The 72,089-nt window shown below is 37.2% G+C and overlaps 2 protein-coding genes across 4 annotated transcripts; one reads left to right on the top strand and one right to left on the bottom strand.

Moving 5' to 3' along the window:
* Window positions 1–4,091: 4,091 nt before the first annotated feature.
* On the bottom strand, window positions 4,092–41,685 carry LOC306850446 (uncharacterized protein; the record flags this gene model as incomplete). The annotated part of the gene is made up of 11 exons (XM_079386101.1): window positions 4,092–4,256; window positions 26,336–26,502; window positions 26,621–26,762; window positions 29,346–29,458; window positions 29,580–29,735; window positions 32,381–32,528; window positions 33,510–33,629; window positions 34,467–34,567; window positions 36,471–36,516; window positions 40,291–40,388; window positions 41,556–41,685. The coding sequence occupies 11 exons, from the start codon at window positions 41,683–41,685 to the stop codon at window positions 4,092–4,094; spliced, it is 1,386 nt and encodes a 461-aa protein (XP_079242227.1).
* LOC306850078 (serine/threonine-protein kinase VRK1) lies at window positions 38,197–56,845 on the top strand. Of its 3 annotated transcripts, none has more exons than XM_079385513.1 (14): window positions 38,197–38,405; window positions 42,753–42,884; window positions 43,404–43,594; window positions 43,694–43,749; window positions 46,408–46,477; window positions 47,058–47,145; window positions 47,315–47,423; window positions 47,884–47,976; window positions 51,798–51,930; window positions 52,274–52,394; window positions 52,705–52,763; window positions 54,053–54,225; window positions 56,383–56,476; window positions 56,581–56,845. In XM_079385513.1, the coding sequence occupies exons 3-14, from the start codon at window positions 43,429–43,431 to the stop codon at window positions 56,697–56,699; spliced, it is 1,281 nt and encodes a 426-aa protein (XP_079241639.1). In that variant the 5' UTR covers window positions 38,197–38,405; window positions 42,753–42,884; window positions 43,404–43,428; the 3' UTR covers window positions 56,700–56,845. The 3 variants fall into 3 exon arrangements, with proteins under 3 accessions (XP_079241639.1, XP_079241640.1, XP_079241641.1); XM_079385514.1 differs by having other exon boundaries at window positions 43,425–43,594; XM_079385515.1 differs by lacking the exon at window positions 38,197–38,405 and having other exon boundaries at window positions 42,803–42,884; window positions 43,379–43,594.
* Window positions 56,846–72,089: the final 15,244 nt, after the last annotated feature.

Here is a 72,089-nt window from a genome sequence, read left to right on the forward strand (position 1 = left end):
AAGAATATGTTATTGTACATTGACTTAGTTACCTAAAATGTATACTTAAAAATCAATAAAAAATATATACTTTAATATATACTGTTATATAAGTTCAGGGACAAGATTTCTTTACAGAAAGATCAAAAGAACAGCTTTTTTTGTAACAATGTAAAAATCTTTCCTGTCACTTTTGATGAATTTAATGCATCCTTGCTAAAAGTATCCCTGCCAAAAGTGCTATTAAGAATAAAAGTATTATTTTATTAATTAAAATTATTTTTAAAATCTCAATGAAAGCAAACTTTTGGTAAGTTATACTGTTTCAAGCAACGATTCTTTCTTTCAAGACTTTAGCAGGTTACTATATAGGTGTGTACCACTAGATGGCACTCCTACCCATGCAATACAACATATTTCTTTTCCTTTTGATTTCCCACCAAGACCTCTAAAATTGAGACAACCCATTTGACCACATACTGTAGAAACATTTCTGTATGTTAAACAGTTAGGCTTGAGATTATACTACTACCGCAAATTTTTATAAATAGCAATAAGGACTTTTTTCCCCCACTGCACTGAACTATATTTGCACCTTTTGGATCAATAAAGTATACCTATTGATAACATAATTAAAAAAAACAAATAAATGTATCATCAAGTATAACTTCTGTTGTTCTGTTTTCGAGTGATGTTCATTTAAACCTAAATATTTTTAATAATAATTATACGGCAATGCTACAAGGAATAAATACAATGCAAATCAAATAGAACAATGCATTTACCTACCTATGCACACACATATATATTTTTTTCAGTTTCTTTTTTTGCATTTTTGTGTTCAACTATATGTTTGCATCTTTAGCTCAATAAAGCATACCTATTATTACTGTCAGGAGCAAAATGTGTCAAATGCAAGTACAGAAGTGTGTACAGTTGTGTTCACTTATGTCACCACATTGGAGGCCTGAGTATCTCTGGCTGTAAAACAGTCAATCCAAAACCCTGTCTGCATGTGGAGGGGGGGGAAGTGTTTTGTTGCTTAGGAACAGTTGTGTCTGTGTCTCAGTGGGGGGTCTCCTTGTGAATATCATTATGTTCCCTTCAAAGATTGTTCTTGTCTGCCAATATTTATCATTGGCTGCACTCACTTGCAGGGCCTGAAAATGTATTTTTATTGATTACAGGGCAGAATCTGGGATTATAACTAACTTTGTATCAACATAGTATTCTAGATATTTACAATGAAAGGTCTTTTCATGTTGACAAACTACAAGAACATAAGAAAAAGTAAAATGCATGTGGTTGTTTTGTTCAATATACCTTGTTTTTGCCCATAAAAACCCTGGCAGGTCAACAAAGTATTTTTTTTTTACTACTTTGACTAACTCTCACCGACTTTTCTCCTGCAACAATAGAGCAGTGAAAAGAATTAAAGATTATTTTGAAGTCGTGAGATGTAATTGTATATTTTCTGTTGCTCACAAATAAAACAGACGGAGCGGGTGAGGCCAGAGGACGTGGCGAGGAGCGGAAAGGTACCTGGCGAGTCTGCACCCTGCGACTGATTGTGCGCAGGATCGTGTTGACAGGAGGAAGGAGGAGATGCAGCCACACATACAGCAGGGATGCTGGGTGCCTAGGCCGGAAATTCATCAAAATGGGGGAACACCTCCAAGAAATGTGCGTCAGACGGTGTGTGCTCCTCTTGCATCGTCCCTTTGGAAAGTCAGTGAAATTTTCCAGTGATTGATGACGGTTAGGAAGGGGGTCAGTAAGAACAATGTGCTTTATTAATAGAGTGGACTGTCCTCTATAATTGCTTATCTTGAAGTTAAAATATGAAAATTATACATTTACACACACACACACACACACACATATATATATATATGTCCTGTATGTGTGTAACCAAAATGTAAACAGTTTTTTACCTTTCACATTTTTGTCTTTTTATGAATTGAGTTGTTTCATAAAGCTAAAATATATAATCATATTTTTTATTTATAAAATATTATATTAATATTATAATGTATTTATTTAGGTATTTTTTTTCTTTTCACATGTTTGCCTTGCCTTTCTATGAATCGGTTTGTTTCATTTATTCATTGTTTCATTTATTTATTTTTTATTTATTTTACTATTCATGTGTTTTCCTTTTTATGATTTTTTTTTGTATTTCATAAAGCTGTAATATATTATATTATATATTTATTATTGAATTTGTCATATTATTTACTTAGCCTTGATTGTGACAACTTACCCCACACAGTATGACAACATGCCATTCTTTTGGTAAATTAACTTTTTTCTTTAGGTCATGACAGTGGCCACATTTTATTTTGTTTAATATTTTATTTTTTGTTTGTATTTTAGTGAATATTTTAGTGTTTGTTTCTCCACAGAAATAGACTTTTGAAAAAAATAAAAAAATAAACCTACAATGAGAAATATTAACTTTAGTAAAAATAAAAAAGTGTGACAACTAGCCCCAGTCTCCTCCTAAATAAAACTCTATTTATATATCATAGAAAACAAGCCCCCAGTAGCCTCGTGTCAATTGCAAGCAGGTGCTTACTAACAACTGTCCAATTTCTTGGGCTCCGATGAAAATGTTTGACATTTTATCTTTGAGTACAGCCATACACGCCACATCATTCCCAGCGTCTGTGCATCTGTTCCCAACATCCTTACGATCAGGTTTCAAAGTCTGTTTGTTCCAGAGCCGGGGTGGGTTGAAGCTGGCTGGGCGATGTTCGGCAGCGGAGTTGGTGAGATGGAAGCCTTTGTTAAAAACATCAGGTAGAGCGTGGGGGGGGCTGTTGGCACAGCGGCGCTTGCCCCCATGCTGTTCTGTCAATCTGCCCCTGCCCCGTGCCGAGAGGAGGAGGGGGCAGACACCAGGGGGGCCAATCCTCCATGAGACCCAAATCATGCCAGACGAGGAAAGATGGTCCCTGGCTAAATGAAGTTATCCCCCCTCATCTGTCAATCAAGAAATCTTTGAGTAATTTGGGATTTGCCAAGAAAAGCAAGTGCGAATACTGTAGTTTTTGATATGCAATGTGTGTGGAACAATTCCTCTTTCTGACATTTCTTATTTTGGAAAGGCCTTATTCATTTTTAAATAAAAATATTTTTAGCTTAGATGCATTTTTTTTTTGTTATTTTGTACACTTTAAAGTTTCTTTCTTTGAACAATTTATAGGTAAACACCATTAATTGGTAATGAATTAATGGCATGTGTTGGAGAAATTAAATCTAATTGATTAAAAATGCACAAGCCTATTTTTAGAGACCATAATTACATGCAGACTGTGGAAATGTTAACGGAAATTCAAATCAAATTTACAAACTCAAGCTTGCCGTTCAAACTCTCATTTATTGCATTTCAGAAAGGTTGTTTTTCATTTACCAAACATATTCTTAATTACCTTGAATTTAAAGACACGCGGCAGATGGTATTTAGTGCGAGTTCCACAAAAGACGCCTATATTTTCAGATATAACACCTTTTCATGTGCATCCGCAACGTAAACCGAAAGAAAAAGCAATTTGTCCTTTGTTGTTGGCTAGCGTTGAGTAGCGCATGTAAACTAAGACCCGCGCAGAGGTAAATCCCAGCTTCTTAAATTTAACATATGTTCTCCTTCCCACACATTGTGATTCTCTGCACCAGCAGTAAACGATACATGTGAGGGAGTTTGAGGCGCTCGCCGATGTCGTCTTGTCATCCAGACGACGATACGCTACATTAGCAGACGCAGGCAGGGAAGGGGCCTCATACACGAGTGTGAATATTAGGGGAGATGGAACCCGAGCAAACAGGATTTAGAGCACACCTCTGTATCAACACAGATTTAGTCAGCGTCACCCTCCGGGGACACAAGGAGAGATGGAGGGAGAGGCTTCTCTTCGTTTCGAGATGATTCACGTTGGGAGTGGGCTTGCAAAATTGCTTTATGGAAAGTGGAGGAAGCCTCGGCGGGAACATTAAGCAGGAAACAGCAGGAGGGCCACTGTTTCATTAGGGAGAGAGGCTTCGGCTTTATTACCAGGATTTGGAGTTTTATGGTTATCGTTATTTGCCATAGAATTATGCTTATATGTCTTCTAGTCAGCTGTTTGGGAGGGGAGCAGATAGGTGGTCTTGGTGCAGTCGGCGAGGTCTGGAGAAGCAGGCCGCAGAGCCATCCCCTTGGCAGCCATCACATTCGCCGCGCACAGATCGGAGATCATGCTCAGCAGCATCTTCTGCGTTTCGACCAGGAAGTCCTCCTATGAACAGAGAGTGATAGAGTTGTAGCTTATTCATATTTAATGTGATACGGCCCTGTTTATTCATCAGTGCTCCATCTGACATGACTTTGGCATTAGCTTGTACGGAATTGACATTCGACGAGTGAGAAAAGAAAAACATTTGTTACTCTGGTTGGCGTGTTCATTTTGGTAGTAAAATCACGGTTGTCTTGTGAGGTACAGCTTCATTTGCAGTCAATTTTACCACTGCTCAGCGAAATTTCGGTTTTAAAATCCAGTCAATTCAATAGGAATTTCAATCTTGATTTCAAGTGAGGACAAAAAAGTTTATCACAAATTGTTGCTCGGCAAAATTTTTAAGCTGAAATTGAGTCATTCCAACAGGAATTCGTAAAATCAGGAGTTTTGTGTGAGGTCGAAAAAGTTTGCCACACTGATTTTGCTTATGTTCATGAACTTCTGTTAATATTTTCTATAGGAATTTGAGCAATTGAGAGTTTTGTGTGAGAGGGAAAAATTGAATCAGTAGGAATTTGCGCAATCTGGATTTTTTGCGCGACGCAAATTTCATGTGATTTGAATTACCATTAAAATTTACAATAGAACCTTGAACAGCTGGGAGTTTCACGTGAGGGTGAAAAAGTTGGCCACGCAGATTCCTCTCACGTTCCAGCTGGTCATGTGTATTGTTGCTTGACAAAATTCTATCCATCCAATAGGAATTTACGCAATCTGGATTTTCATGTGAGGGCAAAAAAGTTTGCTACGCAAATTTCATGTGATTTGAATTTCCATTAACATTTTTAATAGGACCTTGAAGAATTGGGAGTTTCGTGTTACTGTGAAAAAGTTCACCACGCAGATTTCGCTCATGTTCAAGTTGATCATGATATCATTGATTGACAAAATCCCTTCAATCTAATAGGAATTTACGCAAACTGGATTTTTGCGTGAGGGCAAAAAAAAAGTTTGCAACGCAAATTTCATGCAATTTGAATTACCATTAACATTTTCAATAGGACTTTGACCAGTTGGGAGTTTCACGTGTGGGTGAAAAAGTTGGCCTCGCACATTCCTCTCACGTTCCAGCTGGTCATGTGTATTGTTGCTTGACAAAATTCTATCAATCCAATAGGAATTTGCGCAATCTCGATTTTCACGTGAGGGCAGAAAAGAAAAAGAAAAAACATTAATGCGATTTGAATTTACATGATCATTTTCAATAGGACCTTGAAGTTGGGAGTTTCATGAGAGGGCGAAAAGTTTTCAAAACGCAGATTTTGAAGTTGGTCATGCAAGTTCTTCATGCTGACCAACAGAAAGCTGCTTGATTTGAAAAGGGCTTCTGTGTGAGCAGGTCTTCACACATCTCTACACTATTGACAGTGGAGCTTTTTTTGCACACACAATTTCGCTAATGTGACCGCACCTTTCTTCTTGATAAATTATGACCGGGATGAGAGGCTGATGTGATTCCTAACAGCGGCAAGGATGGGTCCTGTCTGGAAGTGGCGCCGTCTTGCGGTGCCAACCTTTCCGACCCCAGCGGAGCATGGTGCTGCGGTGTACCGTGCAGACTGCCCACCCTCCCTACCGGGCGGGCCGTCTGCAGCAGAGCAGTTAATAAAGAGATTGATTATCAGCCTGTCAGGAAGTGACAGTTGGACAGAGCCACTCCCCATGAATGACAGAGGGCACGCACCGCTCGCAGCAGCCAAGAGCACCAGAACCAGCACCGTGCCACCAGCACCTCCACACCGTGCCAACCTTGCTGCGGGGAGGAAGAGCCCCGCCGCGAGCACAGCCATCCCCTTCTGGAGCAGCAGCTACACGGCTGCTGACTTCACTTCCTGTGCCAGAGTCAGAGTTCAACGCCGCTGCCTGCAGCAGACTGACTGCCGGGTTCCCAACAACATACGTGAACTTTTTTTTCATGAGATGTAACATTCACACCAGAGTAAAAAATTAAATCAAATATCTTGTTTCTGCAACTTTGGATACTTTTACGCCAAGAATGGATTTTTAATAAAAGTATACATTTTTATTAATATGAAGGTAACATTATCTTGAAAAAAAATGTCTTCCTCATTTTTGTTAACTTTTCAAGTGACGGTTTCAGATTCAAATTCATCATAAAAATATAAATTATTACATTTTTTTAAACTATGATTATCTAAAGAGATTAACATAAACCATTTCAATATTTAAACATTTCAATGTTTGATCTGATTATCACGTAGGATGAAATAAGTTTAGGGAGGTATTCAAAGTTGATTGTAGGTTTACATTTCACTGTAATATTGCATGTTTGTATGCATTGTTGAGATTTATAGTGTAAAAGTGTAGTGCTGACTTACCGGTCACAACTGTTTTCAATATTTATAATATTAATAAGAAATTTCTTAAGCACCAAATCAGCATAATATAATGATTTATTAAGGATCATGTGACACTGGCTGCTAAATTTGAAAATATATTAAAATGTTAAATTGTAATAACACATTTCACAATGCTGCTACTTCTACTGCATTTTGATCAAATAGATGCAGTCTTCGTAAGCATAAAGCCTCCTTAAAAAGAATGTTTGAACTATAGTGTACATGAGACTCCATGAGAGCAGATAAAAACTGTAAGAAGTGGAGGAGACACTTTTGCTTGCATAATAAATGATGGCTAAATAAATGTATCCATGCCAATAGGTGTCAGTATAAAGTCCAAGAACATTGTCACATAGCGCAATTTTAATTGAAATTTGGGATTGTGACACTTTTAATAAGAATGAATGGTTCTTGCATGGGTTATTTTAAACATATTCTCATTTAATTATCTATATAGTTCTGTTTGTTCTTTTTTAGCTGATTATCTGTACGCTTCAATGTATGGTGACCTCCACGAGTAAACATAACTGTTGACCCACTCTGCCTGTTGGACTAGCTTGATTGTGAGACCATATGTTTCAATGCTCATGGATTAGCAACAGTGCATTAGAGAGGCAGAAGTGGCTTCCTTCTAATTAATGATTTAGCACCTCACAGGTACACACACACACACACACACACACACATACACAGTTCTACGCCTCATCCGGCCCTGCTTTGTCAGTCCCCCCGAATGAAGGGCTGTCTGCGCACTGTGGCAATCTCGCGACTGACTTTGTTTGAAGTCACTCTTGTCTGTCTCTTTGCCGGTGTGCCTGTCTGTTGGCCGCGTCCCCCTTTTTTAATGAAACAGAAGCGTTAATAGAATCACTGGGAAAAGCAGGTGATAAAAGTCGATCCGTCGAGCGTGCCTGTATCCTGAGTTGCGAGCGCACTGTTCAAACAGAGCATTGTTCAAAGACAATGCATGCAAAAGACACACGGGCTGCCGAAGGAATAAAAAAAAAAAGAAGGGGAGAGAAAGGGAAATGGAAAAAAAGCTGCTCCCTGCGAGATCAAAACAACTCCAAGGTAAAATATACAATGAAGGGCCCCCTGATCTGACCAGCATCTCAGATGAGAGGAGGATGCAGTCTTTCTGACATGTTACAGAGGGAGAGAGAGAGAGACGGAAAGCAAAATAAAGAGGCCTCACAAAAGTTTGAGATATTCAGGCCTTATGAATGCATTCATGGAACATTGTACATGCATTACAAATGTCAAATTAACGCCCGCTTGAGCCGAAATGATATTCCAAGCATATGAAATGACCCTCAAAGATATGAAAAACATCCGAAATGGGAGGTAAACGCACTCGACTCGGTTCATTTCAGCCCTAATAAAGACATCGCATCCCGGCCTGACAATACGAATGACTTTCGGTCACATTCCGAGGCACGTTTTTTGAAACGTCACCCTAGGATATTTGCGATCGAGTGCTTTTTTTCATACGTCGACAGAGCGAGCTGTCATTTTATCATTGCGGGAAAAAAAGAAGTCTCTTTCACACTTCATTGGCCATCGCGGAGATCAATACGAGCACCAGTAAGAGGAATATCAGTCGGGGATGGTGCAGAAGTATCTGAAGAAACGACACCGGGGAGAACAAAACGAAAAAGAGGAGGAGTGAAGCTGCGTTAGAAGGCGACACAGATGGACAAGAGCCTTTATGGTGGTGGCTCCTGCTGGCATGGTGCCACCAGCCCCAGACTCCCTTTGTTTGCCAGGCTACTAAACTAATAGAGATAAAAGCAGGTTCCCGCTGGTCAGGAATTATAAAGTCATTAACGAATACAAATAAGGCTGAGAATGAAGGGGCAAGGAGAGGAGGTTTTCTCAGACCAGCTGAGTCTGAGAGGAGGGACGCAGTTTGGGGAATCTGTCCGAGGTTGGACATCTCTGAGTGTGTAAACAACCCCATTTTCCTCTTTTCCAAAAACATGGGTTGTCCTGCAGTGTGACATGACACAACAGCATTTTCACAAATTATTGTACATGCACATATGTTTTTATAATGAATCATATGAATTGAGAGATTATAGGGAATATTTATATTTTCTAACTTTATATAGCTATTTAAAAAAAAAAAAAAAAAAAATGTGGGTTAACGTTTTGTTGTTGTTGTTGTTTTTTAATTGATTAAAATTATATAAAAAAAAAATCAAATGATAAAATCTCATGGACATGTGTCAGATTACCATATACACGTAAGCAAAGGTGTAAACAAAAATTATCTCGCAATTACCTATCTTTTTCACATTTTTTGTACATACACTTTTGACCCTGGACCACAAAACCAGTCATAAGGGTCAATTTTTTAAAATTGAGATTTATATCTCATCTTAAAGCTGAATAAATAAACTTTCCATTGATGTATGGTTTGTTAGGATAGGACAATATCTGGCTGAGATACAACTATTTGAAAATCTGAAAACTGAGGGTGAAAAAAAAAATCTAAATATTGAGAAAATCGCCTTTAAAGTTGTCCAAATGAAGTACTTAGCAATGCATATTACTAATCAAAAACTAAGTTTTGATACATTTACAATAGGAAATTTACAAAATATCTTCATGGAAGATGATCTTTACTTAATATCCTAATGATTTTTGGCATAAAAGAAAAATCGATAATTTTGAACAATAATGTACTGTTGGCTATTGCTACAAATATACCCGTGCTACTTATTACTGGATTTGTGGTACAAGGTCACATATATATTTTTATAATGAATCATATGAATTAAGATATTATATGGAATATTTATATATATATATATATATATATATATATATATTTAAAAGGTGTAATAAACATCTATATATCCATCTATCCATCTATCCATTTATCCATCTATCTATCTATCTATCTATCTATCTATCTATCTATCTATCTATCTATCTATCTATCTATCTATCTATCTATCTATCTATCTATCTATCTATCTATCTATCTATCTATCTATCTATCTATCTATCTATCTATCTATCTATCTCTCTGTCTGTCTGTCTGTCTGTCTGTCTGTCTGTCATACTGTATGTATAGTGCTTTATGTATCTATTAAAACATACCTAATACAATATAAAGTGAGTAAAATTGTTTAAAAAATCTAATAAAAAAATATAATGGATGTGTCAGATTCTCATATACTATTAAAGCAAAACAAACAAAAATAGTGATCTAGCAATCATAGCATTTCTTCTTTCATATCAGATAGATTAGCATATATCAGTCCATACACAGCATTTTGTTTCATTGTCTGGTCAAACAAGCATTCATTTCTATTTTTTCCCCCTCAAATCTTTTAATTTCCTCTCTCCTTTTATCTGCACAATAGATCCTCAGCATGTCTTCTCTTCCCTCGTGTAATCTCAATATTATTTAAGGTAGCCATTGCACAATGGCTGTGAAAATGGGAGTCATTTAAGCCCTTCTCCCCAAGCAGTGGTCTTGGCAACTAAACTAGCTCATTTGTTCACTCTGCATTCCCTTGGACAGCCTTATAAATGGAGGCACTATCCAATTATTACAGGGGATAAAACTAGAGCTCCAGCAAACCATAGCAGAATCTATTACCAGCGAGAGTTTGTGCATGTGTGTGTGTGTGTGTGTGTGTGAAAGAGAAAGGCTGTGCCCATATGCCTCACAAACTACTCCACACAGGGCAGGTAACACATCACCGAGACCTAAACACATGAATATTCTTCAACCTTGACAGCAACATGTTGGCTTATGATGTATTGCAATAAATCATTATGACGCTTAATCTTTAGTTTACCTTAAATGTTGTGGTTTATTATATTTGATCTTTTTCTAAAGCACAAAAGTTGCACAGCTGGCTTAATATTTTATTTGGCATCTTTCAAGACGTATACAGTATGCAGTCTATACAAGTTACCTTAGTGTGTTCGTTTGAAGAGACTTTTGGGATTGGATAAAGAATCATTGCATTTTTGTATGAAGCTGGCTTTAAGTTGATATTCAGGGATGAAAAAGGGTTACTTTAGAAACTCTCTGATAATTGGCTTCTTAAAAGCATCTCATTTTTAACAATGTCACTGTGGCTGGTGGATGACAATTAATCTGTTTTCCAGTGTTTTCTTGGCATCTGTGCCAATTACTTTATATGCTAATATATGTAAATTACTCAGCATTTGAGGTGCCAGTAAAAACTATGCTTGTATTGTATATTATTTTTAATTCATGTAATACAATTGAAGTCTATTTTCAAAAAGACTATTTTAAATCTTAAATAAATAAATAGCTTTTTAAATACACTTTAGGATGGGAAAGTAACAATTAAATGCATTAGTAAAACTAATATAGCAACTAAGCTCTTAAATATAGTTTAATGCTTTCAAATAATAATTTCAGACAAAGCAATCAGCTATTGCTCTGCAACAGAAAGAATCTTTTGAAACAATCGGACTTGCTTGCATCATTTCTTTGTTTACCACTATGACAATGAGAATTAGTTACTCCATGTATGAACGCAATGCCAAACACATTTATTTCTCACTCGAACAGTCAAACTGCATTTTTACACTCACCATACATCCTATTTAAGTGCGTCCTGGATTTAGTATTTGTCATTGTGTCGGCACATTCATATTTTTTCTATTTCTTTTCTTTTTTTCCTTCTCTGTTAGTGGGAAAGAGGATAATGACTTCACCGCTAAGTGAATGTTAATGAATGCACTTCGCCATCTGACTAGGTCTTTTCTCTTAACATAAATAGCTATAATTACCAACATATTCTCTCTCTCTCTCTCTCTCTCTCTCTCTCTCTCACACACACACACACACTATGACCTGCATCAAAAGTGTGCTCTCTCTATTGTCCTGTGTTAAGTTCATCTGCTTCTCATCTCTGAAGGTAGATGTCACTGTTTGCACACTAAATGAATCTGTAAAGTTCAGCCAAGTGATGATGGATGTTTAATGTTGGCTAAATTAGTATGAGATACTGAAAAGAAAAAAAAAAAAAAAAAAAAACAATTGTGATCTTAGAAATATATTAGAAAGTTGGACTTGACCACATGTTTACTAATGTCAGCAATATTTTAAACTACATGAATTACAACTATTTTTTTTTCCAAGTCATTTTATACATTTTAAATTCATAAAAATAGACACCAGACTTTAAAAAAAATTTTTTTTAGCAGCAATAATGAGCTTTTTTATTTAATCTTGTCCTTGCAAATTAAGGTTCAAAATTCATTATTATTTTATTTAAATCTGTGTTCTATTTGCTATCATTAATTAAATCAATGTTTTTTTTTTTTTTTAAATAAAGCTGCAATAAAAGCCATGCTATTATTTTGCTTATTAATTTCTTCCACCAGTTTATTAATAATAATTCTCTCAGTCATAAAAAACTTTTCTACTAAACCAATACACATGCATTCATAAATCCTGATGTGCCGCCCCAAACCTAGTTATGCAACACTAAAAAACAAAAATCGTAAATATTTTGAGCCTTAAGTTCATTCTGTGCAAGACTGATAGATTGAAATGATCAATTTCTTGTTTTACATTTGTGTGAAACTGCAAAAATAATTATTCGATTTAGCTTAACAACACATTCTCATAATTACCATGTATTACGCATGAGGAGTACAATGAATGCACAATCTAATAATTATAATAAGCACACTCATATTGGAAGTGCATCAGGCGAATGTGTGACAATGTGTGTCAAAATAAAGTTACAGCACTAAAAATAAGTGGCTGAGTTCTGAACATCATCATAAACATATTCAAACACACACACCCAGAGTGAATCATATGAATATATATCTCCTGTGTCAGTGCCATGGAGGATGGCAGCCAGCTCCGCGATCCGCAGCTCTCCCGGCTGATTCAAAAATGTATCTTTCAGGCGTTTATTATCAATTTGACTTTATCTTCTCTTTACCAGAGGTGTGAAATCTCAACCTCATACGTGTAATTAAGGTGGGCCGCGGTGCTTAAGAGAGGCTTGATTTGAAGCGATTACCAGAGGCGAGAGCTGAAAAGTACACCGCTGTGACCTCAGGGGCAGTCTGGAGAGCTGCTGGCTGAAGCCACGGCTAATTTAATTGATCTCCTCAGCTTTACATTTAAATATCATCACAGTGGCGATGAGCCCCAGATAGGCTTTGTTCTCGCGTGTGGCTGAGGAGAGATTATTCGCCGTGCAGATCTGACCTGATGGCTTCCCTCCCCACTAAACTCTTCTGTTTGTTCAGCCTAAGAGTGCTTGAGACATCGATCCGCCCGTTTGAAAAGATGCAGTTGGGTGATAGTGGTTTTGAACTGCTGTTGCAACACATGCCAATATGAATGTCACATCGATGGTCTCTAAAAACATGGTTTGTCCTGCGTCTTGACACAATACAATTAGTTCACACTGCAGTTTCTCTAACTACTGTACATGGATTTATGTTTTTATCATGAATGATATGAAGTGAGATTACATAGAATATTTTCATTTAAGAAAATATATTTAATCAAATTTATTCTAATATATTACATATATTATATAAATATAAATATATATATATATATATATATATATACACACACACTCACACACACACACACACACATATATAAAAAATAATAATTATTATTAAATTACAAAAATTTATAATGAATGATATGAAGTGAATGATTATATGGAATATTTCTCAATATTTCTCAATATTTTAAGATATTAAGCAAATATACATATACATATATTTATATACACAAATAAAATAAAAAGCTTCCCTCTCCACTAAAATGTTCTTTTTGTTCAGCCTAAGAGAGACATTGATTCGCCCGTTTGGAAGGATGCAGTTGGGTGATAGTAGTGTTGAACTGTTGTTGCTACAAGTACAAATAAGATTGTCACTCTAAAAGGAGGATTGCATATAGCGAACTTTAAAAATAAAAGAACCAAACTCCAAAAAAAGGCACAAGATGCGTGCTACTGCATTTAAATTTAAAAACAGAAATGAAACACTGCCTCTAATTGAAAGTGCATTTCCCTTTGCTCAACTATGACAATAACATCCAATCATTCAAAGGGAGAAGCACTGAAATTCCACATTAGAAGAAAGAGAGAGAAATTTAATAAAAGGACCAAGCCATAGAAAAGAGGGAAGGAGAGAGGAAAACAGACACTGCCGCCCATGTAGAGCTGGGCGTCCTCTCCGCCGGTCTTGCCTGTGCTGATTTTAATGAGTCATTTCGATGCACGCTATGAAGATTAGGTGCCGGTGACGGCACTGCGCCATCTGTAAGGTAGCCGTGCGGTCACAGTAATCCATCTCACACTCTCTGTCGAGGATGGAGAGACGGCGGGACAAGGTCACCACAGGTGGACCCGTTAACACAGTGTCAGAACACGGACCGGAAAGCTTTTCTGAGAAGCCCTTCTCAAAACCTCCAGGAGATTTGTTTTTATTTACCGCTTGCTGACTGCTCTTGTGATCAAAGACGAAAAACAAAGTGTTTTTCTTTCTTTCACAATCACTGTGCATCAGTTTAGGGTCTGGGTGACCGGTTAAGATGAAATGTTATGAAAAGTTACAGCTTGAGTTCCTTTCAAAGCGCTAAACTAAGCCTCAAAGTATATATGGAGTGTTTTTCAGTCGCTAAGTGGTGTCAAGGATCTTTGAGCAAGCTGTAAATCAAGGGTGCACCTTGGCTATTTACAGCAAATTATACAGCATGAATGATTCAGTGATTAGAAACATTCTGGCATTCATTACTTTCGCAAGGTCTGAAGGACTTAAACACTGCTAGCTCTTCACATTGTACAAATGCCCAAAACCTTGAGAGAGACGGACTGAATCACAGGAACAAATTTATTTAAAATATGTGCTTGGAGGGATATTAATAACACTTCATCCTTATTAGAAAGCGCTCAAGTTTTTGTTAGTAAGACTGTTGCTAAGCTTACTTTTAGACCGGCTGTTTCTGTGGATGTGTCAAAGAAAAAGTCACTTTTACCCGCCTGTGTACATGCACTCCAAGTGGAAGGTTATTTTATTTTTATTTTTTGTACAGCTGTGATTAAAAACATGAGGAAGAAGGTAAGACAACAGTGGAAGGAGACGAAACCCTGACTGTCTGCGTAAATGCATACAAATTGCTGCTGATGAGGTCTTTACTGGGACGCTGTTTATCTCGTAATACCTCGTTTTAAAACAGCACACTGTCCCCGCTCTTCAGGTGTTCATTTGAATAGACCGAGCTGAATGAGTCTTTCTGTAATTGATCCCTGGGGGACGGAGATGTCTAGGCCCACCGAATCCGCATTTCTCCCAATTACGGATGCCATCGCACTCCAAAAACAGAATCAGAGCGCACATCACAGTCTGAACTCTTCTGCTACTGACACAACCTTACAAACACTATCACGTGTATATATTTTTATTATAAAAAAAGTATATTTGTACATACTCATACAAAGCATTCATATAAAACTTTGGTTAAATAATACATATAATTATTATAGTTTATGTACAGCATTTAAAAGTTTGTGGTTAATAAGATTTTTTAAAGATTTTCAAGATTTTTGTTAAAACAGTCTTCACAAGGTTGCATGTATTTGATAAAAACAGTAAAAACTGTAATATTGTGAAATATTATTACCATTCAAAATTCCCTTTTGTATTTAAATATACTGTGCTACTGCTGTGCAACTTAATTTTTTGTGGAAAAAAAATACATTATTTAGGCCTTTTTTTGCTGAATATAAAGCTCAAAAGAACATTATTTCTTTATTTTTTTACATATTAAAAGTGTTTACTGCCCCTTTTGACCAACTTAATGCATTCTTTCTGAATAAAGGTATTTATTTTAGTGTATATTATTATGTATTGTTAGTACTGTATATAAATATTAATTAAATATGAGTATAATTGTGGATTGTTAATTGTAAGTATAGCAAATATTCAATAAATAAACTAATATAAATAAATACATAAAACTTGTCAATTTGAGTCACAACTTAAATTAGGTAAATTAATGAGACAAACTATGTGCAGTAATATATTAATATGCAGTGGTGAATGGACTGTGTATGGACTATGTAAGGACATATACACTCCCATTATTTGAATTGACTTAACATGGCCAAATACACTGTGAAGACTTCTAAGGGGCGATACAGTGCGATTGACATGTAGTCACACAACACACCACAAATATGTCTCTCTGTATCTTTTTCCCCCATCTGCCAATGTTTCCCATTCACTAACTGTTCTTAGTGAATGGGAATGTAGGCTAGCACTGGACGACAGGAAAATGGAAAACAGCATGTGTGGATTTCTGACTGGGGGTCAGTCACACAGAAGCAGGACTTCCAGATATAAATATAATTCACCTTCCCGTTCCACTGCAGCCACTGTACTGCTCTTCACTGAAGTCAGAACAAAGACAATCTTTCAAAAGTTCTTACACAGGAGTAAAAGGGATTTTTTTTTCCTCCAAGACCGAAGCTTTAAAAATAAAACCAGAAGCCCTTGCTGACACTCCTTGCTTTCTGGACAGAATCTTGCAAATAGACTCCCAATAAAATAAAATAGTAAAACACATTCAAACAACTGATAACATATAAAGGAAAAATAAATAAGCTGATGTTGTCGGGGCATGTGCAAGGAGTGTTTGGAGGGCATTATTGTCTGTAGGACATGGCAGCGGTACTCGGTTCAGGCCCAAAGCTGTGGTGATGGAGTGGCTGTGAGTTAATTACTGATTACCTCTGGGGCCGTTCACCTGTGAGCCCATCATTACCTCACACTCACGCCAAGCAGGTGCCATCCCTGGTTGCCCGCCACGCTTGTCTACTGTGGCATGATTCCCTGGCCTGGGCCTAAACCCTTTTCACAGGAACCACAGGGGCACATGGCACAGCTCAAACCTCAACATCTAGCACTATCCGGCCAGAGGTCAACTTCTCCTTTCTCCCCCCGTTCTCCGTTGGATCTGGAGCTCTTTCTTTGGCCTGACCGGAGGACACGGGCAAGGAAACAGCTGGCCTACGCCTGCCCGCTTGGACATGGCAGTTCTAGAGCATCGGTAGTGGTGCCCACCACACCAGCTGATCCTCTCCCAGGGTCCCTGTCACGATGATGTCTTCATCGCTAACCGGAGCAGACGCCTGCTCCTGGCAGCAACTGGAGGTGACAACAAATCCAATTATCTCCCCTCCATGGAGCCCAGGCAGCCCATGCCGGTGTGACAGAGACGAGGACGGGGACAGGCAATACCCTGCCCACTCCATCCCATCCCTCCCCCTGATTTTAGTGGGCAAACATACTGACTACTGCCCCATCACTCCAGTCACAGGGACAAGAGGACAAACAGAGGGCTCCTGTGGTCTGCACAAGAAAAACACAAAGAAACAGACACAGAGATGAAGACAGACAGACAAACAGAAATGCTATTCAAATACACAGACACATGCATATAGATAGACAGACAGACAGACAGACAGACAGAATCATTAACGCAAATGTCCCATCATATGGATATATAAGACAGAACTGACTTAATGCATGCTGTGCACAAACCTGATTTGCGATGAGTGTTTTTAGGTGACATGCCCTGAGTTAACCTGTATAAACCAATGAAATATCCATAATCAAAATGAGCTTACAAGCATTAGAGGTGGGTTAAATGCACATTAAATAAATATGTATTGATTGTTTATCAGTGTTTATAGGTCATCTTCACCTCTGATGATTAGCCAGAGAAAGAGAGTAAGATGAAGTGAGAAAGAGGGCAATATAAGACTAGTGTGCAGAGCTAGGGCTACATAAATTGGTTACTATTCTTGATATTGTAATCATCATTATTAATTTTGATTAACAGATTTCACATTCAAATATTTTTTGTCAGGCTGTGTGTTGGTGGGCATTGTTTATTTAATTCAGGGGGGCAGGATTTTTTTTTTTTTTTTTAATGCACAAAAATTTCTTTCTCAAAAAAGTCTTTATGGACATAAGTATCAAAACAATGTCCTTACTGCACCACATAAATCCGTGAATACAGCCCAGTTAAGTGTAACTTAAAGAAGTTGCCAACATTTAATAAACTGTGAACTAGTTTTTACTCTTGCTGCTGATTTTAATGGCGACACTTCCCGTTTTAAGTGTATGTTCATGGCCTTTCATTTTCAACCATAAATGTGCACAGTGCTTTCTGATGTTCATGTTTTTTTTTGTCTTTTTTCCAGTTGCCAAATCCAGTCACTTGAAATGCAGAACGATCAGTTGTGGGACTATATTCAAGCCAGTCATAAATTGCTGGAAATGAAATCACTGGTTCATATGACACAATCTCAATAAAGTTTACACATGTTTTTGGTCCATGAACTGGATCTCATTCTGAACTTGGTCTTGGCCAGGCCCGGTTTTAGAATTAAATCACCAGGGGCGCTAGCCTTAATGCACATCTATTTTCACATTTCTGTCAATCATTATGAGAGTGAATCCAGCATAAATATGCAAATGCAATTTCCAAAACTTTGCAGTGTATACGTGTCAAAAAATACAAGCTTCATACTAATTCTGAATGGATTATAGCCTAGAAAGCACGCAAAGTGAGCTCCCTTTATTATCACTAAAAAGCCGTCCCTCATCATAGTTCATCACTAGCTCACAAAGTTCCGTTATTATCAGTGAAGCTCTCCAAACTGCACAATGAATCTATTATTTACATTGCATCTGCACTTTGTTATGAGATTATTCATGAGCATGCAGAACTGCAGTGAATAAAAACTTTTCTGATTGGCCATTGCATTCAAAAAATCAATAGTCTGTGACTGGCTACATTGACAAGCGACCAAATTATGAGTAATCAGCAAAAAAACACTGATTCAGTCATTAACGAAAAACCACTACTGAGATGCAAAACTTTTGATCATCTTCAAACACGTCATTGAATTAATTACTCAACTGACTTGTTCAGCAACACCAATTCAAACAGGATCGAAACATGTCACTTGCAGATGTGCGGCTATAAAACACTGACTCATTCAGGAACTAAAGAGTACTAAAATGTCTTGCCTGTAGAGATGCAACAGCTGGTCATGCTTCTGTGAGTCACAGAACTGTTCATTCAAATGATTTGTTTAAAAACACTGATTCATGAAATGCCACTGCTTTTCAGGGAAACCACTCAATGGTTTCCCTGTTTTTTCATTTCTCATTTGTGGAGCAAAACTGGACAGAGCTTCTAACAATATTGCAAAGTAAGGTACTCAATATTAATGTAATTTTCATTATTGAACTGTTGTTTAAATAGCAATATTAAGCAGAAAACGTGACTTTACACTTCATATTAGCCCTAATAGTAGCACGGAAAACAACATGGTTAACCTTGTAAACCATTAATCTTGCTCATTAAGACTAGTTGTCGCAAGTCTAACAATAATTTAAATTTGTCATTCATGTGCACATGTGATTGGTTACAATGCTCACACGTTCAAGCAAAAAAAAAAAAAAAAACATTTTGTAAATAGAAAATAGAGAGCTAAGTGCTGCACGCTTATGCTACATCCAAAGATGACCTAATAGATCATCCATATTCATATGCAGACCATGCCACTGCAGTCCTGTTAATTTGAAAGGGAAAGGAAGATTCTTCTGGCTGAAGCCCTCTGATAAAGGCAGTGACTCACGGGTTTCATGATATTCAGATGAGCCTTCACCGTGGGTGACTGGTGACTCAGGGCGCTTGAGCATGGAGTTGGAGGACATGCCCAGAGGGAGATTCTGAAATTCTGATGGACCAACTCATCCAATGGGCCATTTATAGTGGAGTAGAGGGAAAAGATAGCTTCCAGTCCCATCAAAATATGATCCAACGTGTTTCAGGCAAAGGCTTCTGAGACAGCTCAACAAAGAACCACTGAAGCAAAGGCTTCTCACACTTTACTGGACATTTACTGCACCTGGCTATATAGACACATACATTGGCGACCATATGCATTAGTATAGAAATTTAAAGGATAGTTCACCCTAAAATAAACATTCTGTTGTTATTTACTCACCTCACCAATTTCCCCTCTGACAGTGCTTTCAAATCTTACTCTGTTCAGAAATTATGTTATCTCACGGAGGGAAAAAATCATACGGGTTTGGACAACAATTTTGTAAATGACAGTTTTTATTTGAAAATTTCCCTTGAAAAAAGTTCTTGCTTGGACAACATTTTCACTGGCCCCACCATAAATGAATGATTTTGTTTTTTAGCCGAGTTTTTATATTTGCTGAAATACCTTTATTTATATGTACACTACTATGTACAAACATAAGACATTCATATTTTATTTAGCAAGGAAAGACTTAAATTGACAGTAGAGACATTTCTAATGTTCCAAAGATTTATTTATTTGGCCTTTTTATTTATCAAAGAATCCTAAAAATGTCTGTTAAAATTTAGCTATTAAAAATGTTAAAAACAAATTATAATTATAAAATTAATAAATGTTTTTGAGCACCAAATCAGAATATTAGAATGATTTTTGGAGGATCATATGACACTGAAGTCTGGGGTAATGAAGCTAAAAAATTCAGCTTTGTATCAGAAATAAATGACATCTTAATGTAGATAAACAGACAGACAGATCTCCAAAATTTTGAAGGGTAAAACTATTCTTTGGTTTGTAGTTTTCAAAATATTCTAACTGATTCTATGTTCAAGATAATCCCAATGTATAAAAATGGATGCATAGAGTCAATGAAGTTAATACTTTTTTTCTGTCAACCTATTGGTGAGCCCTGAGTGTGTGTTGTTCACAGACCAAATGTCCAGAAGTGTGAATATTCACTTACAGGAATATCACTTATAAAATGAAATGTCATGTTCCAAGCAGCTTAATATGTATTTGAGATCTCCACAAAATTTGTGCCCATTTTATACTGCTACCACAAATTCTGGCGTCACAACTTCTAAAAAGCCTTTACATCAGTTTTTTTTTTCATATGCTCTTCCACAATCCTCAACCCTCATCCCCCTTTTCACCCTCAAATGGAAAAGAGGATGGAAAAAAACAACAACAACCTCTACTTCCTGTGAAACTGTTGGTCGTACCTCTGACTGCACTGACGGGTGAGTAAAGCCATTAAAATGACACAGAGACAGATCGTGTGTGACACTTCAAAGGGTCTGGAAAAAGCTGGAAAACTGAGCAACGCAACCTCCTCATCCACCCTCCGGCGGGAAAGAGAGGAGAAAAAACACAAAACCGACAAGCACGCGCCGCATGGTCAACACAAGCACCCAGAGACTCCCGCGCTCTCCTCTCGGCCTCCCCCCAGACCCAAACACAGACTCGTCCCCCGCGACTACACGTCCAATGATTACACTATTCCCGCTCTCGCGCTCAGAGGGGCTAATTAATGCTTTAATATGCAAATGAGTGCCACAATAAATTACACAGCTGGCAAATATGCCTGTTTTGCCCCCAAAACTACATCAGGAAATGAGCAAGACTGCGTGTGGATTGTGAATGCAAAGAGACAGAAGGTTTATTTCGAAACTGCAAAGACAATTTCACCTCAAAGTTTTAATGGAGCGAGGGTAAAAGTTTATGAAGAGTCTATCTGCAAGATCTGAACAGGTTTAAACAGCGGACAGGGTTTTGAATTTAGGACAGCACAAAGTTGCTTTGAATGGCAAATCAATTAGACGCCGCATTTAATTTAACACAAATGAAAAAAGGTTTTGAGGGAAGCAGATATAGTCCATTCAGTATGTTGTACAGTTGACAAAATAAAAAATAAATATATATATATATATATATATATATATATATATATTATATATATTTGCAACATGTTGAGTGTAAAAAACCATTAGTCTAAAGAACCTGTGCTACAGAGAACCTTTCTGTGCTACAAAGAACCTTTTGAGCAATGGAAAGGTTCTTTGGATATAAAAGGTTCTTCATGGAACCATACAGGGTCCCAAAGCACCTTTTTTTTTAAGAGTGTATATCTTGTGAATATTAGATGTGACCTACAGTAGGACCTAATTTTTTACACAATAGTGCAACATATTGCACTTCACAGTCTCATGTTTGTTCACATGATGTTAAGTATACAGTGTCTAGTGTCTAAGCAGACTGGCATCTACAACAAGATATTGGTGACAAGTGCTATTTTTTGCATGACAGTCAGAGCAGATGCAAAGAAACAGAGAGATGTGAGAGTGTGATTCGGTTTAGCTTTGATAAACATATGACACTTGACTGCTTTGCTATATACGGCTGTCGTTTTCATGCCCTACAACCACGTGAAGTTGATGGGAGAAGATTCTGTGAAAGTATCACTAAAATATGGAACTTGTTACTCACAAATTCCACTTCTCTAATTAAAGTAGAAGGCCATACGGAACTTTAAAGATATTTTTTGCAGTCACTGGAGAGATAAAAGCAGAAAAAAATATAAAGCGGTGGTGCATATGCATAGGATTCTTTGAGAGACAAGCTCCTAGAAGCACATATTTAGATAAACTATTTAACATAAAATTAGGAAAAAAGCTAGATTTATACACATCAAACATCTGTTTTGCCCCCTACAATGGTAATTTTGTCCCAATTGTATTCAACAATTGAAATAATAGAAAATTATAATTTTGACAAACTGTGGAACTGATATTCAATTCATTGCAGTAACTATTTTAATTATTAATGTTTTTAATTATTAATCATAATTGCCAGAAATGCATGTCACAGATCTCGCATATGTACAACCCTATTACTACATGGCTACATGATGACCCCCATTAAAAGCGTTATTGAAAGAATACATGCTTTTATACTTTAATACATACTTTAATTTTCTTATTGTTTTTTAACTTGGATGACGAAAAGCACTGTTTTCCAACAAATGTTTTACAAAGATCCACTGAATGACATGAGATTGGAAAAGAAAGACCTCTAGAAAGCATGAGAACTCCATGTGGCACTGCATCAGCAATTGCAAACTCTTTCGGACTAACAGGAATTCCATGCTTAGCTAAAAACTCAGAGTAATGCCAGATTGAACCATTTAGATTGAAAAGTTGAGACACAAAAATAATACAATTTTTAAACCAATTTTAAAAAAAAAAGAGATTTGTGTTTATACAGTAGATTTTTAATATTCCAGATTAGATACGAGTGAGGTGTAAAATTGTGTTTAAAAATGAGGGACCAAGTCAACAACATTTGCCTATGAAAAAGAGATCATTTGACAGGGAGTTTCATGATGTTATAATTACAGATTAATAAGAAATTTAAACCACCTAGTTTGGAAAAAACAACATTAGGGATCAGATTCCATATAGATGAGGGCTTATTGATACCGTTTTTTATCCAATTTATTTTAAAGGTGTTGTTTAAAGTGGTGAAATCAAGAAAGTTTAAACCCCCTATCTCAATGGTGTTCATAAGTACAAATTTTCTAATAAAATGAGTTTTATTCTTCCAAACAAAGTTGAGAAGCATTGTATCAATTTTTTTAAGAATGGCAGTGTCAACATTCAAAGAGAGAGGAGCATATGTTAACCTTGACAAACCTTCAGCTTTGGCTAGTAAGATTCTTCCCTTCAATGAGAGATCACGTTGGAGCCACATATTCAGTTTTTTCTGAGTACTCTCAATTAATGGATTAAAATCTAAGGAGCTTTTTTCTAATTCATTTTTGGTTATAATAACACCTAAATAAGATACGTGATCTTTGATTTGAATATTACAAATTTTTGACAAATTACATTCTTTGATGGATATCAGTTCACACTTTGAGAGATTCAAGAACAGGCATGATGCTTTGGAGAATTGCTGGACATACTTTAATGCTAAAGGAACTTGATTAGTATCTTGCAAAAAAGAGAGTGGGATCATCAGCCAGCTGACTGATGAGTATCTGTTTGTCAGCAATAGAGATACCATGAAGACCACTATTAGAAATATAAGAAGCGAATATCTGGGAAACTAGTAAAAATAAATAAGGGGATAATGGCCACCCTTGCCTAATACCACGTGAAATTAGTTATGATATAGCTGGGGACTGCTTTCAGGCGCTGCGTAATATTATTGCGCCTGCTGCAACCCATGGTACAGCAGCAAAGTCCCTTGATTATTACGCCGGAATATATATAGTTCCTAGCCATATCAGGCTAGAAAATCACAACTTTTCATTTTCCGTTGGTCTTAGTGCACGATGTAACTACAGAAGAGTCAAGTTTTAAAATAAGAAAATTATTGAAATTCTTTAGTCATTTTTGATGACCAAATGCTAATGGTCTAATCCGATTCAATGATCTATGTTAAGCTAAGATAAAAGTGCTACCGCCAGACACGGAGATCGGCTGAATGGTTTTTCTCTAGGGGAGTTGTAAAATGAGCCCATTTCCAAAAAAGTGAAGTGTTCCTTTAATACACCTTTTCTGAAAACCAATGGCATACAAACTAGCATTTTTAAAATCCATTTTATTTTGAATTTTGAATTGAAAACAGCAATGTGGTGCAATAGGATGAAGCCATGTATATATTCACAAAAGTATCAGCAAGTTGTGTGTGTGTGTGTTTGTGTGTAAAGCTCATCATAAGCAGCTCATCAGAGGTCCCATGAGCAGGACCTGCTCTCTGTCTGCTCACTCACTCAACTCCAGCCATCATAGAGTCAGACACCATGACCGACCACAAACACTAACCAACTCTTAGTTCCACTTGGAGTCTGTTCCACAAGACCACCTGCCCCCTGCATCTCTAATGATCCTTAATGAGAGACATCACAGCAACCTGTCTGTGCCATGCACAACAACAGTGACATTGAGCAAACAGCAAAATAAATAATATTATGCCATTGTTGTACATTATTGTCTTAAAGGGATATAGTTCATCCCAATATATTTTCCATGGTCAATATGTTGACAAAGACAATAAATTAAACATTTTTTTTTAGATTAAATAAAAAGACAAAAATGAGGCAACTGTTGGCACTGTACGAAAATTCTGTAGTTTTTACAAAATAATTTTAAGAACAAACTGTAAAATTTACGGTATAAAACTGTAATTTGGTTAGTGTGCAAAATTACACTTATTTTTTACAGTGTACACTAAAAGCATATGCCTCTGGTCTCAGAAGAATTTGATGTGAATTGTTGAATGTGTAAAGTTTGACCTTAACTAAGAGTACAAGCACCTTGCTTAAGAGATGGATAACATGCAGGTCCCAAATTTCTGAACTTCCTAAGACTCCCACAATAAATATTTTAGATCGGTAAATAATTAATAATTAACACCAAACAGGCCACTGATCAAATAGATTTGGGCTTCAACAGACACGCCAAATCAGATGCTGTAAACAAAGACCCAAGGACCTACATTCCCTCCCTACCACCTTCCCCTCGTTTAAATATGCGCATGTAAAATCGCGCCACGCACACACGCACACATCCGCATACGCATTTCTTTTGAAGAATGAAATTTTCGCTTTTCTCAGTCCCAGGGAATTTTACGAAACTGAATCAGAACACTTGATCTGACCACCCACTGATTTCTGATGGAAAGATTTGCTTTTTAATACAATCGTCAGTCGTTCTGCCACGTTGTGCCTGGCCCAGACAAATCCCAGCAGTGTGTCTTCTTGTACTGCCACAGTGAAATGTCTCATTCTCCATCGGTTAAATACCACCCTGCTGTAATCTATCACGGTGGAAATGTTAATAACATCGTCCTCTGTTTCGGCTGAGCTTAAATATGACACATTTATACACATTTAAGACAGATGGTGTGTTTTCAGGCCGTTTATCGATGAAATATATATTTCGAGGTGCAGCTGATTGACGGGGTAAAACATCAGAATCCAAACAAATGACTGATATAAAAAATAAAACAATCTGTTTCTAGCATTAGAATCTGTTTTAAAGAGAGTATTCTGTCCTTTCACGATTTTAATTAATGCTTTAATATGCAAATAAGATAAAATCCTGACAAACAGATGGCAAGTGAACTTTCTCTGTTCTGGCATGTTCTTAAGTTGCGGTATCATTTTTTTTAAGGCTTTTGCAACGAAGTGTGAAGCAGCAGCTCTAAGAGATCAGCAACATCTCGTATCTTTGACAGGAACTTCTGTCTTTGAGTCAAACTTGGTTAATACTGGAACGTGCTATGGCAATAATGAGTTTACCTGAACAACTTGAACAACAAGCAGAATCCATAACCAGACCTAGGCTGACAGGACGAAACCCCAAAATGTTGTGTGTAAAGAAAGTAAATTCAGTTTGACTATTATTTTTGGATCTTCAGTAAACAATACAAAATAATACAAAAATTATTTGGTAGTACTATTCCTTTAGACATCTAAACAATAATACTTCTCACAATGTTTCCATACTTTTTGACCACTGAACCAAATGACTTTGATTTGATTTGTCAGATACTAACTTATAGATTTCTGAATATAGATTTAAACATCTATAGTTATTAGTGCAAAAATGTCTCCAATAAGACCCCCAATAGAGAGAAAAATGCATATACACAACATCAATTTTCCCATGATTTTTAACATTTAATTTATTTCCGTGATATTCCAGGCCTGAAAAGTACAGTTAAAAAAAAGTGATATTTCCAGGCAGACCTAAGGACCATCTGCATGCAAAATTACTGTTCTAAACACTTAGATAGTCAGGATGAGGTAAAGCTGACAACTGACCTTTTCCTCTTTCAGATGTTGGTCGAGATCCAGTCTGATGAGTGAACGGTTGATCTTTAGGGCCAACGACAGAGCCATGAGGCCCCCAGTAAGCACCTGGTTACGCCGTACGTCCAAACGCTGGATCTGTGGACTCTCTGCAAGGATCTCAGCCAAAGTCACAGCACCTGGCACGATGAGTAGAAAACACAAGCTTGGTTATAAGGTAAAAAAGGGGAAAAAGAGAGGGAATTTAGAAGGAGCAGATGTGCCAAAGAAGCAGAAAAGCAATATTACGAACCCTACCCTCGCATGTTATTCCTGTGGAAGCTAGGCCAAGTTGCAATAAAGAGCGATTGATCATGAGGGACTCCTTTAACATGTGAATGCCTCTGTTCTCAAGGTTGTTTTTGCCAAGGTTCAACATTTCGAGCGTTTTTAAGCGGGGCTGGGAAAAAAAAAGAAAAACAGGATATTTAAGAAAACATGCACTGATGAGCTTGTTTATAAATCACTTTTTATATTCAAAAGTGTCCTTTTTCTGTGCATTTGAATCCAATTATGGATGGTGAATTTGTGTCACTTTGAGAGCTTTAAGTGTCACACGCCGCGCCGTGGCAATAGATTGGCTCTCAAGAGCATATTAGCCACGTCATTTATGAAGCATGATTAGCAGCCATATAAAGCAGGAGATAGCGGAGCACATGAGGGAAAAGCCATGTTGCATAACAGAACGTACACCATGCCAGCTCGCTACACTCATTATTCTCACTTAGTCTCCTGCTTTAAATGAAAAACCACAGACAGCTAAAAAACAAGCTCAAAGATCAACTTACAGTTCATCTGCGTCACTGTTACAACACTCAAGCATGTAAACACCCACACATATACATACGCATACACATTATCAGTATATGTATACAAAACCATCAAGCCCAGTCAAAGATTCTGAGAAAGACAGAAACTAGAGAAAATGTCGTTGAAATGTCATTTCAAATGTAAAACACTTTACACAGAATGTTTAGTTGTCATATTGGTTTTAAGCTTTCAGGTACTTGTAAATATGCACTTATATAAACTTATTTTATTTCACCAAAAAAATTAAATCCTATCATTTACCCACCTTCATGTTCAGATCTCTCATTTTATTCTTTATTTTATTTTTTGGAACAGAAGATATTTTGAGAATTGTCTTGGTGTTTTTTCCTATACAATAAAAGTCTGTTTGGTTACCAACATTCTTCAAAGTATATTTTTTGCGTGTGTTTCGCAGAAGAAAGTCATACAGGTTTGGACTGACATGAATGATAACAATGTCTCTTTAAATAAATATATCAAAAGCAATTATAATTATTATTATTATTGCTGTTGCTATTATTATTAATATAATCAACATTTTTGTTTCTAAGTGAGGCATAAATAAATAAAGTCTGATAATTTTACTACAAACATTGCAAAGTATTGTTAACATAATAAATGTAGCAATTTAACTGAAGTATAGCACCCTATGGTTGACAACTTCAGTCATCCGATTCCAGACAGGGATCCGCTGAAAAATGTGGATAACATTGTGATTTAATTATGTTCTGCTGACATCAGAGAGTTGCGTGTCTGCCCAAATAACCCATTTATTCACTCTCTCTCTTCTTCTGCCTTTAAAGAAACCCCAGGAAAAAAAAAAGAAAGAAAGGTTAATAACAACCCTTCCTGTGTCATATTCGACACGACCAGCCATTGGACTAATTATATTCATTATGGCCGCATGGATGTCTACTTATCCTTCTTAATGACAGACCACATGAAAAAGCCCTCTAAACACATATCTATTATTTAATCAAACTGTTCCCATTTGGTACAGGCAAAATGGAATGAGCAGGCTTTATTTTTGGCCTGAATGAATTCTCTGTGAACACGCCAAAGGCCGAGAGAAGAGAAAGCAGGCCTTTAATTTGTAGCTTTTGATTTGAATCGCCATTCAGATGACAGAAAGGTACAGTTTATACTGACAATCAGAGCTGCTGAAGAGGAATAGATATTATTAAGGATTAGAGATGAGCTTTCCAGTGAGGATGAGACAAGCCATTTCCTTTTGTTCTCTTCTCTTTTCTCTTTGTGTGTCAAACTCTGCCGTAGACCACAAAAAAAAAGAGATATATCCAGTAGCTGTCGTGTTGACGGTTTGGGTACTTCCTCTCCAAAGCCAAGTAGGGGCCACATGCAGTGTCACTGTTCGTCTTTAATCAAAGGCACACTCAGATAAAATAGGAATGAATAAATAACTGAAAAAGTAACATACCGAGTGAAAATCATTGTATTTACTATGTGCAACCTGCAGTTTATTCTATAGGAACAGAACCCACTCAAAAATGAAACTTCCCAGGAACACAAAAGGTGAACTTTCAAGTGAACATCTCACTCTTTTCCATGTAAGTCAATTAGGACCGGGGCTGTCAAGCTTTCTGAAGCTATGCGATAGTTATTGTAAGAAACTGAGTGAAATTAAATTGGTATTCAGTGAAAATCCTGTGAATCGTTCTTTCAAATCAGACTTTTCCAATGAATCGGTTGATCCAGTTCACAAACCCACTATGTGTCAATCAAACTGATTCGGTTTACTGGCTTAGTGATGAGTGAATAAAAACATACATTTCCATCTGTAAGTCACAAATAGTCATATAAATAAATTTTATGATGCTGATATGGTGCTTTTGCTTCTTTTTTTTTAAAGCTTGAAATTCCCAATCTCCATTCACTGTAATTGCATAGAAAAAATGTATCCATACAGGTTTGGAACAACATGAGAGCATGTGACAGAACTTTCATATTTGGGGGAACCTTTTCCTTAACATAAAACACAATGTGAAAAGCAGTTGTGAAAATGTTTCAGCAAATCACTGAAGCGCAATCTTCCAGATGTGTTACTTTTTTAACTTCCTCTGCTTTTTTAATCACACTCCATACGTCTAGAAGTGCTGGTGTAATGATTAAAATTGCACATATCTCTATTATCTCGCCTGAGAGAAAATCTCACCAGAACATTCTGTAGATGGCTCATGCCAAGATGAGTGATGTGATTGTTACTCAGTATCAGCGTTCTCAAACCAGTCTTCTGAGAGCTCAAAGCATCGCAAATCTCCTCCAAACCTGTGGAACAAAGAGAGATGACTACACAAGAGCTGAAACAAATTGTGCATTTTAACCACAAAAACATTTTCAACCGTGCTATTGGAAGCGCACAATACGACCTCAAGTGAAACGGGCATACCTGAGTCAGACATGGTATTGTTGCTCAGGTCCAAGGTTTTAAGAGTGCTGTTATATTTGAGGAGGTCGCTAAGTTGCATGGAGTCCTGGTAGCCGTTGAGGTTGTTTTCAGAGAGGTAAAGCTCCTGCAAAGCAACGTTCCTTTTTAGAGCACCGACTAGGGCAAGAACTGAGAAAAACCTTCAATAAGCATGGCACTTTGTCCTTATGTGTGCTGAAGAACTCTGGCACAGTGCAACAACAAAAGCTGTCATGTAAGACAATCTGCAGAAAAAAAAGAAAAACAGATTTCTGTGAATGCCCACAGCGGTTCTTCCAAATGACAACAAAGGCTCATTGAAAGCTTTAAGGTTGTGTAGGACTAACTCCATTATCATTTTTATTTACATCCCTGTGATTATCACGGCCATCATTTTAATCGTCAACATCATTACATGTCCCTTTTAGGGCCAGAGAAGCTTTCATGGGCTTTTTGTCTGTGGCCTCACAGAGCTGTCTGTCCAAATCAATGCAGCAGATTTGATCAGACCCTTTCGGTTGCATGCGGAATGCCAACATCATCATCATACACAGTAGGAACCAAATGGGGGATCGTTGAATTGATCGGAGGGACTCCACTGTGCGAGTCAGCGAGTCCCGCAATCAGGGCCCCACCGATCGATAGCAATGATCAGAAGCTGGGCGTCCCGCTGGGAAGAATGAGAGGGGCGGCCGAGTGGCCCCGAAATATCAAATGGATCCACATGCTGCTTAAAGAGACAGAGCCATGAAGACATAAGATGTGCCACTCCACTTCTCCGTCTCATTAAAGGTCATTTTACTTGGGTTCTGTTAATGGCCTATGTCTACAACATTTCATTCGCTCTCTTTCTTTTCTCATTCATTTCTGGGGCTCCCATTTCCATTCAGATATTAGCATGATGATTCAGCAGTGGCAATAGACTCTTTCTATGCATAGAATACCCTGATGAACAAAAAGAGCAGTATGATACGTTTAGTGCATAGATCACTGTATCCCGCAATGCAATGCACTTTACCAGTGTGATGAATGAGTTGAAACTTATTTGAGCCACATTTTTTTTATTTCAATTTGATATACTTTTACACAAAATTAGATGTGAAACAAATTATGAAATGATCTCTGCTTACATAAAAATAAAATAACATGCATTAAATGAAATCAATGCAATTATCTTTAACTAGACACTGTCATGTGAACAACTACTGCAATTATTTTGTGGGATCACTAAGCCAGATACAGGATTCCATAGGTTTTACATGTTTTAATAATACATGTCCTAATGCCTATGTTTTGCACAGGTTTAAAGGGCCAACACATCTCTATAAAAGCTAGTCCTGTGTCTTTTTAGGAGGCTAGCTCTACAGTGCCGTGGGAAAGACTCCATCTCACAGTGAGCTGGCCGAAGTGTCCTGAACGGATCGGTGCAGCAATGTGTAAAGTGACAGGAAGAAGATTACGACATCTAATCCAAGCCCAGTCTAGCTGTTAGGGTCACTGGGCCAAAATCTGCCACTCCTCTCCTTGTCCTGCTTCATCTGTTCCTGCTGGCCAGGGCCCCTCATGGAGAACGCTCATTTCAAACACATGCTATCTGTACTTATACTGACATATTGCAGTATTCACACAAGAGCAAGCGAAGCAGCTCGTAGACTGATATTAGCACTTTCTGCATTGTTAAAAAAAATCTTTGTGAACATTAGGTGTGATTTTTGAAGATAACGCACCCTTTGGGACAGTATGTTGTGCTGTTGTGATATCATTAAAGGATTCAAAACTGTGCCTGCAGTAAATGTACTTATGCAGCGGGAAATTTTGCACAGCACTTGCTAGACCAACACCAAGACAAATGTCACAAAAAAAAAAAAAAATGCCATCCTTATGATGAGTCTGTATTAGCACAGATGCTCTTTGATGTGTTTTTCATACTTTACCCAACATTAATGTGGAGCAAATTTACTCACCATCAGACCATTCAAGCTGTAGATACAGTACGTTTTGTTTCTTCATCAGAACAGATTTGAAGAAATTTAGCATAACATCACCTGCTCACCAATGAATCCTCTACAGTGAATGGATGCCGTCAGAATGAAAGTACAAACAGCTGATAAAAACAGCACAATAATCCACAAGTAATACACTCCACTCCAGTCCATCAATTAACATTTTGTGAAGTGAACAGCTGTGTGTTTGTAAGAAGCCAATCTATCAAGATGTTGTAACTTCAAGTGTTGCTTCCAGCTAAAATGCAAGTCAATAATCCATTCCATATTATTGCTTTCTCCAGTAAAAAAAGTCATCTAGTCTGAATCAGGAGAGAAATATGCACAGATCAAGCAACTTTTACAAGTGAAAGAGTCCAAGACATGATTGACAATAATATTATATACAGTATGAGAGGACGACAGATGTAATTTTTCACTGGAGAAAGTATTATTATGGATTATGCACTCATATTTTGTCCAGAAGTGCGGTTTAACGTTAAAACAGCTTAATGATGAATGCAGCTTTTCACTTCACAAGACAGTAATTGATGGACTTGCATGTACATTTCTTATGGATTATTGTGACGTTTTTATCAGTCATTTGGATTCTCATTCCATTCACTGAATTTTCCACTGAATATTTCTAAGTAATACAGTTGACCCCATTTCCCACAATGCACCTGTTAGCATCATTTGTATTTCACAGCACAGGGTCATATTCTCAGGCACCTAGCACCCAAACTTTCTTCCATTCTTAGATCGCATGCACTTCAAATGGATGGTGTGTGCTGGGCATACCAAGTGTGAAGAGAGGTTTGCCGCTCAGGCAGGTTTTTTCAAGGTGTAGCACTGTCAGCCTGCTGGTGAGAAGGGCTTTTGACAAGGCCCGTGCGGCGTAGTCCACCATAGGTATGTTGCAAGCATCCAGCCTCCACAGGCATCCACTCTGAAGAGACCAGACAGCAAACCATCAGAGAGAGAGAGACACAGAGGCCTGGTTTTGCCCTCGCTGCGGACTGGCCTCTCTGTCTCACCCTCTCTCATCAAAAACCCACCCTGTCTACAGAAGCAGAAACGTCAAAACCGGAAAACAATTCTGACGGGAGGTTCCCAAAGATCTGCAGGCCATTCCAGAGTTTCATCCTTTAGTCCACCACTTCAAAAGTGTCCAGATTTTTTCTTTTCTCCCTTTCTTGGGAGATTTTGATTGATCTCGTATAATACTGCCTGAGAGCGTGCCTTTGGTTTTTACCATTGAAGTCCTCATCACCATGAGGCGATGCTGTCTTTCATCTAGAGCTGTTGCTAAATGAACACATATTGTCAGGAGTTTTATGAGGACTATAATGATGTCCATTAAAATCAAAGTGTGAGTGTGGCTTTATTCAGCAGTGCGGACATTTTCATCTTTGATGCATGGTAATTCATTGCTTCCAATTCAATCTGAATGCCACTGTGAGGTATCAGTTCACACTTGATGACACATTTAAAACATGAGACGTGTTATAGAACTTAAAAAAATGAAGGCAGCTGTTTGCATAGATTTTTTTTAGTTAAATTCATTTACTTTTAAGATAAAATGTCACGTTGCCAAGACGTACAATGTGCGGATTTAAAGAATATGTAACATATATATATATATATATATATATATATATATATATATATATATATATATATATTTAAGCTGAATCAGCTTAAAATGCATTAAAGATGCAAACTGTTAACGGTTTTGTTCATAAATAGCCTACATCTGTGAATCACAAAGTGACCGAATCCATTTACATGCACAGCATTCTTTACTTGATTAGAAGAATCATAGTTACAATAAGGTTAAAAAAAACTGCATATTATAACTGAAAGATTTATGTCACAACTCATTGGGCAGTATGATTTCATGTACCGTGTGGAAATATTCAAATCTTACCTGTCTGAGGAGGTGTGACAGTGACAGCCAACCTGAGAATCCCATGCCTGAGTTCGAGGACACATCGAGGTGTGTAGCTGACTCGTAGTACAAAAACATATCTAGCAAAGATGATGCTCCCTTATGAGAGAAAATAAATCAATATCAACGAGTAAACAGATTCCTAACAAAAAAATACAAATAAAATTCTATAGAGTTTTAGGAGCGGACTCGAGCATGGCGTTATTTTTTTGTTTTTTGTTTTTTTGGCGAGAATTGGACAGTTCGGCGTAGGGGGGCTGATGAATCAACAGGGCCACGGCAAAAGTTCCAATTTACCATGTGTTAAGTCCGAGTTTAGTGTGTTGAGGAGGATTGTCTACCGCTAAAATAATGGTAAGAAAACACAGCTTCCTGTGCCTTTGGTGTGAGAGACCCGGGTTCGAATCCACTGTGAGACACCAATGTGTCCCTGAGCAAGACACTTAACCCCTAGTTGCTCCAGAGGCGTGCGACCTCTGACATATATAGCAATTGTAAGTCGCTTTGGATAAAAGTGTCAGCTAAATGAATAAATGTAAATGTAATGTATATATATTTTCCTCTTCTTTTGCTATTGGGGCATACTCAAAAAAAAAAAAAAAAATGTTGTAGCTTCCATTCACTACTATATAGGTTTACACAACTGTGACATCTTACGCTTTTGAGAACTAAAAAAGGGAAAAAGGTCCATTGGAATCAACGAACCAAGTCATTACTTGCATTGCTATATTGTACAGTATATTAAATAAAATTTAATTCAATAATATATTTATTATTATTAGCCTATTATATTTATTTTTTTGTCAAGGTGGTAGTACGCAATACTGCAGTTTGTAAAGCTTTACCAAAAGTAAGTACAATTTGAGAACTGACATGTGACCCAGCACTTGAACCAAGTTTGAAAACAGCCTTAAATGCAAATGTTCCTATACTTACATTTTCCTCAAGCTCGGCCCCCTGCAGACTGATAAAATCAAATTGCACTGATTTCAGGATCTCTTCAAGAGATTCGCAGGAGCAATAATCTAACCGTTCACCTGGAAAAGCAATCAAAATGGAGATACCACTATTTAAACTTTGGGTGACCCCTCTACCAAGCACATCTGCTGTGACAAATTTCTGGATAAACTAACACCAAACCCAGACCTACACTACACAATCTCTGCCCCTCCATAGTGAGGCATATTAGACACTAACACACATAACACGATCATGTCTGATCCCCTCCCTTCAGCGGAGGAGACAATCAAAGAGCTTCTGATTATGCAGGAACAGATGACTTTTAAACAAAGCCCTGAGAAATACTTTGATGGCCACAGCAGTCCGTCTATATTAGACACGCGTTGCAAAGGCCCCCTTCCCCTCATAAACTCTTATCTTCCTGGTCGGGGAGAAGCCAGATCGCTCAGAGCTGCATGTTGGGGAGATAATAATTTATTCATCATTAGCATAATCATTTGTGATTTTTTTTTTTTAACAATAATCACTTAACTGTACCATAGCAAGGGGGGATCAGAAATCCCATTTTTCTAATCCGCTCTGCCATGTGCAGATAATGACACTGAGACTTGGAGTTAGATGGCATCAGTGTGAGACAGGGCGCAGGAAGCCAGAACATGCTGACCCGAACTTCAAGCTCACTTCTGCTGGTATCAATAACCGCTGTTTCAGTCATCAAAGGGACAGCAGTTTAAACCCAAACTAATGCCCTTCAGCATCGGCATGTACATTTCAATTAACAGGCTCGTCAAAGTTCTGATCTTATCAATGTGTGGTAGCTTTAAAAAGTTCATGCGGTTTGCTTAAACCACACTTCAGGGATAATGGGACTGCTATTGCTAAGCAGCATTAAATACACATACAAAACTTTAAAATACAATCAGAGACGTGACAAATCTGTTTATGGTCTACAGTAGAACAAGAGTTAAACCTATATCAGGACTCTCTGAAAAACTGATTCTGATTGGTCAGTATTCAGTAGATAGATATTTTCCAATATTCACCGTCGTCCATGACAAAGCTATATTTCTTTAGCTGAAACTGGTCAACACACTTTTGTGGAAGTTCGTAACAATTATATGTTTTGGCGAATTGTGTACAAATTTGTACAGTCTCATTCGTTTTCATACTCTGATTTTGACATTTTTGATGGACCTTCATGTTTATTTTTTCCCTACATTCTTTTTCATACATTTCCATACAAATCACACCGTACAAAATTACCACCTTGTAAAACAAGACTCGTCCTCCGCATTTTTATTCAAGCACAACTAAAACCTTTAATAACATTCTCTGAACCAATGACGTGAGTTTGGGGCAGCACTATTATTCTGGGACTTTACCTTTGACTTAAACTATTGGTTGAGACAAAGTCACTGTGTGTGAATGCTCATTTCTTCCATATCTTGTTCCACATAAAAGGAAATGTTTTTGGGGCAGTGTTTTAAAATTCTGAATGAATGAAACCAGTTATGGCTACATATTCTTATAGCCCCATAATTTCCATAGATTCTTAAAACAAATACACTTATATGTGATTCCACATTTTAGCGCAGCACAAAAGGCCAAATTACTCGAGTTTTACAACTGAAGGAAAGATAAACAAAACATCTGATTGCTAAAATGTATGTTTGAACCTTCCATTATGTTGTCACGGTTGGTGTGCATCTCCTCCCAGAGTTGTGTCTATGAATTTGAAAGATTTTCTGTTTGTTTTAGGATCGCACAGTAGAGCGTTTACAGCAGGTCAGACTAGTGATGCCAAATACGTGCTGATGGAAAGATGAATAAAGCTGGAATACCTGGACGGATGAAGGGATGAGCGTCTCAGGTGAAATTATGGCGCTGGGGGATTTTTCTGGTGGTGTTTAGCTTTGAAAAACCAATAGCGCTGTTCAAGGGGGATAGCAAAAATAATAAATAGTGAATTACTGAACTTACCTGACAGGTCAAAATACCTGGCTCTGTCAGTAACACAAGTAATTTGCTGTATGAAAAAGAGAAAGACATATCAAAATCAAGAGATTTCTGTACTCGTGGTCTCAGTGTTGAATATTTCAAAAGACATGGGTAAAATAAGTCATTTTTCAAATTGTTTAAAAGGACATAAAAGTTTCAAAATGTTCATCGCAATGGTCTCTAATTAAAAATGACATTTAGGTCCCAATTTTATATATTACTTAGTTCACTTATTTGCATATAACATGAAAGCGCTGAGTGATAGGTATCACAATGTATTTTGTGAATCTTGTAATTGTACCGTCACTAATATGCCTCAAACGAAACATAATCATCAACGTTTGAAAGGGACACCAAACAGTTTATGCTGATTTCAAGAACGTCACCGCGCAGATCATTTGAGCTCAATCTGGCAATCTAGCCGCTAGACTGTAGCTAGCAGATGGCAGTTAGCAGGCAATGGACTGATGAAGTCCCTCAGTCAACCTGCTGTAAACATGAACAGGACGTCATATGGGATTTTGTGTTTAGAGTAAAACAAATTAAGCATCGCAATGTGCGAACGAACACTCTCACGGTTTAATATTATTCGGAAAGAAAAGTCTCGACAAGGCTGACTTAAGGCCATGGGTTTGTACCTCTCTTTCTTTGTTTGATGTTTTCCATTTTAATAAATGTGGAAACTTCTGAAGCCCTATGCTGCTAAGCAATGTTCTGTGCTGTGTATTGAGGAAAATGAAATGACAAAGTACAAAATGCATTGATGTGTCAGGAGGGAGAGGACAAAATGAAGTGATAAAAAGAGCTTTGCTTCCTCCAGGCAGAACGGGACACAGCTTATAAACTTGACTTCCACAGACGGCATCTCAAGTGCATTTCCAATTCTTCACTCAAAGACTCCTGGAGACCCACTCCAGTGCTCTGCAGTCTGGGTGGCTTTGTATTAGCAACTGTTTGAGAGCATATATTTCTCTTTTTTTCCTCATTTAATTAGTTGAAAAAATTATTTCGAAACATTTTATACAGTAAAAGCTCTCAGGGATTAAAATCAGCCGCACATTTTCCTTTCAGCATCTTTTCTGCAATAAAGGATAAATTATTTAAAATAACACGACCTTTTATCTCACACCCTTTGAAGGCAGCAAATTAAAAATGTAAATTGGGATCTAATTAATATGCAAATATATTCATTCCCAGTTAACAATTAGCAATTAGACCTGCAGTGTCTAGAAAGAGCATAGACAAAATTAATAACTTAATTTATCATTAACAAAATGAAAATGTACACAATTTTTTTTAGTTTTAAAATTGGTACGCTGTCTCCCTGCCTCTTCATCAGCACCAGAGCTGGGGAAAAAAAAAGAGATTTAATAGAACAATTTGGTGCTTGTCATAGAAAATGACAAATAACTAGCCTAAAAAACAACATGATTGGCTACATGGATGGTGACTGCAGCGTTGCATCTCCAGACGGCTGGGAAGGAAATAAACATGCCTATTTCATGCAGTACAGAAAGAAATCATTGCAAATCCTCACAGTCTAGAGGGTGCGGTGGACATTAAAGATTAAAAGTGGGAAAGTTATTTATACTTGACGGTGTTTAGATGTGAGAGATTGTGAAATTCCACTCCGTATTGGGGGGGAGGACAGTTATTTCACTTCAGACACTCTGTAGCTTTCTGATGAATGTTCAGCGCTCACAGCTAAGCAGTTCGACAGAGTCAGGCTGGGAGCAAGGATGTTTTTGGGGAGCTCTGCAGCGCTGCATTCGCCCTAATGGGAGGACGGTTCAGTCTGAAATACCAACTTCTCACAAAATCTACGCCTTATCCTGCAGGGAGATGTGAAATGCTGAATCGTTTGATGATGCTTCCTCGGCTTCTGAGGCGAGCACACATATTGTATGGGGTGCTTCTGTAAGTCTTTTCTCTTTGTTATTTTCTGATTCTACAATTGCCACCACCTCCGATAGGATTTGCACTTCAGTGGCGGTGACACTTCAACAAACGTTACTCATTTACAAGCCCCTGGGATAGTAACTCATATCAAGAAGTTTCTGTGTGTTCTGAGACGAAGTGGACACGGAAAGCTTTGAACAAGAAACTTCTAGGCCGAGCGTAAAACGCTAAACAAAGAATAATGAGAATGAAAACAATAATAAAACTTTAAAAGGAATAGTTCACCCAAAAGTAAAAATTTGCTGAAAATGTACTCACCTTCAGGCCCTCCAAGATGTGTTTGTTTCTTTGTCAAAACAGATTTGGAGAAATTTAGCAAGACATCACTTGCTCTCCAATGGATGCTCTGCAGTGAATGGGTGCCGTCAGAATGAGAGTCCAAACAGCTGATAAAAAAATCACAATAATCCACAAGTAACCCATACGACTCCAGTCATCGCTCAATGTCTTAAAAAGTTAAAATGCTGCATGTTTGAAAGAAACAAATCCATTATCAATGCATTTTAATTTTATAAACCAGTGTTTGTGGCTAAAATAGCCAGTCCATAATTACCCAGTGTTGCTTCTTTCTGTGAAAAGTTCATCCCCTGTTGTCCTTTCAAATCAAAATGTTTTGGACTGTTTTCCCTTGTAAACAGTGCTTGTTCTGTGCATATTTCTCTCCTGATTCAGACAAGCCGACTTTTTCACTGAAGAAAACAATACTATGAATCAAGGACGTATTTTAGCCGGAAGCAACGGACCAGAGATGTGAATAATTATGATGTTTTTATCAGCTATTTGGACTCTCATTCTGACGGCACCCATTCACTGCACAGGATACATGAGCAAGTGATGTAATGCTAAATTTCTCCAAATCTGTTGTGATGAAGAAACAAACTCATCTACATATTGGTAGTAAATTTTCAGCATTTTTTTTTTTAATTATTGTTATTATTTTGGGGTGAGCTATTGCTTTAAGCATTTAGCCATTGTTGAACTAAGGGGGCCTGGGGGCCTTCATACAGGCCTTTTGTTTGTTTACCACTTGTGTGAAGATGTAACCAAAAGCAATGCTGTTTTACTCACTTAAAAAAAAAAAAAAATCAAAGAAAAGCGAAAGCCCACGGGTGCAATAAAAGCTTTAAATAGTTTTCAGCAGTCATCCTCTAGGGACCATCCTGCCTGAAAAAAAAAATAAAAAAACACCTAATTTGATAAATATGCTCTTTAAGCAGCACATTTCATTTAGCATTCTCCTATTAGAAATTCACAAGCAGTCCTCAACTAAATATCCTTCCTTTTAGCTTCTGCTTAACCAGACATATTTCACCCTTTAAGGGGGACCACCTACATTCCTTTCGAATGCAATGGGGTTCATTAGCGGCGTGGAAATAATGCAGAGAGTGTGTTTAATGTAAGCACTGCTAAGTCCTAATTTTCCACAAATAATTCTCCTTGATCTAATCGTAAATTTATGCAGAGGAGAAACCGATGCTCTTAACGTTGCTGGTCAAAGTAAAATAAGTGCAGAGCTTGAATTATGCATGCATGCTCACGTGTGAGTGTGTGTATTTGTGTGTGTGCTTCTCATTTCCTTTCATTTACCTGTTTGTTATTGTCTTGCTTTTTTAGTTCAATAAAACGTGGTTGGCTAATTAACCTGCTCCCTAAGAGGGATTAAAATGTGTTTATTTTTCTTTTCATCCTCTTTCTTTCTTTAATTTCAAAGTTATTTTCACCAAATAATGTTCATTACACCTAGCTATTTCAAACCAAATCTTCTGCACAAATAACCTAATATTAGCAAGAAATCAAAGTGTGAGAGGTGCTGTGTGAATTAATGCACGCTACTCCACTGTACCTTTAATTGATCAAGAGCCTTTGAGTTTGGTTTCACGTGGTGCTTTTCACAGCTCTGCTTGTAGGCCAGAATTATATCTGTCAGATTGAGACTGTCAGCTAAAAAAGAACAAATGTAAAACCCGTATATTAGAGCCACATTAAGAATATTCATACTTGTTGATTTATATTATATCATATATATTATCAAAAAAGAAAGAAAGATAGGAATAAATTAGCTCCCTGACATATATGAAGGAAATAAATATTTGATTGTATTTACATTAAAATATTTTTGTTGTTGTATGTTCTTTACTTTATAATCATTATGATAAAAAAAATGTAAGTACATAATGTTCATTTAAAAAAGAAAATATTTCAGAGTCATTAAAAAAGAAATTAATACTTTTCTTAATCAAGGATGCATTTAATTGCTCAAAATTCACAGTAAAGTCAGTAAATTATTGGAAAAAAATTAATATATATATATATATATATATATATATATGTAAGGAATATTGCTGCTGTACATATAACATGAATAACCCCCATAGCATACATGATCCCCCTGTAGCAGATCTATACAGGTGGAGCTGGGGAAGGTGGAGGGCTTCTGAAGTGCGCTGCTACTGCTACAGCAAACACTGCCAGATATTTGAATGTTGAGCAGCGAGCTCATTGGCTACCTATACAAGAGAGAACCAATCGGATGTGCCATGATAATGATGTCATTATGTCATATGGAGTTAGATCTATCGGACTGCGCATGCCAGAACTTTGTGTGTGTGTGTGTGTGTGCCTATATATATATATATACTGTATATATATATATATATATATATATATATATATATATATCAACATTAATTAAATGTTATGCTCTAATCAGCATATTAGAATTATATTTTAAGGATCATTTGACTGTCATGACTAATAGATGCTGAAAATTCAGCTTTTGCCATCACGTAAATTACATTTAAAATCAATTACATTTTTAAATATATCAACATGGAAAACAGTTATTTTAAAAATTTGTAATAATTTCACAATATTACTTTTAATAATTTCATAATATTATTTTTAATGTATTTTAACCAAATAAATTCAGGATTGGTGAGCGTAAGGGATTTCTTTCAGAAACATAAAAAATCCTACAGACCCCAAACTGACCATGTCTCACACAATAACCAATGTTGCTTTTGCTTTTTTGACAAATGATGTTACATGAATAAACACAAGCACAGCTGATCTGAAGAGGCTGTCTGCATAACATCAACACCATCTCACCCTCTTGAAGTTCAGCCCTTCTCTCCACAAAGTCAGACACCATCTGCTCATCTGGGGGAAATGATACACGTTTTTCTCTGCCCTCCTTCACAAACTGAGACATTGCTTCTTCCTCTGAGTGCCCTGTCATTCTTCTGCTATGAGCAATGTCCTACAAAGTTGATTAACCAAAATTTTCATCAGTATGTAGCTCTGATGTGATGTTCTTCTATGTCAGACATCCCATTAGCTCAGACGTCAGTCCTCTGAACTATAAAATCCTTCATATATAATAAGATCTCTGGACACATTATCTGTCCCACATTGCTGCAGAAAACAAACCATGAAACGTCCTCCAAAATCTGCTTCTTGTGTTGTGTTGTTATTCTGTAGCTATAGTCACTAGGCAAATGGATACACTCGCAGCATAGCACTTCTACAAAACAGTTACAGGATACCACATAGTCAATTATTCATAAACTATGTGCCTCTCAACGCTAGTACAGCTCTATATAAGTCAACATCAAATATGCACATGGGGACACAGAGCCTAAACTATTTTTGAGGGCTACTTACTGTTGTAAATACCTCACATTAAATGTATAACAGTACTCTGAAAACTTTGTAAAAATAGGGCACAGTGTATTGTGTAGGCTACTTAATATGAAGAATTTGTCCATATTGATTGTTTACAGGTATTTTATCTATATTTAAAATTTTGCACTACATTGCATCATGTTTAATGATTAAAATGAATGTATAATGTCCATTAATGTTTTTAACAATATATATATTATTATTATTATTTTTTTTAATAGGCTACTGTTTATGAGAGACAATGTCAAGCTGTAAATTTACACTATAAATATAATATATGCACCTAAAAATATAAATTATAATGTATAAACTATGTATCTAGAAGTAGACTTTTTTGTATCTTCACTACCCCCTAGTAATATTATAAAAAAATTTGGATAAATAATTTCAAATGTATATTTATTTTTACTTCCTGGGTTCCACCACCTCTGAAAATGTAGTTTAACCTAAGACAATATAATACAGTCAGAAAGAAAGAAGAGACACATTTATTAGTGTAATGTTTATAAATTCTCTTTTGTGGAATTTTTTTCAAATGTATCTTTTTATTATGATAACAAAACCATTGTAATTGTTTGTGAGGAAAAAAAAACAGGCATTAAAAACTACATGTCCCATCAGGCATTGCAAAACCAGGAACCACGCAACCTTGTTTCTAACCAATCGCGTTCGACGAGCCTCACACTGATGCGTAGTTGTGCGGGAACTTTTGAGAGGAAGAGCTGTTACAACCTGTCACTTACCCACGGAAAGGTTAGTAGAATATTCTCGTTCTGCTTTTATTAAGCTTAATGTTCCTATGCAGTCAATAGCGGATTATGAGGAAAAATAATCAGCTCTGTTGTGATAAATAGCCATAATAAGGCAGCTAACCGTGCTAGCATAGCAAGTTGAAATAGTTAAGCGGCATTTTACAGTTTAAGTTACCCCCAACACAGTATCAACAACCCAATGCTACTCTCATTGATTAAGTGTGACATTAACCGAATGTTTTATCACTTTTAAAAACTTGTATCACATAAACATACTGAAACCACAGCTCTTAGTGTCGATGTTGTAAAAGCGAAACAAAAAGCATAATTTGCAGGACTGCAAATTGAAACTGTATCCATATCACAAATGTTATCCCTGAGCTTGTCATCAGTTGTAGTGCTTAAGTGCTAATACATCTGTGATGTTGAAATATATAAGGAAATATAGCCCAAACATGACATGACAGTTTTAATTACTTGTATGACACACCCTAGTATTAATGTTTCTCTTGTTTGATAGAGGAAATTTTTTATTATTCAGTAAAATGCCACCAAAGTCCAAGGCAGATGGGGCGAAGAAAGCGAGAGCTCCAGCCAAGAGGAAACTGGCTGAAGAATTCCCACCCGGGGAAGTTCTGACGGATAATGCAAAGAAAAAATGGAAGCTTGGATCAGCCGTGGGGCAGGGAGGATTTGGCCTGCTGTATCTTGGTAAGATTCAAAAACGCTGTCGAAAACTGTGAAGTTCTAATGCTTTATTTTGTTTTATTTATCAGTTGCTCAAATGTGAATTTGTCATGCATCTTTTAGCAAATGAAGACTCTTCAGGATCTGTTGGCGCTGATGCATCTTATGTCATTAAAGTGGTAAGGGACTTTTGTTGTTTTCGGCAAATATATGTCTAGATCTTGAACTTTTTGAATGCCTGTGATGTTTAGGTGGTCAGCAATGTGATGTCAATCAATGAAAGGCATTTCTGTGACCTTAACTAGAACAATAAATAAATGTAAACATTTTTTTTTAATGAATTTAGAGGAATTATTTGAAACAACAATTAAAATCACTTTTAATATTATCTTAAGTAAACAAAGCAATAAGACTTATCATTATTACCTGATACATAAGAACGTGGGTAAAAGAGTATGACTTGCATTGAAGACCATAATATCATAGAGAATTGGGCTAGTAAGTAACCATCCAGCAATGTCCTAGCAACCTTTGCATGGGAATGTAAACACATGTTTACATTTTACAAGCAAATAAAATAAAATAATTGCTAATAAATAGTTCTTTGGTAAAATGGCATTGCATGGAAGTGCTATAATCAGTGATGGGAATAATTGCGTTATAAATAAAAGGCGTTATTTTTTTCAGTAACAAGTAATCAGATGAATTAGTACTGTTTCCCCCGTTACAACGCCATTACCATTACTGACAATAAAATGCGGCGTTACTATAATTTATTATAATATTATTAGAATTGAATTTTTCAGTTAATTTAAATGGATGCGCAGTGTAGCTGTATTTGACGTTAGTGTTGTCACGATAGTGGAATTTCTAACTTCGATACGATACCTTGAAAAATATCAATATTCAATACCATTTTCGATACCACGGAGAAAAAAACTGCCACAATATTAAGGGGGTATTTTTTTTTTATTTAAAGATAAATGTAACAAGTCGAGAACATGCGGTATATTTTACATGAACAAAAAAATGTCTTGAGGTACTGCATTTGTTGATTTATTTATTAATCTTTTATTAATCTTAGTTAAATGTTAATTGAAACTAACGTTTACTAATACATGTACTAATTAAAATCCAAAGTTCTATTTGTTGATATTCTCATTTGCTTCATAACCAAAATATTTCCAGGTATAGGGCCCTATGAAATCCGTTTTATTTTTCCCCAAATTCTGTTTTATTTTTTTCTACATTAAATTTTTTCCATTTTAATTTTTCTGGATTCCGGTTTTTTTCCGTTTGAATTTTTCTGGACTCTTTTTTTTTAATGGTCAAATTAAATGCTATTAATCTAAAAGCATGTCTAATTCATTAAAATCATGAAAATTATACAATTTAACATTTAATTTATTAAAAGTGTAACAAAAATGACATGTTTAGGGCCGTATGAAATGTTTTGTTTTTTTCTCACCTTATGTTTTATTGTTACCAAATTCTGTGTTTTAGCATGTCTATTATTTGAATGCATACAAACAATTTTTATTTATTCTTACAGTAGCCTTATGAAATGTGTTTTCCCCCTCAGAAATTCTGTGTTGTGTATTTAAATTTTACTGGATATCAGATGAAGGCATAAAACAATTTTAATTAATTTATATTTGAATGAATGAAAATTAAACTTTACTTTTTTGGCAAATGAAGGGGATTTACTATTAAAATTAAAATATTTTGTGATTATTTCTTTAAAAAAAATTAACAGTAGTAGTAAGTACATTTACATTTACATTTATGCATTTAGCAGACGCTTTTATCCAAAGCGACTTACATTGCATTCAAGTTACAGTTTTTACATTTGATCAGCTCTTGCTTTCCCTGGGAATCGAACCCATGACCTTGGCATTGCTAGCGCCATGCTCTACTATTTGAGCTACAGGAAAGCAGCAGTAGTAGTATTATTATGCAGAAGTAGTAGTATTATGTACATTCTACTAAATAATAGTAATATAGCCTATTTCTGGCACACGGTCTTTAATAGGCTGAGTTAAACCGAACTTTTATTTTGACGGGTTGCCGTGAATACTTCTAAAGTTCTGTGTGTGTGTATGATATGACGCTAGTTTTACTCAAATTAAATGGTAAAATGCTCGTAAAGTGCCTTTCAGATCAGTTCTGGAGATATTGTTGATGTATTTATGTCCTCAAATCTCTGCGAGCGCCACATTAGTAAACAAAACCGCACATTCACACAGAGACGCGCAGAACATGCAGGATTCATATTTAAATCAACTTTTGCAGCTTAATATTTACAGATACTAGTCCATATCGCGATTTGATTTGTGTAATGACCTACTTTTGATTAATTCATCCAAACTTTGACAAATTCCGTGACATTCCACGTTAAACTGTAAATTCCGTTTTTATGACTGGATTCCGTGCGCGTTCTCTGCATCGCGGAGATCATAGATCCCTACAGATAGCGCTCCTGCTGTGTTCTTTAACAACCAGAGCAGTCATCTTTCTATTCACTTCACTTTTGCTATTAAACCAGAGCGAAGGAGACCAGTGCGGTCACGTGTGGTGCTTGTCCACGCGCCTTTGGAGAGAAGTGAAAGTGACAGCTCGCCTAGTATCGGTGTATCGATACTTCGGGAAATTAATATTGGTACCGTTCAGATATTTCAGTATCGATATTTATCGAAATATCAATATTTTTGACAACACTATTTGACGTACCATACTTTCCCTCTGCATGTTTTTTTAAAATGCATGTAGGTTCATGTTTTTATATTTATTCTAAATGTCAGTTATTTTTGGTGATTATTTTTTACTGTGTCTTGCAGGAGCCCAGTGACAACGGCCCTCTCTTCTCTGAACTGAAGTTCTACATGCGAGCTGCCAAACCCGATCTAAGTATGCCCTTGTGACTGCAAACACACCCTCATATGCATGATGAGCCAGATTGAAAAAAGTCGAAGAGCAATACTTTTAATTAAAGAAAGTTCTGAGCTCACCATTGAGGGCCTTATGGAGATAGACAAAGCACAACTCTCTGTCTTTGGTGGCTCTTATGGCTGCCCCAAGGCCACAGCATTGCGCTTTATTTAATAACAATCCAAATGTCAGTCTCCCTTGACAATTAACTGCTATATTACTAAGGGATGCTCATGCTTTATTCATTGGAATATTGTAATGTTGGTAAATATTTGTCCCACCAGCAAATTACCTTGCGGCACACTTGCAGTTTGGTCCCTGAGGAATACTCTTATATTACTTTGAGCATCAACAAGTTTAAAGAATAAAAGTTTTGAACGATTTACCCACTTAATTTATAAATTGATCATTTGATTGCATTTAACGTTATTGTGATGATCTCACTTAGTCATTTTAGAACTGATTTAGAACACTGTAGTGTTTCTTGATTTCAGTTTGAAGTGGAATAATTAATATGTTGTGAATCCTGTTTGTGATGCAATGTTTTATGTTTATTCAGTTGGGGCTTGGATGAAGTCAAGGAAAATTGACTATTTGGGAGTTCCAAAATATTGGGGTTCTGGTTTTCATGAGAAAGGTGGTAAGAGGTATGAGGAGAAAAAACAACAACATTGTTTTCTAAAGTATTACATGATAAATAACATGACATCTTAAATGATTTCTGTAGGAAGTTACAAAAGTTTTTTATCTTTGATGTTTTGAACATGTAACAAGGACATTTAAAGTAAGATGATTTCACCTAAATCTTTATGACAGGTACAGATTTATGGTCATGGATCGATTTGGAACAGATCTACAGAAGAAGTTTGAGGGAAATGAAAAGAAATTTCCAAGGAAGCTTGTTCTTCAGCTGGGACTCAGACTTGTAGGTTTCTCCTATAAGTATTTTAAAAGTATCAAACTGTGAAAATGGAAGTTATGTTTTTTTTGTTTTTGTTTTTTTTTTAAGCTGACTGCTGTGACAGTAGTTTTGCACTTCACTTTGACAAAGCAAATAATTGTTACAAATGTCATTGTAGAAATGGGCACTTCACATACATATGTCACCTAAAATTAATTTAATTCACAACCAAAATGTCTTATAATAGATGGGCTTACTAAAAATAATGTGAGCAATGCGGGAGGCCACTCTTATTTAGAATAAAATGCTAATAATTATTCAACATATAAATAAATTTTATAGCTAAAAAATTTAAATGAAGACCTTTTACACATGCACTATTTTTTTCCGTTGACTGTTGTGGCATTGCAGGCAGTGGAAGAAAATCTTATATTCCTGTATTATTATAAAATCTCATATTCTGACACATCTTTCATCTCTCTAGCTTGACATTCTGGAGTACATCCATGACCATGAATATGTGCATGCAGACATCAAAGCCTCCAACCTCCTTCTGTCCTACACCAACCCCAATCAGGTTTGTTTCAAGCCTTCCACATGTTTAACAGATCTCTGTTGCCATGGCTGTACGGCTCTATAACTGTAGAAACGTAGAAGGCAGTGTGTGTAGACTGCAGGACTATACAGAGCTCCTGCTTCTTTTAATTAGAGTACCAGTGATTTGCAATGTAAGAAACTACTTGTCTTATTATTTTTTTTTTCCATCTGTTAATGAGATTTGGGTGGAGAAAAAAAGCAAAACAATTTAAGCCTTTAATGCGGCTCATAAACTGCAAAGATTAGAGACAGTATTGAAGCTGTCTCTAGAAAATAAGGTTTGGGGGCTGGGCAGGGGCAAATATTTAATTTGAAGATTAATAATGTATCAGTGGTGTATTATTAAGCTGCTATTTTTAAAGTCACAATTTAAAACTCGGCCTCTTGGGATTAGTCGCTGCTTACTTGGTGACTCTGAGCATCCTTTTGAAATTGCACGGGTGTTCTTTTTGCCTCTGAATACATGCAGGTCTGTGTTTTGTAAATGTGTGTAAAATGCACTGTGTTGACTAAATTACAGAAATACTTAAAGGGGTCATATGATGTTGCTAAAAAGAACATTATTTTGTGTATTTGGTGTAATGCAATGTGTTTAAGCGGTTTAAGGTTAAAAAAACTCTCTGCCCCGACGACTCTGATTTTTACAAAGCTCATCGTTCTGAAAAGCGCGGTGTGCTCTGATTGGCCAGCTATCCAGTGTGTAGTGATTGGCCGAATACCTCAAGCGTGTGACGGAAATGTTATGCCACTTACCATATTTGGAAACACACAGCGTTTTCACGACATGGCAGTGGCGACAACAATACTGTAGCGAGAATATAAGTTACAGCTTCTTTCTTTTACATTTGGGCGGTGTTCTGCAAATCTTCCAACACAATGTGGGGACGTGTTTGAATGAGGCATTTTAGGAAGGCGTGGATGAGTCTTAACTTTTAGAAGGAATATCTCTTTGGGTTTGAGACATGAATTTTTTTATTCTTATACATGCTTGAACTGCTTGTAACACTCCAAAGACAAAGGAAAACATGAAATCGCATCATATGGCCCCTTTAATATTGTAATATTTATCTAAGCGGTAACTATTTGAAATGTTTGTGTGTTTGATTGGGATTTGGTTGTTTTTAAAAATCAGTAGGCTAGACTCATTCTTTGACTTTAGAACACTGAATTCTGAACCGAATGTGAATGACTCCTATGAATGGTTATTTTAATATATTATTCCAAAAGATTTCAACTCATAAGTTAGCTGTTTAAATCAGCCTGGCAAATCTTTCAGAGAGTAAACTCACAAGCCCATCCAAATGGTTAATAAATGAACAACTAAAATAATTATAACATGCTATTTAGCAAGTCAGATGTACATTCTGTAACCACTTGGATGAATTTGTTTCTGTTGTAAAATAAGCATGTTTTGTATTTTAAGACTGTAGGGAGGACAGTTTTGTGTTCTTGATAATATTTTTGTGCGTTGTTTTTTTATTGTAGGGGTGTGCGATATGACGAATTTTGATCATGGACAATAATGTCTCCAAAATATCGTAGTATCATGTTACAGCACACATTCTATCAGCTACAGTTCTGGTGCCGCAGTATCAATATACTGTACTACGCCACAATTATGTACAAAAGTACATTATTTGCATGTGCTTTAAAGCCTTACTTACTGGTTAAACATTTCATTCACTTGCTGTTCTGAGGTGCACTTTTTCTTAGGATGTACACCCGAAGTGCGCGCACTAAAAAAACCTGTTAAACCGTGCCTGATTACTTAACTAAGTTATCTTTAGCACTGATACTGTCAAGACGCACAAGGTTTATGTATAGACTCAGTTGGTTATGTCTAAAATGAAAGTAAACAGCTGAGAGAAAACGGATGTGTGCCTGTATATTAGATGCGTGAAGCTCTTAAAGGGACAGTATTAAACATGCTGCCGACTAGGGGTGTGCTCAAAATATCGATTCTTAGATACATACCGATATAATAAAAAAAGATGCAGTATCGATATTCTAGCCCTTAGTATCGATACTCCGCCCAGCCATTAGGGGGCGCAGCGGCGCCCGCGAGTTTAAAAAAAACTCATGGAAAATGTTAAAGCAAGATGTAGCATTTAAGCGATTTCATAGTGAAATATGTTATGGCAGTACATGGTGTCACAAAAAAGAATTATAAGAAGATTTAATAAGAGGTTAAGAATAATAAGAAGAAGATTTTGTGCTTGTGTGAGCTCAGACTGTACCCTTGGAAAGTTAAATGTTGACTTGTGGTAATTTCCAGATTAATACAATTTGTGTACAATTAATCAGAGCACTTAAAGTTGCAAATATTTAAGCAAAATGCACTTTATAATGCACTTTTGTCTTCAATAAGTTGAAGAAAAATGCAGAGTTCTGTTTGTTGAGTAAATGTGTTCAGCATTAACTAATTGGCTCTGGCCCATGTATTTTTATTGAATCGTATCGAATCGTGTCACATTGTATCAAATCGTATCGAGACAGCTCTGTATCGAGGTACGTATCGAATCGTGACCTGTGTATCGAGGTATGTATCGTATCGCCAGGTTCTCCAAGGTATACAGCCCTACTGCCGACTGTCATTAAAGGGATAGTTCACCCTAAAATTTAATTTCTGCCATTATTTACTCACTCACATGTTGTCCCAAACCTGTATTAATTTATTTTCTTGTGCTGAACACAAAATAAGATATTTTGAAGAATGTGGTTAACCAAATAGTTGTTGGTCCACATAGAAATTGATAGTAGGAAAAATCACTGACTACTCTTGACTGAAACACTTTAATACAGTTGCTTTAATTGGAATCTATCTATGTATGTGTGTGTGTGTGTGTGTGTGTGTGTGTATGTATGCGTTTTATTTTTATATTTGTTCATTCAATTTCTTGAATGCTCCTGCTAAATACACCTATTGTACCTGAAAATAAAACGGTGTTTGGTTTATTTGTATATTATGTGTATTTGTAATGTGTATTCTTCTCATTTTTTAATAACAGATAAAATAATGACTAAGATTTTTATCTTCACCCACTTTGGCCTAAATATCCACCATTCTTTTTTTATATTTTGTTACCTTGAAAGGCTTTGTCTTTATAATAGGGAAATTAGTTTGGCTATAATTATCAAACAACTTGCAAAATAGAAAAATGACAATATGACAAAGAATCGTGATAAAATCGTGTATCATGATATTTAAAAAAAAATAAAAATTATATGATATTTTTGCCATATCGCCCACCCCTAGTTGGGTGTTAATGCTGGTGGTTTCTAATAAGCAGCCCCAGCTTTGAACACTTCATGACAAAGGTTTTTTTTCAATGTTTGTGATGTTTGTCACTGTAGGTGAGCTGTTAATCTTTACTGTTGCAAATTGGCGTATACAGTTATTTCTGAGACACTACCTGGACACATCAAATAATTTTGCACTTTTTGGGGAGGTAATAGGTGCACCTGCAATTTGTGCACCGTCTGTTTTGGTATCTTTGGAACTCTGTTAACTGCTTCCTGTTGCTTTGAAAACAAAGTGCTAATTGTCAGATCTCTTTTATAAGTAACACGTACTGCTAATTGGCAATCAGACTGTTTGCAGCTTCAAATGTGATTTATTTGTAGTAATCTTCTAGTTATGGTAGACTTTATTATATTGGGTGTTATATCTCAAAATAATTTTTATTTCCCAGTCATTTTTTTTCCTTTTTTTTTTTCTATAATTGTTTTAGCAGTGCTTTACATTTTTGTTGTATAATAAGCATTTTACTTTTTTTTTTTTTTTCTTTTTTTTTTACACAGGTATATTTAGTGGATTATGGACTGGCCTACAGATATTCTCCAGAAGGAGTTCCAAAGGAGTACAAAGAAGACCCAAAGAGGTGTCATGACGGGACCATCGAGTTCACTAGTATTGATGCGCACAAAGGAGTCGGTAAGAAATTGTAACAATCAGTTCTATTGGTCACTCTTAAACTCTTACTTTAGGCCTAGGTGAGTCTCTGTTGGCTGACACAGAAAAGAAATAATAAAAAAAATATATATATTATTATTATTATTATTATTATTATTTTTATTTTTTTTACCCCTGGAGGATCAGGTAGCACACATCTGAGCAGTCGTTTAAGTGTTGATTATATAGAACATCACATTGTAATAGAAAAATTATTAAGAGAAATCCAATTTTGAAATGTTGATGTAATGGTACTTTGCATCGAATACTACAAAGGTGGGCTATCCTTTAAAATAGCCTCTGATATATGCATATTACATTTCAGCACCTTCAAGAAGAGGAGACCTGGAAATTATGGGCTACTGCATGATCCAGTGGCTTTGTGGCCGTTTACCTTGGGAGGACAAACTTCAGGACCCGCTGTATGTCAGAGACTCCAAGCTCAGGTGACTTTAAACTTCACTTGTGGCATGTCAGGTTTTAGAAATTTAGTAAAAGTTTTTAGAAATTTTCTATTTTCTAATCTACCTATCATATATATATATATTTTTTTGCCATGGGATAAAGCTTATTGGGATAATGAATAATGAATAACTAATATACCTCTTTGCAGTATAACAAATTTTTTCATTAATTTCCTTGCAGCAAATTTCTTTATACAGATAATATTGGAATAGATTTAATGAATTGTAATTATAATTATGCATTTAAGATTTAGATTTTGTTTGATACATGTTTAAATATCCTTCTCCTCAGGTGTAGAGACCATATCGATGAGTTTTTGAAAAGCTGTTTCCCTGCAAAAAATATACCAGGTGAGGCAAAACTGAGCAATTTCATAGTTATTATATAGTTTGTAATACTGTAGGTTAATAGTCTTAAATCATAGGAAATTTCTTACAACTAAATTGGGTTTAAGCATATTTATTTTTTTACCGTGTCGCGACCACAGAAGCACCTGTGAATTCTGCAGTATTACTTTTTGTTTGTCTGCCGAGCAGTAATTGGAGTGACGCACTTTCGAGCTCAAACAAGAGCACGAGGGCCTCTTCGGTTGATAATGAGTGTGGACCTGGCTCTGACCACAGATGCTGCTTCTGCTGCTGCTTCATTAATTCGAGGAAATATTATAAATGCCACAAATTTACATAGAAATAGTCAGATAAGATTATAAATATTATCTAAAATTATTAAATATAATTATAATATAATAAAATTGATTCTGAATCTCATTTTTTACCTTATATTTTCAATGTAATCTTTGACTTTTTGGACCCACATGTTTGTATATATGCATATAATAAACAACGCATTGTATCAGAATCAGATTGCCTGCTCGACTACAAAACAATGACATGAATGAAAGATTAAGTTTTTAAACAAACTTGTTTTTCACCCTTCTCCGTTGTCGACCTCTGCATTGCCTAGTTTTGCAGTCAGTGTGTGGCAGTCTGTACTTTTGCAGAACTTTAGGGCGTTCTTTCTTTGTGTCGGTTAAAAATCAAAGATGTCATTGGCTCCCTTTGCTCAGTCGCTGATGTGATGGCAGTTCTTAAGCCCTGTGACAGCCGCGCGGCAGACGGCGAGATCCCTCCTCAGGCTGTTGTCTTGTGCGTACACGCCGCATCACAACACTGAGGTGATGGGAGGCGGCACTGTTAGCACGGCCATCACGACTAATTCTGTTTGGTGTGACTATTTTAGCAGCCGACAGTAAACAACAGTTTGTGAGTGGAGAAGTATAAGGAACAAAGTGACAAATGTCAACCCCTCTCCTCTAAACTTAGCCTGAAGGTTAAAGTGTGAGCGCTTGCTGTGAAGACACTGCCCTACAGGGATTGTTCTGTCTTTCCTGCACAATGCTAAATGCACAAATATACGTGCACATGCATTTTATTAACGTCGGACTTCTGCATGTTCATTTGAGATTAACATTGAGACAGAGGGCCAAGTAACTTTCACTTAATCACACACAAATGCTCTTCGTTTGTTTATTGACCCAGAAGTGTCTTTAACATTGTGCAGCTGTATTGCTAAGTCTGAAAAATAAATCCATCTGCATTAAAATTAAATTGTTGTGCTTAATGTCATTTTCAATTTCTAGAGGAAATGAAGAAGTTCATGCAAGAGATCAAGGTTCTCGGATACACAGACAAGCCAGATTACGCAAAATTGCGAGGAATTTTGCAGCAAGGCCTGAAGAGCATAGGGGCGTCCGATGACAAAAAGCTGGACTTCGGCGTGTCGACCAATGGCGCAGGTCAGCCCTCTGTCAAGGTGAGAGCCACCTTCAGAACAACATCAAAAAGTACTCCTTCATTCACGGCGCATTGGAAATGCTGCTACAGTCCCTTTTTGAAGCCCGCCGTTTAAAAACGAGCCCATTTCAACATCCTATAATTTGTTTACCTTTTGAAAGCAGATTCAAATTTGAAAATGCCCACACACGATCCAAGACTAATTGCTCGGGTTAGTAGGAAATGCTGTCGAGTGCATTGATTTTCAAATACGATTAACGTGTGATGCTTTTAACAAACGTTTCTTGAGCTTATTTGGATTCTTTTTTGCTGTCGACACACAGACGTGCCCTCGTTTTACCCTGAAAGTGTCCTGATGTTTATATTGTTAAGAATTAGACATTTATTTTCAGTATTTCTCTCTGCTTTTCTAATGGTTGAATGTCATTTGTCCTTAGTTTATTATCCTATATTGCAGTCAACACCCTCAAGGTGTCAGGTGGTATGAGATCTCACTGCTCTGGAATAAAGAGGTTATTAATCACTGATTTGTTTTGCCTGGATTTCAAGTTAAATGATCTTTAGAAGTGAATTCTGCAGCCGTGGTGTTTCTTTTTTGTGTATTTCGTGTAAAACAAACCGTCCGAGCCCACAAAGATGCCCTTGATGGCATATACTTTGGGAAAACGATAAGACTGTGGCTTCATTCATGGGGTCCGGCACAAAGAGCTCTTGGCAACAAAGCTGTCTGCATCTCAGGTTCTCTCTAGCACCCGGGTGTTTATCCCAGTGGCCCCTCCTCTTCCTCCCACAGACAGGTCCTGAGTGCCTGTGTTTATTCCCAGCTAATGTATCACAAATTTGCTGACACGGTAACCTTGGAGTCGGCGCAGGCCGGCAATCAGCGAGCCGCACTTACGACAGGGGAGGGGACGGACTCTCCTCGCTTCCCACAATGCAGTTTGCATATGGAAGGTGCCACCAGGGAGCTGGCCCATGCCAGCTGAGGGTTACCTGCCCACTGCCGTTATTGTATGTAATTATCGAGCCAATCTGTTCAGCTCAGCAGGGTCTGGATGGTAATCATGAGGCAGCAATTGGCAAAATGGAAGGGAAATGTGAGGGGGGTGTGGGGGGGGGGGGGCTAGTAAGGATGATAGTTCAAGTCCGAGAGAGGGGCGAGCATTCATTATGCAGTCTGAGTGAAGAAAAGGGAGAATTTGATTGCTGTCGTTAAGTGCATCTTCTTCATAACCCCTGGTTCAGTTAGTAAGATTTCCTTGAATTGAGGACTTGAGCTTCTATGCTAGAATTTTCATTTGAGGATAAAAAAACAAGGATTTTTGATTTGATGAAATTGTTCAAATAGATTAACTTATTCCAAACTTTATTGTTTGGAATTCTAAGAAAAATTCCCAACATTCAAATCCGTTTCCTGCCCAGAACTGGTCATTTCCAGTGTCAAAATACATAGCCATTCAAATTCAATTTTTTTTTGAATAAGTAAATGTCTTTTATTCTCCTTTTTTTTTTTTTTTTTTTTTACATGTATAACATATTACATATATGGTACAGTGTGGTATATGGTTGTATTCTATATACAGTGCAGAAATGTTGCGATCCAATTTAAAATACCTGTTTTTATTTGAATATATTTTAAAATGTAATTTATTCTTGTGATGACAACGCAGAATTTTCATCAGCCATTTCTCCAGTCTTCGGTGTCACATGATCCTTCAGAAATCATTCTAATATGCTGATTTGGTGCTCAAGAAACATTCTTATCAACAATTCTTATTATGATCAGCAATTAAAACAAGGATTCTTTGAGGAATAGAAAGTTCAAAAGAACAATATTTTTAATCAATTTATATGTGTCCTTGCTAAATAGAACTATTTCTTTATTTGTCAAACGCAATACATGTACACTACCGTTTAAAAGTTTGGGGTCAGGATGCTTTTTTTGCATTCAAATTATTTTATTTGTTCTTGCTGGATTTACTGGATAGTTAAATTGTGATTACATTTTCTCAAGCATTCACAACGCACATAATAGTTTCCATGTGTATACTGAGCAAAAGGTCCCTTCTTAATATTTGATTTGAACTTCCTCCAAGGTTGCTCTAGGCAAGTGAATTGACCACTGCTCTTCCATCTTTTCTATCCCCTTGTTTGTGTCTTTATTTTTGATTGGAAGACTCCCAAGCGTAAGAAGGCAGAGGAAAAAGGCCAGTCTGCTGATGAAACCGAAGGCGCCCCTGCAAAGAAGAGGCGAGCTCCTCAGAAGAAGGGTAAGTCATGTTTATAGACTTTAGGGTTGACATGTTCACTTATCATCAATATCAGTAGCTTTGGGTTTGTTAAATATTTTAAACTTAATGTGTAACCTGTTTAGATGTGAATGGGGCTAAAAAGACGGCAAGTCCTGCAAAACGTCCAGCAAAGAAAGAAGCTCAGGCCTCATCTGAGCCAGCGGTGAAGAAAAGCCGAGGAAGGCCTAAGAAGAACTCTTAATCCTCTTCGCACTCGAGTTCAAGTTGTTTCCTTTTTGTATCTTTTAAATTGTCTGGTCTGTATTTGTTCTCTGTGGTTTCATTTTCTTAAACTTTAGCAGGGTGTTGGGCACACTCTCTCGCAGTGAAATTATAATAAATAATGGTAAAAAAAAAAAAAAAACGACAGTGGCTTTGAGTTTTGAGTTATTTTCATTCCTTTGTAATGCCTTGAATAATCAAGCCTATGCGGATGAGGTCCAGGGGGGATTGCTTTGCCCCCGATAAGGAAATCCCTGAAGGAGCTCAGAGTCCCGACTCTTCCCCCGCCACATTTTCTCCTTGTTGTTGTGCTATGAAAGCCACCGTGCGGCTGGCACTCTGACGTCTGTGGGAGAGGCGAGCTGGTCTTTGATACCTGCATCGAAGCAGGCGAACGTGTGGCAGACGCCACTGAGCCGGGTACGTGCGTTTGGTGAAGGGGGCTCTGTGCCTTTCCGCTCGGCTGCCATTTGATCAGGTGGAGACAAAACACTAGCACTTGGGTCCTACTTTCTGTGTCGCTCTCACTTGAGTCTTTCTTAACTTCCTGTTCTCCGCTAGGAAATGGCTTCAAAGAGCTATCATTAAAAGTTAGTTGTGGCTGCACCACTTGTTATGCATTGTAACTTTATCGCTGGTTTTGATAACGCACCGACAGCCTTCGCAGGCGTATTTTTAGGTCCAAATGTCATCTTGAATTGTTTGCTTTGTAATCGCGGTAAAATTGATATGACATTGAGGGGACAGGAATAATTTGAGGACAGGTTAGAATACATGAATAATAGATATGGCATGTATACAGGGGTCGTGACTGGAAGAGCAGAGTTATGTTTTCCAAGAGTTTGGGGAAATGCACTTGTAATAGATACAAATACACATGACTGAGTTTGTTTCTATTCTTATTTTTTTTTGTATCAACACATTTCATGTTTCAGTTCTCTTTCACAGGCTCTGCTTTTGATCTGATTCTTATTCACATTCTGATTTATTTGGTTATATTGCAATTAGAATGTCTGTTTTGCTTACAAATGAAGAAATGATCAATCTGTTCAATCTTTGTCATAAATTATACAGCATCAGAAGAGAGCTGTAAAAATGTAGCATTTCAGACTGATTCAAACTGGTAACTTATTTTAAACTTTTATGCTCAGTCATTTGTTTTGAATTGGGCTACACCAGTCACGTTGTATGTTGGGGTATTTTTTGCATGCAACTGAGTAATAGACACAGGGTCCAATTATATATTGTATGGTTTTTGGGAACCAATATCGGGATTTTTCAAATGAAATTCATAATTAATAGGAGAATCTGTGTTTTTACCCAGCCCTAGATGAATCCAAATTCTTGAATTTGATTTTTGAATGCTTCAAGGTGATTTGTAATTTGACAAAAGTAAGGGACATTAACTGGAGTTGCCAAACCATTGCAAATTAAACTTAAATTTGTGTAGTTCCCAAAAACCCCAAGTTTGAATCTTTTTTAACACAAAACTGATTGCAGTTGTCCGTCTTCTAGGTCAGATGCAGCAAAAAAACATGTACACAAAAACCATCGTTGGTGTTTTTATACCCAATTTGCCCATTTAAGAGCTCCTCTGAGGCCAATCTTCCACCTTTCACCCTCTGGTTTCCTTGCTGAGGGAGACCAGAGCCTGGGTTGCCTTGTTAACTCTAGTTAGACTCTGTTGGCCCTGCAAGGACTGTGAAAGAGGAAGATGTTTCTCCTAATGTTTGTTTTCAGAGCGGAGCCGCGTGAGCCCTGAGCTGATGCCGGCATCGATTGTTCCAACAGTGAGGACTAAAGTGCACCCCTGTGTGCTTTCTTCCCCTTCCTCACCACTGACCTTCAGGGCGCACAGCCATTGCTCCGCAGTAGGGGGCAGTAGTACATAATGATTGCACAGCTGGGGGGTGAAGGGTGGGTGGGGAGGCAAACCTTAAACACAACATTACCACCTGTACCTCACCGGAGGACATGCTGCTTTGATGGGCTTGACTGTGGCCATTGATTGACCTGTGTTTATATCCACTCTCTTAGTTTCTCAGAGTTTGTCTTGGGCTGTTGGGGTTTGCTGGAGTGGGCTGCATGCTGGAAAATAATTTCTCCATGCAGAGGTTTCACTGGCTCTCTGCTTTCCTCAACGTTTTGGAAGGGGCTTGGTTGTTATTAATGGTTACTTGTGCTCTTGGGTTGAAACTTTTGGCTTTTATTGGCTAGCTGTACTCTTGAAACTTTGCGGATTAGGGAATGACATGAGTTCTCCATTTATTATATTAAAACGGCGTTAAAAATTATTGCTTTAAATAAAGATTGGCAAAATTGCAGGGACTGGCAGAAGGTAAATTTCATATTTATTTGTTTATTTATTAGCGATACATTACCTGTCAAATGTTTGGGGTCAGTAAGATTTTTTTTTTTTTTTTATTAATATCTTTGTTCTCCAAGAATGCAAAGTGACAGTAAAGACATTTGTATTGTTACAAAAGTTATCTTTCAAGTAAATGCTGTTCTTTTGAACTTTTCATTAAAGGATCCTGAAAAAATGGATCAGTTTCAACAAAAATATTGAGCAGCACAAGAGTTTTCAACATTCATAATAATAAGAAATGGTTCTTGAGCACCAAATCAACATATTAGAATGATTTCTAAAGGATCATGACACTAATGGCTGTTATTACAGAAAATAATATATATATATATATATATATATATATATATATATATATATATATATATATATATATATATATATATATATAAAGTGATAAAATATCAAAATAAAATGGTTATAATATTTTACATTATTGCTGACTTTCCTGGATTTTTGATCAAACAATTACTGCCTTGGTGAGATTTCTTTGGAAAACAAAACAACAAAAATCTTACCAACCTCAAACTTTTGAACAGTGATGTGTGTGTGTGTGTGTGTGTGTGTATATATATATTTAAACTGCTTCATGATTTTAATTTTTCTGAATGTACTGTTTTATAGACTGGGGGTCAGTCGTGGCCTAAAGGTTAGAGAGTTGGACTTGTAACCTAAAGGTTGCGGGTTCAAGTCTCAGGTCTAGCAGGGATTGTAGGTGAGGGGATTGAATAACCAGTGCTCTCTTCCACCCTCAATACAACGACCGAGGTGAGACCCAACTGCTCCCTGGGCACCGCAGCAAATGGCTGCCCACTACTCTGGGTGTGTGTTCACGGTGTGTGTGCACTTGGGTTGGTTAAATGCACAGCACAAATTCCGAGTATGGGTCACCATACTTGGCCACACGTCATTTCACTCACTCATATAAATTCACCTAGATTGGTTTCTGCATATGGCTGCATATTGGAAACTACAGTTATGCTTAGTTTATATTTCAACGTACAGTGGCATTTATTTCAAGGAAATTCAACAGCCACACAGGGGTTTGGCAGGCAGCAGCGATAGAATGGAAAAATTAAAGGCTGTCAATGATGATTCCAAGCTAATTATATTCTCAGACTTCTTTTTACTTTGTTGAGGTCATTTCTTTTGTTAGGGCATCTGATCAATTTGTCTGGCTCGTATTTTCATTTGTGTGTTTTGGGGTGTAAAAGAATACAATCTTTTTTTTCTGATTTATCAACACCAGCTCTATTTTTTCTTCTCTCTCATTCTCCCCTCCTTTAGATGAAATAAATTTCACTGTTATTGTGTTTGTATTTATTCCCGTCCCCATGTGCCCCCATTTCGAAATACCCACACATGGAAAAAGAAATATACTGATTTTACATGGCAGAGAGAGAAAGAGCTCTTTCAATGCAGTTATGGTACATTTGCGATTCTAGTTGTGTGTAAATATTAGAAAACAGCAGGTTCTCCCATTCACCGAGGAAAGGCATAGCAATGGTGCTAAGACGCACGTTCTTATCGGTATTGTATTCACACTACACTGTCCTCCTGCTGTTTCTAATCTGCCGCCGCCGCTGTGAGCAAAACTGGACAGGCATTTATTGTCCCAGCAGGGGTACGCTTGACAAGAGAATGTTAAACACTCCACTACCTGCAATTTTCAAAGGTGATACTACACATGATAAAATGTAGATACACGCTTAATTTCTGTTTTGGGGGAAACAGGGGAGAAACTCTAAAAAATAAATAAATTAACAGATTTTTCTGTTTCTTTTCTGCATTATGGGCTGGATTCTGCAAACGTGGTGTGTGTGCTTTTACTGTTTGTATGTTGAAAAAGCTGTGTCTCGTAAGCTGTCTATCCTCCAGGCAAAAGATTTGTCCAAAACGAAAGTGCCAAGTCCAAGTCTGGGGGCCAAATTGCAATCTTTAATTCGATTTACCCTTGGCAGCGGCGTTGAGTGGGTTTAGTGGTCATCAAAAAGACATGTTCATCAGCATGAGGCGAGCTCTCTTACTCCGAACTGTCTGTGCCGTTCATCAGGACTCTCTCAGACGACTCCCTCAACCTCTCCATGTCTCAGACAAGGGATGAGTGCCAAGCACAGACCCAATAACTGCTGGTGACATGGGTGAGAAAATAGAAGAGGCAGGAGTCTTAATTAAAGTGACATGGACACGTATCTCATGCCCACTGAAAGACATCTAATGAAGTGCCGGTTGATGTTCTAATGAACTCTGAAGGGGTCCTAAAGAGGATGTTCAAACTTGCGTTCCACCCCGTTAGCCCGTGATCGTTGTCTCTCAGTGATATCAAAATCACACTGCTTCAAAAATACGCCTGGATGCTTGCTCGCGAGCTATGGGTCTTCGATTAGGTCCCACTGTCTAATGGTCTTCACGCTGGGTGTGTCATTTAAGGAAACAAAACGTATTTATTTAAGCAATTTATGGGACAGTGAACATAATTGTATTAACAGGGAGTCAATTATCTTTCTTGATAGATGGCTGTGCTGATGGAAATGTTTGCTACGATACTATAAATGCTTCGGTGGAGATCAGTGATGTAGGGTTTGCAATTGATGCGTTCAGTTCATCTTAGTAGTATTGTCCTGGACCATCAGTTTTGCTACAGTAACTGTAGGCAACGGTTCAGCAGGTAGCTGAGATCTTTTTTTTTTAGCACAGGGCCAATGGGATGCCCAGGGCTATGTCTTGCATGTGGCCTATAGAACATGGCGTGCCTATTTTGAGGCAATCTAACACCACTGTTGTGGTCAGTTTGTGGCTGGATTTGTCACAGTATTTTATAAAGTACCTTTAACAATCTTTGATGGCTTTTGCAGCCTCTTATTAGAAATGTCATTTTCAGCTTTTGAGATATAAGAACGGCCTTCTAGGAATCATGGAATAGGTAAGAAACAGCTATATATATATATATATATATATATATATATATATATATATATATATATATATATATATATATATATATATATACACGCACGCACATATATATATATATATATATATATATATATATACACGCACGCACATACATATATATATATATATATATATATACACGCACATACATATATATACACGCACATACATATATATATATATACACGCACATACATATGTATAGAATTAGATATTAAAAAAAATAAATTGTAATGTTTTTTATTTTTATAATTGTAATTTGTTGTCAGATTGAGTGCAAAATAAATTTGATAATCTTTTGTATATTTGTAAATGTGTACAAATGTGTAAGATTTTTGATTTTTGCCTATTTTTTCCCCCAGAATTATGATGATGGTGATGATGATGAACCGTCAGGTTGCGAGAGCCCTCTGGGAGAGTGGTTCCCATAGTACAACGTCATCAGCTTCTCCAGCTCCCAGCAGCAGCTTATGCTTGAGGGCTTCAAACAGCCCTGCGGGTTCTATTGTGGTGTCCGGCTTGCGGGGAGGAGAAGCAGCGACCAGCTCAGGTTTCATGAAGCACCACTCCTTGACACAAAAAAGGGCCAACCTAGCTGACCCTCTGCCCTCTCCCACCATTGTGTTCTTGCTCTGTTGCTGTGGCTCCAGCCACCAGATTGGTTTGCTCAGGAATGGGAGAGGATGTGTCTGCCGCTCCATCTGTCAGACCGAGGATCAAATAATAGGATTTTCTGTCCTGGAATTGAAGATAATTGCAGTCTCTATTCCGCTCCCTAACCGTATGATATTAACCTTGCGCTCCTGAGCCCACACTGGGGGCAGTACTTGGGCCAGATGGCACTGTGTTTTGATATCCGATCCAGACGAGGAGGTCAAATTGAAGTTCAAGTCCAAAGGACCGCTGTCCCTGCCTCCGCTGACACAATAGAGGTGTCATTCAAGTAGAACGTCCTTAACATTACTGGTTCTTTGCTGGGAGGACAAAAAGTAGAAGCAAAAGAGCAGTTATACATAAGGTGCGCTGCTGAGGGTGAGGACGTAAACCATTTATACATACCGAGGTCACGGTGGCAGAGGCCAGAGGTTGCAAGAGGCTAGCTTTGGGGACATAAGCAGTGTCAGCGAGTAGATTTAGTATCAAAGGTTTTTCCTGTCACATACGGGTCGAGAGCGAGCAAGATAAACTACAAAGCCATTCAACTGTCTCGTGTCTCATTGCTGTCCATTTGCTACCTGGAGTTTGTAAGGACACTGTAGAAAAAACCCCATAAAGGAATACTGTCCGATTGAGAAGCATAAATTGCTTCGTATGATCGACTAACCCCATCACCAAATGTAATGAATGAGCCATTTGGAACACTTTTGATGATAAGTCTGCCTGCATGTGGTACGGTGGCCTCCTGTGGTGGCTTTGAGCCGAATACACAGTAATAATGTTCCCCTTCTCCCATGGTGCTCCTGAGTGTGCCCTGGTTACTGTCCCCTTGGTAACATGCACACATTTAGAAAGCTTTACATATACACTTGATCGTGCACACAACGCTATGATCATGTTGGTAAGAAGCAACCAATTAAATGATATCCAAATTTTTGTTTATTAATTGAATATATAACATTGTGTTAGGATGTACAAATGAGTGATTCTTACAGAATGTGTAAGATCATGTCCAGGAATTATTTCACAGTATCAAAAGAAAAAAGAGATAATATGTATTTTAAAGAAAATTAAGCTTATTGACTAGATTTGAGATTTTCTTTTTTTTTTTTTGTTGCAAAATTTACCCCCTAGTTCTCATCAAAGTAAAATGTTATATTAAATAAAAAAACAAATATATATATATATACACACACACACACACTTATATATTTTATTGATTTTTATCTTTCACAAGGTGACTTTATTCCTTATTTTAAACATTATTTTACAATAATATGTTTTATGTAATACTGTAGACATAAACAGGCTTCCTTGGAATTTTACCATAATTTTTTTTTTTTTAATTCACCCAACCCTCACGATTTTATTCCCAAATACTGACCTTTCTAATTGTAGTTCACAAACATGCACAATTAATGGTCTGATTTTCTTTATAATGCCTTTTTTCCCTTCCTTTTTAAATGCCTTATTTTCCCTTTCTTTAATACGTTTCTTTTACGTTTATTTTTTCTTCTTTTTATAAGCACTTCCACCTTATATGCTCCTTTTGTGGATGAATGTCTTGATTTATATAGTCATGCTCTCTATTTCCTCCACTCCCTCCCTTCCTCTGTGTGCATCTTGCATGGGATGGCATGAAGTTATTGTAATTTAGTGATGATTTGTCACTGTCATCCTCCAGGTTCCCGCTGTACCCTGAGACCGTGGTTGGGCCCCCTCTCTGGCAGGGGTGTTCCGGGGACTGCCACGTCATCTATATGGGAGCCACATTAATAAGGGTTAAATCTGGCTAATTGTAATCCAATTAATAACAGACACAATGATCTAGCGTCCATTTGTTATTTGAGGACCCAGCTGAAACGCTTTTGAGGGTTCACGCCCCCCAGGGTTTGCCCGCCATTGTCGGCGTACTCAGTATGCAAGGCTAGTTTTTATTAAATCCATTGACTGGCGGCCAACGGTAGGCTGCGATGCCAGTGGCCCTCTCCGGTGCGACTCTCCTCTTCAAAGCGCACAACTTAATGGCAACCCTGGTGTCATTATCCTTACCATATTTCTTCCAATTACCCCTGTAATCTCTCTCTTTCTTTACATTCCAATTTAGTACAGTAAATCACGAAAAGCGGACTTTTATTGTCAATGATATATGCTGTAGTACTGAGTGAGAGAAAAATAGGAGTGAACCTATTTGTGTTTATGGCTTTAGAGGGAAGGAGATAAATGACCTGGCTTTTTTATTTAGTTTTAATGAAGAAGGGATTGAGGGACTCCCTGTCCCGGTGGCATTAATGTGATTTTTCCCTCTCCAAAGAAGCACCTGCCTGTCCTCGCATTTGTTTGTGACCTAGTTGCGCTGGTCTCCGGAAAGGACATCCGGCTTTGTTTGCGTGAACATTCAGTGTTCTCCGTGCTCATAAACACACTAATGGGTTTTTCACAGCGGCAGCTGGACAAGGGTGGAGAAGGAGCAAGCACTTACAGTAAACGATCAGTGTCCCCCGATATTAAACGTCCCTCCAGCCACTAGGCTAAACGATGGCTCCATTTAGACCCTCCCCAAAACACCCTCCTACCCACTTAAAGCCCCCGCCTCCACCATCTCCTGCTCCCGTACAAGTCAGGACCTAACAATATTAGCCGAGCCACCTTATGCTCTCCACATGAGTCCCCTCAATCGTTCAGCGTTAATTGGATACTCAGTCCCCAATTAAGTTCTTGGCCCAAAAGGAGAGCATGAAAAAACAAGACGGGTTTAGCTCCCTTCTGTGGGATTTCATTAGACGGCTACTGCTGCAACATCCTTGGGGAGAGAGAGGACAGTGTCGTGTGCGCGCACACACACACACACACACACACACACACACACACCCGCACTCATGGTAAATACAATAGGCCGGTGACACGGCTCGAGCGAAGGGGCTGTAGCGTTGGGAGAGTGAGGCTGGAGAGAAGTTAATTACACACTGTGTGTTTCTCACTCATGTGAAATATTTGGAATTCATTAGCAAAATCAATATCCCTTCGATATCCATGTAGAAACATAGAGTGTGTGTTGTTAAAGGAATCGTTCGTTTGAATGTAGAACTTCTGTCATCGTTTACGCACCCTCATAACATGCTGAACCTGTGATTTTTCTCTCTTCTGTGGAACACAAGTGCTTTTTTATTTTTTTTTACTTTACTCTTTTTAAATATAATGCAAGTGAATAAGGACTGGAGAACATTTTCAGGCACCAAATTACAAAAAGCCACATAAAGTGCTAAATAGGAATCCATTAAAAATGTCTCCACACCTGTTTGTAAAGTAAAATTTGTCACATGCTTGCTTCTTTGCATGTGTCTGTTAAAATATAAATGATTATTATATATTAGGTATTTTGAGCACCTAACCCCACCCCTACCCTAAACCTAACCACTTCTCAAAAATATAAAATGCATAACAATCAGATAATAGTGATGCACAAGGCACTTCACCATGATTCAGTTTTTGACACATTGGGAATGAGAACTCGTTGCAAATTCCAAGTCTTCTGGGGCCAGTTGCATAAACATAGCCACTATACCATTAGACAAATACCATTAGAGTTGTATTAAAATGCCCTGTCTCTTCCAAGCTTTATGATAGCAGTGAATGGAGGTCGAGATTTTGAAGCCCAAAAAAGTGCATACATCCATCATAAAAAGTCCTTCACATGGCTCCAGGAGGTTAATAAACACATTCTGAAGTGAAGCAATGCATTTGGGTAAGAAAAGTTTTCATATTTAATAACTTAAACTGTAATCTATAGATTCACAAGAGAGTGGTGTTCCAGCGGATGATGTAGGCATGGAAGAGGGAAGTGACGAATGCGGAAGTAAACAAGGATTTGTAAAGAACGTTAGAGAATTTTGATATAAGGTGAGAGGAGAATGGTTTTCCTTTGCTGTGAACAAAACTTGGTTCTTGCAAGACTAGCATATTCTCACTTTTTATGATGGATGGGTGCACTTTTTTGGGCTTCAAAATCCCGACCTTCATTCACTGCTGTCATAAAGCTTGGACAAAAAGCTTGTCTGAAAGAAGCAAGTCATATACAAGGATAGTTCACTCAAAAATGAAATTTAGTCCATGATTTTCTCACCCTCAGGGCAGGTGTGTCTGACATTCCTCTTTCAGATGAACACATTCGGAGTTAATATATTTGACATTGTCCTGTCTGTTCCAATCTGTATAATTGCAGTGAATGGTGCCCCTGTTTCTGAATAAAAAGTATGAAAAAAGTATCCATCCATCATAAAACTACTCCACACGGCTCTGGGGTGTTAATAAAGGTCTTCTGAAGCGAAACAATGCGTTAGTTTAAGAAAAATATTGATTCTTGAAACTTTATAAACTGAAATGTCCAGCTTCCGGTCGCTCAAGCAGGCGCGTTCACAACAAGGCGGTCGAGCGTATGATGTAGGCGTAACGAAAGCCGCAACGTAAGATCCTGGGAGAGAGTGACGAATGCAGATGCACAGAGGCAAAACAAAACACCTGTCATTTTAATCAAAACAGATACAATTCACTTGTTCACATGGTTTCCCTGTGCTGTACCCAAATCTTGGCTCTCGCGAGATTACACGCTTCTCCCCAGAGCTTACTCTTGCGAGACTAGTCTTCTTTCCAGATCTTACGTTGCGCCTTTCATTACACCTACGCCATACGCTCGACCGCCTTGTCGTGAACGTGCCTGTTTGAGAGACCAGAAGCTGGACATTTCAGTTTATAAAGCTTTAAGAATCAATATTTTTTCTTAAACTATCGCATCATTTCGCTTCAGAAGGCCTTTATTAACACCCTGGAGCCATGTGGAGTAGTTTTATGATGATTGGAACTTTTTTTTCGGATTCAGAAACAGTGGCACCATTCACTGCAATTATACAAATTGGAACAGGCAGGACAATGTCGAATATAACTCTGAATGTGCTCGTCTGAAAGAGGAATGTCAGACATACCTAGGATGCCCTAAGGGTGAATAAATCTTTGGCTAATTTTCATTTTTGGGTGAACTATACCTTTAAGACTGGGTCTAAAAAAACTACCAGGTTAAGCAGATTAATGAACTAATATTCTTTTGAATCAGATCTTTTTAGTGATTCTGCTGATCTTGTTTAAAAAACTGGTCTGAATGATTCGTTCACAGATTTGGTTCTCACTGATTCAGTGATTTGGTGGCAACAGCTAATCGCTTACCGAAGGGAAAAACCATCAAAGTAAAATCAAAGAACCTTTATACTTTAATGGTACTTTTAAATTCTTTTTGAAGCTTGGAAACGTCTATGCTGATTCATTATAATTGCATGGAAAAGTATGACAAGTAGATTAATCAAAATGTTTTTTGGAGTGTGTGTTTCACAGAAGTAAGTCAGTCCTACAGGTTTGAATCAACATGAGGGTGAGTAAATAACAAAAAGTTCATCTTTGGTGAACTGTCCTTTTAAATGCATGTTGAATTTGCCGTCTGTGGATGGAAATGTGGCCTCAAACCAGTCCGCTTGTGTTTACCGCCCCTCACTTTTGCTCTCGCATGCCCCTCCCTCCATCTCTCTTCGCAAGAACAAGGTTGTAGTTTACTCATAAATTCATCAGGCGCAAGGTTTGCACGTAACAATTTGTGACTCGTGTGTCTTTTCATTTTAAGGCTAGTAGGACACAGACTCCGCCGCAAAACAGCATGCTGTATACTGTAATGAAGTAGATTTTTTTAATGTTTCTGCCACACAGGATAAAAGGCAGGCTAACCACAAAGACCAACCCACCTTCCAATCAGTTGCTATTTATTTAGACTGGAAGCTCCAGCTAAAAGTGATGGCAGTGAACATGAAGTGTTTCAGTTGAATCAGAGCTCGCTAGGTGTTGATTTTGTGTTTGTGTGTGTATGGCAATGTTAAATTCCTCACTGAATGGCAAAACGCCATGTGTGCTTTGTTCAGATAGGTACTTCATAACCTCCTTTTACGGGTACTGAAATGTCTATTAACACAATGGCTGTTGTTCCCTGTGGTTGGCATGGAAATAGTTATCAGGGTAATGTTAACTTTTAATGCATCTATAAATTTACAATCAGATGGGTTCTTAGTGAATAGTGCCGTCCTCTCCAGACTGTTTTTCCACAGGGTGGTGATGGCATGTTGGTGTTGTCCCGAAGCTTGCCTGAAGACTGCCTTGAGGGGAACTCCTCAGAGGAGTCCATGAGCCTACTGAACTTCCCTTCCTTCACCCCACTTCAGCCAATTGGCTGCCAGCAACTACGCAAGCCTGGCTAACCGCTTTAAAAGATGTTTCTCTGAAATGTAGGTTGAAATGTGAGTGGGTGTATTTGCTCAGTTTTAATTTTAATGAAGTGAAAATGCAGGGAAGCACATTTGCACAGGGGAATGGGAATAGTTAACCGTATAATCCTTTTAAATTTTAAAGGATTGTTTCAAGTTCAAAACAAGTTAAGCTCTGTCGACAATGTCTGTGGCATGCTATCGATTACCACAGACAATCATTTTGACTCGTCCCTGAGTCTGTAAAAACAAACAACTGGATTTATAGTAATGCACTTAGAATGGAAGTCTATTGGGATGGCGTTTTGCATGGTTAAAATAGTGTTTGTTAATTAAAGCTATTCAAAATTATTTTTTATTATTTTAAATGTTGAAATACTAAATTTACTAAAAATATAAATAATTAAAGCTAAATATTGATTTTTTTTTATTATTATTTCTTTGAGGCGTGTGGATACCCACTTAATTTTTGTAAGATTTTGTTTGTTCAGTTATGTGTGTAAACTTGATATATGGCTAGATTCTTATTATTTCTAAACTTTCATGATTCAGACAGAGTATGTCAGCATATTCTATACATGCTTGACATTCTCTTTATTACCGTATACTTATGTATTGTGTATTTAATTTTTTTGTATGTATTTTCTATTTAGTTTGTTTAATTCAATTATTTATTTGTTTATTGGTTGGGGTGGACTGGGAACAATATTTATTTCACTGTTCTACTGTATTTTTTGTAAAAGTTCAATAAACAGATTAAGTGCAAAAACAAAACAACATCAACAACAATAATAATAATAAAGCTAAACATAAATATAAAAAACTAAAAACAAAACAAAATTGATTAAAAAACAATTTCAAAATATTTTTAAAAATTCTGTAATTAGAAATGTCTCAACTGAGTTTAGGCATCACTTGCAGTTTGTAAAATGGATATTCATTTTGAGATTTTCTAAATACAACGTGTGTTAATAAAATTATGAATCTTTTTTAACTTTCAGTGTGTATTGATAAAAGAAAAAAGGTAATCTAGATGTTACATTATGGCTTGTGTTTGTTTTTACAAGTTATGGGAAAAGTCAGTTATTTTCAGTGGTAATTGATATGATGACATATACAGGCTTGGCATGAAAGAGCTAATTTAATTTATTGATTAAATGGGACACAAACCATAATATATCGTTGCCAACTTCAAATGATAACTGAAAGACTGGCTAATCATTTTGCACTCTTGCTCTGTGCTTAGCCTGCTGAGAACAATCAAACACACCGTCTGTGTCTCTGTCTCTCTCACACACAGACACACACACACACAGTACATGAAACTACTGCCTTTGGTCCCCAGGCTAGAATCAACAGCTCCTCTTGATGACAAGTATACGTGCGATCTCCCACCTATGTTAATCACCTCTTCACACAAACCGTTCGCTTCACAGCGCAATCACATCCGTTAACAGCCACCCTCACGCTCTCTGTGCAAATGGAGCACGACTCCAACCCAGCAGAACCCACCCTGCCTCTGTGTAAGGGCGAAAACATGCCCCTGTGCCCTTCAGTAACTGGCATCGCATCAGACATTGTCCACTGCACCGTGGGTATAAATCTTAGCATTTTAAGTATCTAGAGAGGCACATTTCTGGCAAAACGAGGGCTGTAAATTTGCATTTATAACTCCCAACCATGTGTTAAACATCCTGGTGCTTTAGTTTGGACTGGGCTTCAATTAAAACATGATCCTTCTGGTTTGTGGGACTCAGATCTTTGGTCAAACACATTAACTGCCATCTCTCTGCCAGGATATCCAGAGGCATGTCTTTAGGGCTCCCGAGAAGTTAGAAAGCAGTTATTTCTATAAGACACTGAGAGAGGAATGGACATTATTGGAAAGCCCTGGGCAAGAGTCCTACATTCTGCCACCGTTTATTCATACACCCTGAGATACTCTTAGAAAGACTCTTAAATTGTTATGCAATGGGTATATTGTTTTACACATACTACACTGTAATAAAAACGGTAAAAATAGGGCACAATTGCAATGTTTTAATATGAAGGAATTTTCCATTTTTATTTTTTTTACAGATGTCTTGCCTGTATTTTGAAATTATATATATTGCAGTGTATTTATCTGTTGATAAAAAAGGAAATTGTCTTAATTTACTTCACCTCATCATTGTGAACTTGCACACAGTTCATGTTTTGTCAATTTGGATCTACTTTAGTCGTCATTCTCATTTGTTAAACGGAATTATTATAATTATTTTTAAAATTGCAGCGTTTGTGTTTTGTTTGTTTTGTTTTACCCTTTTTAACTTTTTGTTTTGTATTGTTTTTAGTTTTCCTTTTTATTTTGTTTTCCTTTTTTGCTTTTATATTTTGTTTTGTTTTGGTGACTTTTTGTTGTTTTTAAATTTTTGTTTTCTTTTTTGTTTTGTTTCGAGTGTGCGCGCGTGTTGTGTTTTGTTGTTTTGCTGAAGAAAGAAAGCTGTACAGATTTCTGACAACATGGGGAGAGAAAACAGAATTGTCGTTTTGGGTTGATTTGGGTGAAATGTCTCTTTAAGGGCAAATATTAGTCCATCACCTTTGTGCCTTTTCGATTATAGACCAGCATAAAACATGTTGTTCAGTAATCTATTCTCTACTAGCCAGTCTTGTAGCCTGTCATATAGCACGACAGTTATCACCTCATTTTCAGCTCTAATGCAGTTGTAGTTTTTGGGTGCTGGTGTAATCACCAGCTTGCCATGTCCTTGCTTGACCAGATCATGGCATGTTCAACACTTCACCATCTGTTGTCTCTTCTTTTTCCACTGCGCCTAATTGCATGCATGCTAAACTCATCGTGGACATAAACCCTGCTGCTTGTTGTTGTTTTTTTGGATGTTGTGATAATGGTGTGTTTGTGTGCATGTTTAGAGGAAGATGAGCCCTGTTGGTTTGTCCAAAATGTCCTTGGAGATCAGATCTGTGCATCTTTCCTGTAATGAAGCTCCACAGAGGGCAGTTGAAAGGAAATGGCCATGGTCCTCTGGGTCACCATGCTTCTAATTGGGTCTTAGTGGTCTCTTAATGTTGGAGGTTCCATGACCTCCTG

Source organism: Barbus barbus (genome assembly GCF_936440315.1).
Source record: "Barbus barbus genome assembly, chromosome: 30".
NCBI lineage: Eukaryota > Metazoa > Chordata > Actinopteri > Cypriniformes > Cyprinidae > Barbus > Barbus barbus.

Bases quoted from the DNA above. Each gene is read 5' to 3' on its own strand.
- LOC306850078 (XM_079385515.1), top strand. From the start codon at position 43,384: ATGTTTCTCTTGTTTGATAGAGGAAATTTTTTATTATTCAGTAAAATG. The intron at 47,424-47,883 runs GTAGGTTTCTCC...TCATCTCTCTAG, and splicing joins TTCAGCTGGGACTCAGACTT to CTTGACATTCTGGAGTACAT. The intron at 52,764-54,052 runs GTGAGGCAAAAC...TTCAATTTCTAG, and splicing joins CCCTGCAAAAAATATACCAG to AGGAAATGAAGAAGTTCATG.